This window comes from Salvia splendens, chromosome 15 (assembly GCF_004379255.2).
Source record: "Salvia splendens isolate huo1 chromosome 15, SspV2, whole genome shotgun sequence".
NCBI classification, from domain to species: domain Eukaryota; kingdom Viridiplantae; phylum Streptophyta; class Magnoliopsida; order Lamiales; family Lamiaceae; genus Salvia; species Salvia splendens.
The window spans coordinates 21,577,125-21,649,213 of NC_056046.1; the positions used below are offsets into that span (position 1 = coordinate 21,577,125).

The 72,089-nt window shown below is 39.4% G+C and overlaps 2 protein-coding genes, 1 long non-coding RNA gene and 2 pseudogenes across 3 annotated transcripts; 4 read left to right on the forward strand and 1 right to left on the reverse strand.

Annotated features, from left to right (window-relative positions):
- Positions 1 to 2,350: 2,350 nt before the first annotated feature.
- On the forward strand, positions 2,351 to 3,121 carry LOC121767842. Its single transcript, XR_006043217.1, has 2 exons — positions 2,351 to 2,566; positions 2,836 to 3,121. It is a non-coding gene; the product is annotated as an uncharacterized LOC121767842 (long non-coding RNA).
- A 6,940-nt stretch (positions 3,122 to 10,061) lies between these two features.
- LOC121766859 lies at positions 10,062 to 13,649 on the reverse strand (annotated as a pseudogene).
- A 3,322-nt stretch (positions 13,650 to 16,971) lies between these two features.
- On the forward strand, positions 16,972 to 17,349 carry LOC121766861 (phytochrome 2-like). Its single transcript, XM_042163095.1, has one exon. It carries the CDS (start codon positions 16,972 to 16,974, stop codon positions 17,347 to 17,349), a length of 378 nt encoding a protein of 125 aa, XP_042019029.1.
- Positions 17,350 to 22,123: 4,774 nt separating this feature from the next.
- On the forward strand, positions 22,124 to 22,629 carry LOC121767753 (annotated as a pseudogene).
- A 5,583-nt stretch (positions 22,630 to 28,212) lies between these two features.
- Positions 28,213 to 31,758, forward strand: LOC121769517. The gene is made up of 3 exons (XM_042166348.1): positions 28,213 to 28,420; positions 30,016 to 30,878; positions 31,305 to 31,758. The coding sequence occupies exons 2-3, from the start codon at positions 30,019 to 30,021 to the stop codon at positions 31,477 to 31,479; spliced, it is 1,035 nt and encodes a 344-aa protein (XP_042022282.1). The 5' UTR covers positions 28,213 to 28,420; positions 30,016 to 30,018; the 3' UTR covers positions 31,480 to 31,758.
- The last annotated feature ends 40,331 nt before the right edge of the window (positions 31,759 to 72,089 follow it).

Below are 72,089 nucleotides of genomic sequence, written 5' to 3' on the forward strand. Positions count from 1 at the left end.
GAAACATATGCATTACTCAGAAACTGACGAGAATATTGAACTCCTATTTCTCCAATATTTTTTAGCGAAAAAATAGTTAGAATTAGAGTAAAATCTATGAATCATAGAAATAAATAAGCATATTGTGATTTAATAAAGGAAAAGAAATAAAAGATAAGTAAATATGAAACAGAAGGCGTAAATCATGGAAATGCAATAACTGCTGATTTTTTACTACTCTCCTAAATGCCTTTTTCGATTTTTTTATTAATTTATTAAATTCATGTGGCATAAAAATCAGCCATTAAACCAAAAATTAAAACCGAATCGAAACCGAAAACCGAACCCTAATAGAATTTTTTATTAATATATATATATATATAGAATACTTAAAACTCCAAACCCTAAGAGCATCCACAATGGCGGCGAGCGGACCAGCTAGCCGATTCCCGGCGATGGCCGGTTCGCTCCCCGAACCATTGCAGGCGGCGAGCGGCAATTCGACGAGAAAATCGGCGAGTGCACGCCGATTTTCGGGCGCTGGCCGATCCGCTCACCGGTCGGCTGGCCGCCATTGTAGGCTCCCGATCGGTGAGCGATCGGCCATCCCATTTATTTATTTATTTAATTTTCGAAACACTATATATACGCGATTTGCACGTCATTTTCATTCGCACCACTTATTTTAACAAGTTTTCTCTCTATCTTAATTTCGGTACATGATCAACAGCGCGAAATGAGTAACGCGGGTGGTAGTAGTGGTGGTAGTGGTGGGGATGACGAGGAGTACGAACGGCAAATGAACTAAGAGTTGGACGCCTATACGTCCAGTGAGATAAACCGGCTGATACAAAGTGCCTTGCAGCCGGCGGTACCTCGACCTCGACCCGTTGTCCACCGCCGAGCGGTGATTGAACGGGATCACGTAGCTGCACATCAGCAGCTATATGAAGACTACTTCGCACAGGAGCCGCGGTTTAACGCCAACCTTTTCAGGCGGCGTTTTAGGATGAGCAGGGCCATGTTTATGTGTATTGTTGATGCTTTGGAGCATCGATATATGTGTTTCCACTTCAGGCACGATGCGGCTGGCAGACCCGGCCACACATCTATTCAAAAGTGCACTGTGGCAATCAGACAGTTGGCCTACGGAGGCGCGGCAGACATGTGGGACGAGTACCTCCACATCGGTGAGACGACTGCCCTTGAATGTTTGAAGTATTTCTGTCAGGGCGTGGTTGAAATATTCCGTGATCAGTACCTTCGAAGCCCTACCCCCGAAGACTGCCAGGAGCTGATGCATATGCACGGAGAGAAGCATAGGTTTCCAGGTATGTTAGGAAGCATAGATTGAATGCATTGGGAGTGGAAGAACCGTCCCGCTGCCTAGAAGGGGTTCTACACGACCGGCTACAAGGGAAAGAATCCCACGATGATCCTCGATGCCGTAGCTGATTATCGGCTGTGGATTTGGCATGCGTATTTTGGGGTAGCCGGGTCGAACAATGACCTCAATGTCCACAACTCGTCGCCTCTTTTCAACGAGCAGTGCCAGGGCGTTGGTCCGGCCATCAGTTTTGTCGCCAACGGCAACCGACATGATATGGGCTACTACTTGGCGGATTGGATATACTCTAGGTGGCCCGTCTTTGTGAAGACGATCAGATGCGCATTAGATGAGAGGAATGCCTACTTTGCGGAACGGTAGGAGTCGGCGCGCAAGGACGTGGAACGCGCATTTGGTGTGCTCCAGTCTCGATGGACGGCAATTAGGGGTCCATGTGGCATGTCAACTGCATTGCTGATATAATGTACGTCTGTATTATCATGCACAACATGATTGTCGAAGATGAAGGTGTACAACTGACTAGTTGGGCCAACGACGATAATGAAGCCGGTCCAAGTCACGGCGTGGCCGCCCCTAACGTACGAAGCGGGGTACCTCACGATGAAGCCGGCCTCCTCCAAGTACATGCCGACATGCGCCAAGTGGATGCTCATATTCGACTCCAAAAGGATTTAATTGAAGAGTTGTGGGCGCGGAGGACTTCACGGCGTTAGTTTTTTTTTAATTATGTAATTTTTTAATCTACCTTTTTTTTAATTATCTAATTTTTTTTAATTAATGTACTTTTTTAAATTAAATATTATTATTGAATTTTCCCGTATTTGTGTCGTAAATTTAATTCAGTATTTTGTGTGAGTGTTAATTATTTGTTTTTATAATTTTGTTTATTGTGGCTAGCCTATTGCTTGTCCAGTTATTTGTCCTGAAGATGTAGCAGGAGGAGTTTGTGGCTAGGCTATGGCTGGCCTATTGCTATTGGAGATGCTCTAATAGAATGAAATTCATTTCGCCTACATTCTTCATCTGCACTCTCTAAACCTAAAACTCTCCATCTCCAATCCTTCCAAGTCCAAATCGACGATTATTTCCTCCAGATTCCAGATCGTCGCCTCCAGCCTATCGCCTCCTCCCTACAGCCGTGCTCCAGTCCGCTGCCTCCCGTCCCCACTTCGTCACCTCTCCACCCGACCATCCGTCGCCTACGCCCTTCAGCCATCCACGCCGCCTCCAGGAAGCTAGGTACAAATTCAGACTTATGTTTATGCATTCAAGGGAAAGATGTCCATGCCCAGATTTAAAATTTCGATATTGAGCTATATAGTTTATATATTGTTACTTTGTTAGATGATGAAATTGTGTGTTGTAATTTTAATATGTTGAAATCGAGTGTAATTTTCTCCAATTTACTGATTTCATATGGACATAGGGTCAAATTGAGCATTTTCCCTCTACTGTTATTAGCAATTTCAATAATATTGTTGTAATTTTCTTAAGGTTTCCTCTTGTAGGTGTTAAATAGTAAAAGAGAAACTGTTGGAGATGTCCTTGGTATTTGGAAGTTTGAGCAAGAAAAAGTTACAAAGGCTTTAGATCTAGAAAGGAACTTGCAGAGAAGTTGAATAGATATTGAAGAGTGACCACCGTGAAATCTCCATTAGTTAATCATGTTGCCTACATATTTATGAAATTTTATTTTTGTTGATGGTGATGTTGTAGCCTAAATATTTATTTTTGTTGCTTGAGATGTTAATCATGCTATGGTTTTATTGTGAATACTTGGTTTGAATTTCGGTTTTTCGGTTTTTTGGTTTTTTTAAATCTAATATAATTTCGTTATTTCGATTTAATTTGATTTTTATAGTTTGGCTTTTGGTTTTCGGTTTCGGTTCGGTTTTAATTTTCACCTAAATTCGGTGTTTCGGTTTTGGTTCGGTTTGGACAAAAAACCGAAGCGAAACCCGAATACTCACCCCTAAGCATGCCTAAATTTATTCGATGAGATCTAGTTGAAGTTGGTCATGAAATCGCTCTTCACGAAAAGAAGCGCGCCAACTTTGAAAAGGTCATAATTGATATGGTTCACCTTGAGCTAAATTATTGTGGATTGGTGTGGTTTGTTTCTGAGCTAGATTGTTGTGGTTTGTTTTTGAGCTAGATTGTTGTGGTTTGTTTCCGAGCTAGATGTGTCTCCTTCATCAACGATTGTGATGTCTACTTCATACTCGATAAGCATGGATCCAGGATAATACATGAAGTCAATGATGCGTAATTAGTGCCACATAACGGACCTTGATGGGGAATAAGCCTGAGAGTTCGTCATGTCCATATCTGACATGGTGCTTCGGGAAATATAATCATGGCCCCTGCTAACATGTCAGTTATGCATACGAGCAATGCGCATACGGAACCAACAACGAAATATAGTTGCACCCCATAGTGGTTCGCTAAATAAATAATAATCGACGAGTCATCGTGCGATGTTTTCACACTCTCGGTGCACGTTGACAGGTCATCGAGGTGTTGTTGCCCTCATCAATATTTACTATTGCATCACCCAGGGGCGGATCCAACATATATTCAACTGGGGCATTTGCCCCTCCTCACCCTTCTTTTACCATTATATCTCCACATATACATTTCCAATTATATATATCAAATACACTCGTGGCGGAGCTAGAATTTTAACTGTGGGGGGCCCAAATCACCATTAAAATTTGTTGAATGTGTTCAATGCTAACGACATGGAAACAACTCGAACGTGGGTGAGAAATGGATGATGAGAAAACTAATTAGTGAATAGATTTTTTAGAACAAGCACATATTTTACTACTAATATTTTATGATATATTTTAATAGTATTTATTAGATCAAAGAGTTATTATCTACTCCCTCCGTCCCATAATAGATGACACACTTTCCTTTTTAGTTTTTCCCACAAAAGATGTTGCATTTTCCTTTTTAGAAAAAGTTCTTTCTCACATTAATATAAATATACTATTTCTCTCTCCACCTTACACACAAGACATCTCCTAAAAGCCTATGTTATTTCCTAAGTGTGTCATCTATTATGGGACAGATGGAGTACTATAGTATTTTTTTATAATAAAAAGCATCGCATTAAAATTAATTTTATTAATATCATAATATTTTACAATATTTATGAAATCAAAGAATTATTTTATATTCTTAAATTATAAAAACCATTCTTTTATGATTATGAATTAAAATGATTTATGTACAAAATTATTAGTGAAAAAATCAATAAAAGTTACTAATGTGAGAAAATCCATAAAGTATAAGCAAATAGGAGAAAACTAACAAAATTTACTAATTTGAAAAATAAAAGAAGTCACAAAAATGAAGCAGAATGCTCAGGTGGGCGTCGAACTAGGTACCTCACAATCAAGAGGCCGAAAATCAATTCAACTACAGCAGCACTTCATGTTAATAATTATAATTACATATATTATATATAGTAAATATTGAAATGGGTGAGGGTCAGTGCCTTCGCCCCTAAATACACTAAATGCCCCTTCTCAAATGCATAAAATTTTTCTATATGCTATACTTTTGCCCCTCCTCAAGCAAAATCCTGGCTACGCCCATGGCATCACCTTTGTGAACTCCCACAACTGCCATATGACTTTCTCATCCACGATAAATTCTCGTCGAATTGATTGTTGGATGCATTATCAACTGAATGCTGTTTCAATTTGTGGGGATTCATAATATAGGAGATTTTGTGAGAAGGAAATGAAGAAATTGAAAGAGAAATGGAAATTTTTGGAAGAGAAATAAAAATTGAACAGTAGTCGATTTTTAGAGCATCCACAACCGTGCTCTTGCCAGCGGCACGGTTGTGGGCCCGGCCCCACTTTTTCTGCCTGCTCTCTGGCAAGAGCACAACACCCACAGCTGTGCTCTTCCGCAGGGACGGACACAATTAATTTAAAATTCAATTAAACAAAAACATTTCAATAATACTAAAATTCATTAAAAAAAACCTAAATAATATTACAAATGACAAATAAAATAAAAACGACATAATTAAAATCCTAAAAATTAAAAATTACATAATTAAAATACTTAAAATTAAAAAAACCACTAAGCGTTGCCGAATTTCGCCCACATGTGTTTGATTAGGTCTTCTTGTAGTTGATTGTGGATTCGGGTATCGCGCATTGTGTGCCTTGTCTCGATTCTCTTGCCAACCGTCGTATGCTCGCCTCGGCGTGAGGGAGACCTCGCTGTTGAGCTTCCGGCTTCGTCCTCGTCGTAGAAGCTAGCCGCCCTCGGCCCTTCGTCGGCTATAATCATGTTGTGTAAGATAATACACGTGAACATGATGTCGGCGATATTATTCACGTACCATAGCCGAGCCGGAGACTTAACAATGATGAATGTGTGTATTTATAGATGATTTTGGGGGAAAAAAATAAAAAAAAATTCAAAAAAATTCAGAAAAAACGGGAAAAAAACGGCCATATTTTTGGGATTTGGAAAATATTTTTTTTATTTTTTATCATTTTATATAATTAAAAATCAAATTTTAAAATAAAAAAAATAATTCAAAGGCAACGGCTATGCCGTTGCCCAATCGTAAGCCGCCAGGTCGCCTGCTCGCTGTCACGGCGCTGCTCGATGCATCGAGCGGCGCCGTGCCAGTGGCGCGAGCGCAGCGGCGGCGGTATGCGTCCTCGCCGCTGGCACGGACGGACACGGGGCCGCCGTCCACCGTTGTGGATGCTCTTAAAAATAAAATGAGCCTTATCTGGCTGCGTGATTCATCCGTACACACGAAGGAGGTGCGTGCACGCGTGTGGCTCGTCCGCATCACCACCCGCAACAGTGGTCTATGTAGTGATTCATCCGTATACACGAAGGAGGTGCGCGCACGCGTGTGGCTCGTCCGCATCACCACCCGCAACTGTGGTCTATGTCGTGGTACGTGGCCCGACACCCCCAACTCCCACTGTGGTTCCGACATTAAAAAAAAAACGAGGCTCGTGTGAGTGTCCTAAATAGCATTTTTCAATCCTGACCATGTAACAAAAGAGATAACACCATTCATGTACAATAATATTATCAATGGATTATACTTTTTTAACATGAATAATTTGGGTCTTTCTACAATAAAGTCATTTAGTACTATTATAGAATTGAAAAATGTATTATTATAGAAATAAGATCAGATGAAGAGTCAAAGACGACCTAATTAGACATATATTTGGATGATCTTAAAGGTGGTGATATTGCAAACGTGGAGCCATGAATGGCAGTGGTTGCCATTGCAAATAGGACCGGATGATATATAGAGCCTTTTTAAAGTGCCCAACTTCATGTTTGTTTGGACAACCCACCTAAGTTGTCTATTAACTATCACATCATTATAGTTTTTAAATAATACTAATAAGAATAGGATTTCAATCGAGCAAAGAGCCAAGTATTTCACTCTTCTTTCTAGCTAAATGAAACAAACAAATAGTATCTCATATTTTGGTTAAAACAATGATTCACTATACAAATTTTATAGACTACTTCAAATATTATCAATTAATTTTAAGTTTGAAATATATAAACTCCAATTATGATATAAAAGAGTAAGGCGAGTGAATAAACACTACTATATGTGAATAAACAAATACATATCTTATACTTATAAACAAAAAATAAATGTTAACATCAGAGATTGGTGTATCTCTAACATTTATTTAGCTAGGGTGTGTGATGCGAGGTGAGGATCACTATAGTTTAGGATTTTAATTTTATTTGAGAGTAATTTTATTATACTGTGAATCCTTTAACGTGACATTAACATTTAAATGAATAATTAATGGCAGTCTGGCCATTATATATCTTACTACATAAATACTTTCTTTTGATCATATAGTAATAGTATATAGGAAACGAAATGACATTTTATTAACATCTAAGTTGGCTTAATTACAAAAGTATATATTAAAACTAGCGTAATTCTTTAATTTTCAAAAGCTCGATCGCAAAAGGTTTGAGGAATATCAATTTAGTTAGCATTGAACATAAACGATCACATCATTTGCAAAATAAAATAGAAAATGTTAATAAACAAAAAAAAAAGAATATTCAAATATAAAATTCTATCGAATTCAACAAAAATAATTTACAATAGGTTTATTTGAAAAGCGAAGTAATATCGAGAACCCATCACATGTGTAAAACAAAATGTTATATTTGTAATTATAAATTGACGTAGTTATCTTATAGAAATGAAAACTTTGACTCAATCTTCCAATCGTACATACATAGATATATAGTTTAAGCATGTACACAAATTAAGCCTTGAATGGCAAGTAAAAGGGATGTTAAGACAGCCATAACTAGTTACGAATAATTAATCAACAATTGTGTGAAAACACAATCAAACTCTAAGCAAGCCCTAATCATCTAATCATGGCAACCAAAGAGCAAAAATCTTGTTCATCACAAGGAAGGGTTAATCCCATATCATGCTGAAAGCCAAACTCTTCTTCGGCCTTTTGCAATAATCTTTGGAACAATGAATTTTCAAGAAATGTAATAGGAACGATGTATCTGGTTCTACTTTCACCCACGTAGACTGCAAAATGGCCTTTTGGGACATCGTTCCTCCTCCCGAAGCTCGAGCACTTGAGGGATACTGCACTTGCGGCGGCGGTGGTGGTAGTAGGGGTACTCTTGTTTGTTTTCCATATAGCCATGTCTTTTTTTCTTTTGTTTTTGGCTTGATATTATTTGAAACGAATTAGGTGATGGGGAGAAAATGAAGGGGCTAGAGATATATATACATGGGAAAATGAGAAAAAAAATGGAAGAAGCAAAAACATGTGGAGTGTGGGAGCAAAGAACTAATTGTTGCATGGATGTTTTGTTTTAAGAAATCATGTTGAGAGGTCATCCACCATTCCTAACGTACCCCATATTATTCCATTCAACAGAACAATTGGGCCATCCAATGTTTATTTTCTGATTTCCCACCTTACTAGTAGTACCTTTTTAGTCACGGAATATTATTAGGGCAGTTCAGTTTGTAAGATTTGATCAGTTGGTTCATGAGATTAAGTGTCACAAGTTAATATTAGACAGATAACTAGTTATAGCCACCTCACTCCAACTAAAATAATTCTGCAACTTAATTCTAGATTGATAATCATATGATAATAAGTCATAACAATCGAATAACACCTTAAGTAGTTACTAATTAGTCATTATTCGTGATCAAAGGCATAATTATAACAAATGACATTACTATTGTTGAATTTGTAAATTTTATGTAAGTTTCTAAGGTTGAAATTATAATCACCATCTTCAATTACTATTTGATAATGGGGGAATGAACAAAGAATAAATTATCATTTTTCTATCATTCTTTCAACTCTCTCACTATCACAAGCACAAATGCATCTAAAAAAAATTCATCTAAAATCATTATCAGCTAATTTGTCTTTATTTACAATACCCTAAATAAAAATCGTCAAATGACCTCAACTGATAATTACGAAACGAGGAGACTATATTTGGGAAACTCAATTTAGTTGGAGCTCTATTAAACGACAATCCTTTTTCCTTGAATAGCTTCAAAAATAATTATAGATACAAGTCATAGTCGAAGAAGTAGACTTTAGATTATTTTTAGTATTTTTATTCTTGATAATTGATAGAGCTACTATCTCTTATCACACCATCAATGTAATGTTACATGTATAGTAATTGTGTATTTATATTAATTATTGTACAATAATTTAATATGTCTAGATTGACTAATATTGAGGCAAATAGACATACATTGCCCAAACTTGTTCTATGTTGATTAGCCAAAAAGAGGATAACGTATGCACTATTCAACGGATTCAATGAATGAATAGGAAATAGAACTAAATCAAATTGTCCTTTTTGAAAGCCTTCATCATTCCTTTCATCACAAAACGTGGATAAGAAGTCTCGCTATTAAATGGGTCAACATCTACGTTCATATTCCCACTACTATATGCATTTTTTATTAATATTAATATATTATTGATTATTGAATACATAAATTTAAGTTCCTATTTATGGACTCAAGTAATATAAACTGTACCATTACATTTAAGTTCCTAGTTACTATAAAACATCAATCATTGAAGATGATAATAATTGCTTACCGACATATTTAATCCGATTCAATGCATGGCCAAACTAACTAATCTTGTACTATTTCTTGGCTTAAATCATCTTCTTCATCTTTGGCAATTTAATTATAACTCCAAGATAGAGTTTCATGAAGTGAAGGGAGTATCACTTTGTAATAGATGAAGAAAGATAAATAATCTAATTTCTTTTCTACATATTTTTTAATGCATGTGTTCATTTCAGAAATAGAAGCAACATTTATAGGGGCATCAATAAGGAATATACACAATAAGTTAAAGAAAATGAGTAAAATTACTGGCCTGCCTTCTAGCATAGGAAAATCTAGCAAGGTGGCCTGATTAAAATTCCTACACGAAACTCGTGCAGGATAGCATAACCAACATACAGCTAAAGCATATATTGACCCTGAAAATGAGCATGGGAGATGGGCTTCTAGCAGCCAGTGGATTAAGGTCTCCCCCTTAACGGGCTATTGCGTACCCTGATTGAACCCCCTCACATGATATCGGGTCGGAGTGTGGGGGCCGCTAAGGCGACGGAATCGCCTTTTTTGCTGCAATATATTGACCCTGAAAAACGAAACATTGCATCACGCGACCACATTCACAGAAGCACTATAGAGCGCAACCAAAAGTCACTCTAGATTCGCTGCACAAGTTCTTTTCACTTGAGAAAGCTACGAAAACAAAATATCGTACCATTACCATAATTGCGCGTTCAGTGCTCCAGGGGCATTGTCCAGCATTATTAATTGGAACGAAAGCGATACCTGTAAAGGCAGGTGGTTAGAAGCAAAACAGTTTGCAAACACAAAAACCATCTTAATCAATTAAAGTTGGACCAAGTCACAAAAGCACCTACTATGAAGTACCATTGCACCACCACACACGCCTTTCGTCCTTGTTCACATATGTCTGTCCTCATTACATCAGAAGTAGCAGATTTAAGATAAATGTTCTGGTATATCTACCCATGTGCAATACCAAAAATTTTAATACCAAGTTATCTATGGGATTATTCCAAATCAAGCAGCTAAAACAAAGTTTGTCGTCTGGTGTAAACCAGTCTACAGTCCATGGTCCAGCCGAGTGTTAGGTCATCTTTAGTGATACAACATATATACATTAGAAGTTCGAGTTCATGAGTGCCAGATTAAGGACCAGAACAGAAAAGGATCTTAATTTTACAAGGAGCTACGAGCAGGAAAAATAATTGAAATGACAATGACTTTCGAACTTGGCATGTGCTACATGTTAGTATGTTATTCTTGCCTAGCAAATTTCTTATAAAGACAAAGTGGTAAAAACTACTAAGAGCATTCCAATATGAGACATCTCCCCTACTACACCTGCTGAGAGGAAAGGAATCTGAATTAAATGCCAGTTTACAACTACTCTCCGGTAATTACGGATGTCAATTTAGCCCGCAACCCGTAGGCTGGCCCGAATAACCCGCTAAATTTATAGGGTTAGGGCTGAAAATTTTCAGCCCAATTAGCCCAAACCCGTTAGGGCCAGACCCGAAAACCCGATGGGCTGGCCCGAAAACCCGATAAAATTTATATTGTTCTATTTGTTTGACTCTAATTCGACACTTCATTGATTATTTTATAATATAGATTACTGAAAAAATAACTTTTCATTTTATATATTAAATATATAAATTATATATTAATTTTTTATTAATATAATAATAGATAAATGAATTAGAGTCTTCAAATTCACTAAAAAATCTATTTAAATTTCTAAACATGATTTAAAATTTCTTGATGTTTATGTTTTATTTTGCATGAATCTCAAATATTAGTATTTGATCATGTTTATGTTTGAGTTTAAGCATATATCTCAAATTTATCATAATTAAATATTTTACATTTTATAAATATAACTAATTTTCACCGTTATTTATTGGATTGATCGCATGTTAATTTTATCGGTAGCAACCCGATTAACCCGATGGGCTAGCCCGAAACCCGAGCTTTTAGGGTTAGGGTTGAACTTTTATAACCCGAAAAAATAACAACCCGATTAGCCCGCACCCGATTGACCCGCAACCCAAATAGGGTTAGCCCAAAACCCGGTGGGCTGGCTCGATTGACATCCCTACCAGTAATCCTGTTGAAAGAGATTACAGAACATAAGCAAGGCATTATATTTTCCAATATTGTACAGACAAAATATGACACTACCACATTTTCTACGAAATAATAATTTATCTTCTAATACAAGATAACAATGATTCTTAAACCCCAAATGCAATGGAGAGCATGAGAACTAAGAAATAGCCTTTATCACTAATTCCGTGCCCTAAGCTAATACATAATGTACATGTCCAAGGTATTCATCATCTTCTATGTCACTACCAGAACCTGGTTTCCATGACTGTAGTGGCAACCCATCAATGATACTTAGTTGCTTTCTTAGCTTGATAAATGGGCTTGGACCTACCACAGAGTAGACAAAGTCAGAAGGTTTGTCTAGTATATGCCAAAAATCTGCAATGCAGTAGACACTAATGTCTGATTATGACAGTCAAACTAAAACCCTAGTACTCTAACATTGAGCAGCACAAATAAGCATTTTAAAAGCAACAAACAACATCAATTTGTCAAAAAAATTTAAAATCCCCATCTCTAAGGGGAACACTGCACTCTACTTCAAGTCTTGTCCCCATGTATCAAATATCTTCCATAAGAATATACCAAGACACTGACAATTGAAAGACAGGGAAAAAACAGCAAGCATCAATGACAGATGATAAATGAAGAATAAGACATTTTTTGGATGAGTTCAGTGCTTGGTAGTATAAGTAAACACCATGCATGTGTTGTACAAACACCAACCATAGAAGAAGCAATAAATTTGTTTTACTGCTCTTAAAAATGCCATGGAACCTATATCATAAGCCAAATTTTTAAAAAAATTAATGGTATATATAGAGCAACTTACATAAATTTATTCATCTATAGATATACTAGTATTATTTTAATGCTAAAGCACCTGTTATAAGAATCTAGAATTTCCAGTTGGTAGGCAGCTATGAAGGATCACAGCAAATATGATTGATGGCAATTCATGGGAAGATGCATAAAAATTAGTTTTAGGCATGTCATCATGAAATTATGGTCCAGTTAGCATGCAAATGAAACTCAAATGCATTTCCTGCTGATGAGCAGCTGCAAGTTTTAACAGCTCATCTGCTTCAGAGAAATTGATAAACCATTGACTCAACGGGTTATCTTTGGTATCTCCTTTCTTTTCATTCTGATCTTCTATAAAGGTACCAGAAAAAGGTAGGAAGAAATATGAGTGTTGCCCCATTTTGCCAATAATAAAAAAACTTTATGGAAGTAAACTAGATTGTAATGACATTACCAGTGGGCAAGTTTAACATGATTGTAACTCGAGGAACGACTATAGTAGGATGCTTCTGGATACGAGCATAGAAACTATCACAGGGATCAGGAAAGACTATCTCACTGTATGTTTCCAAGACAAGAAGCTTTTTAGTTGACTGAGGGCTACTTTCATTTTCAGCATATAATTTAAGATGGTGATACCTAAAAATAGAATGACATTATCAAATATACTGGTGAGAAATGAAGAAGCATATTAAAAGCCAAAACTATTTACTTACAAGAGAGAAAACAATTCAAATTCACCCCAACCACACTCCGATAACTCAATAGGTGGAGACTCAGACAACTCTAACAGGGTTTTCGAAACTTGGATGCAATTCACGCTTGATCACTGCCCCAATATCCTCATTCGTAGCCCCTCGGACATACACAGTCCACTTGTGCGACTGAGTTCTATAACCAACAAAGACATCCGATAAAACCATCAACTAGGTTAATTGGTGTACCAACAAAATGAACTTCGACAAGAAAGGCATGAAACTATGATATTCAACTTACTCGGATGCTTTTGTACCAAACCAAAAGGCGATTGTTCCATAAACTATTGGAACGCAGATTTCTGTGCAAGGACTCCACAAAACATTATATTAAAATTCCATAATTCCAGTTCAATGAAAATGATCAGCATATATATTTTTGGAGGAACCATGAACTGAATAATAAAACCACCAGAAAGAATTATGAGACGAAATGAGATTGGTGATTGATCTTACCCTCTACAAGAAGCAGAAAAGTGCAGTTCAAATAGATTATCACCATATGGACATAATAAACTTAATAAATTATATAGCTTCAGTTTTGTTCTCAAAATGAAATTCAACAACAGGGCAACTAAGAAGAAGATATGCAGATTAATAGCACTATATGTGTACATAAAACATGTTTGGGTGTGTGCAAATTTAAAATAAAAGTCCAGGTAGTCTGATTCAGTACAAGATATCAATTAGTCAATATTTATGGCCGGCTATCCACTGCGTCTCATGTTTTTACCAGTTTCTGAAGCCAGCCTAAGCAAGTCAAAATCTCAACTATACACACCTCAACCTTAGCGTAGTCAAATTGGGAATGTATAATGTGAAAGAATGGAGTAAAACGAGGTATGGAATGTTCCCTTAACTAACCGTTACAACAGAAAAGGATAAGAATTATATACGCAAAGTGTGACTGCAGTCCATTCACTGATGCATTCATGTCTCTAAGTCGTCCATGCAGCTTGCTATGCCAATGCATATGCAGCTCTAAAGTTGGATAAATTCCATAATACCAAAAGATACGACAGAATTTCGCGATTTTCGTTCCAGATGAATTACGGATTTTGACTATTTCAGTGCATTTGGCACTTAGACTTACGCTTGGCTAATCAGCGGCGGATCCAAACTGTACCCCAAATAGAGGTGCCCAGGTTTACGCTTCCGGCAGTTACGGTTCTCAACCGGAACCGTGAGAATTTATCCGAATCGAAACTGTCGATTTTAGAACCGTGGTTTAGTTCAGGTTCAAAAAATTCTGAACCGAAACCTTGCCGGAACCGCGAAAAACCGCCGGAAAATAGTGAAACCGAACCACAACCGCAAAAAACCGCCAATAACCGACGGTTCGGAACCGTGAAAAATCATAAAAACCACCGGAAAACTGTCGGTTCGGAATCGAAACCGGCGGTTTTGGAACCGAAACCGTAAATGCGAAACACCCTCACGGTTCGGTCTTGGTTCGATAATTTATAAAACCAAAACCGGCTATTTCGAACCGTAACCGCCGGTTCTGTGGGCACCTCTAACCCCAAATGTAATCAAAGTTAATTATATATTGCGCAGCGTTAAAAATAAAAGTTTCAGTGGCTTAGTGGTTTGTTACTATCATAATTTAAGGAAGGAAAGAAATGTCACATTAGTAAATATTGGTGGACATGTGGATCAGCTATTATCTAACTACTAAAAGAGAGACAACGGGAGAGCTGGCTATAAGTATGAGAAGAGAACAACAGCTCGGGGTCATGAAAATTGTGTGTGCGCGCGTAAGCACTTGGGCTAGAATTTGAGATCTGTGGCATTATCTTAGCTTATCTTAGTTGTTGTTACTGTTACATTGCAGATTACTCTTATTTTCGCAATTCAATCCATTTATCGTTCTTATTTCTCATCTATTGTGTTAATTGCTTGGTTATTGTGAATTTCTGTTGACGGTGATGTGTTGAAGGGGGACGAGCTTGCTTAATTAAGCTGAGATTGAGCTGAATTGCAACAAATGGTATTCAGAGTTGTTCATCCTCGGACATGACCGCGACGCAAGATAAGGAGGTGGAACGTTGGGTGATGGAGGCTGAGAGGCGAATTGGGGAAAGGTTGATCGAGCTGGGCCAATGGCATGAGAAGTTCGACGCTCAATTGGAGGAGATGTTGCAGCCAATCATGGCTATTAAAGATCAAATCCAGGAAAGAGGTGGAGCAACTACCGTGGTGGATGTCGAATCCAACGGTGAATCAATTGTGAGTGAATATGATTTGATCGTTCAGTTGCGGGGTCTGAAACAAGTATCACATTTTCGAAGTTATATTGAGGCATTTACTACGTTAAACTCCAAGGCTGGTATACAAGAGGACACAACATTGAGTCTATTTTTGTCGGGGTTAGTAGATGAAATATGGGTACCGGTTTGTATGTTTAAACCAAAATCATTCGTCGATGCTTATGCTCTCTCTAAGCTCCAAGAGCTTACACTAACTGGTGTGTTTTCTGGTGTGATCGTGAGAAGGGAAATAATCTTCGCAGAAATGGGAAATTGATATGAAAGGTTCAGGGACTTAACTATGAGTTTGATAAGTCCATGGAGTTTTGAAGGGGTTTCAAGTGCTTCGGATGTGGGTGGTGATGGCGTCGGTTTTGGCAATCCTTTGAATTTTTTCTTACATTGTGATGTTGATGTAAAGGATGGGGAGAGGCTCAATCAAGACAAGGTGCAGGAACTGAATTAGGCAGTAAGTTGTTGCATTTTCAGATTACAAGACTTGTTCGTAAGTAAAGAAACTCCAAGGAACTGAGCGTCTAGCAAATGCTTGACAAAATACCCCATTGAGGGATCTTGCTGTCACCTTAGTGTGACAAGGGATTTGTAGAGGCTATTACTACAAATTCCTAAGCCAAGGTGAAGATGAAGTTTATGACGACAGTTATGGTAAACTTGTTCTCTAATATTGCTTTGTTAAGAATCATTGTGTCTGAAGGAGGTTTGATTGCTTTCAATGAGTTGGAAGATTTGATCATATCGGTGCAAGAGGACATTGCAATTTCTGGGGAGGAGTATGGCAACTTCTGGATGTTTTTCACTGCAATTTGTCGTTAGTACGAAAGGTAAAGGATCAACCGACAATGAGGAGACTTGCGGTGCTAGCTCGGGTGCAAGTGGGGCAGAGCAGATTTTGTTAACTTCAGCATTCAGCAACAATACTTACCAATCATTAACATGGTTTTCTGTTCGATTTCCTAACCCTACGGTGAAGATCAAGCTCATGGCTCAACTTAATGAGGCAATTGGAGGTGAGGGTCATGTGCAGTATGTGTCAAGTAAGGCTGGGAAGAACCAAATTCATGTGTTTGTATGGGAGGAGTTAGATTGTTTGTTTGTGGGAATTTATGATGGATTTAACATATCTGATCCCCCAAAATTACTCATGAGCTATTTGTACAAAGCCATGTATAATGAGTTAGAAGGGTTGTTTGGGGATACAGAATGCAACTTTAGAAAATGCACAAGTAATGAAATTATCACCCTTATGATGTTAATGAATATGATCGACAAGATACAAGGTTAGGAAAGGTGAAGACAAAAGCAAGACTGTCTCGGGCCAGTGATTGCTCTCGTGCTGATTCAATAGTTTGTAGTAACAATATCCCCATTGTTGTAGTAGGAGAGAGTGAATTCTCTAAAAAGTTAGTGGTGATAGTCCCTATTGATACTAATAGTTATCAACAAAAGAGAAGGAAATTGTGGGGATTGGTTGTTTGCCACCATTTCAGCTCCAGATTTGTCCCATATTTGTTAAAGCATGTGGGTGAGGTCTAGATTCAGATTTTTGGTATTCATATGACCAAAGAGGTTGAGTTGGCTGCACAAATGAGGGATATAACTCGATGGCTTCTAGAATCCTATGGTGGAAATAACGATTTAAGCAACGACAGTAATGTTTTAAGCAAAGGCAGCCTCATGGAAGCAGGCTATTCACATGCCACGGTTCTAGGTGATGCTGCATGTGAAACTGCTGTCGTCAAACTTACTTCAACCAACCTTCTGTTTGGGTTCCTATCATATATAGCAAAAGAGATCAAATGGGGTGGTGCAAAACATGAGCTTGTAGAGAAATATGATGGTAGAACTATGTATCCAGGATCATCATTTCAGGCCTTCCTCGAGGTTGTGAAGAGAAGGAGTCTACCGTGGAAAGATGTAGAAATGTATCCATGATCATCGTTTCGGGCCTTCCTCGAAGTGGTGAAGAGAAGGAGTCTACCATGGAGAGATGTAGAAATGGATGCAATCCTTTCATTGCTGTTTATATTAAGTGGATCTTTGCAAGATGATGTAGCAGATGATTCCAATATGATTGTAAATTTCCCAACAGTTGAATCCATACTTTATCGGAGTTAAGAGGTGTTGGATGATATTATTACAATAGGCTTACTGGAAAAGGAAAATGATGGCATTAGCTTTGTTGATATTGATGAAGATGAGGCCGGAGAGGTGGAAGAAAGATGAAAAAATCTTTGAAGAGGAGAGGGGAGAGTTGAAAGATATTATACCTGGTGAGAGAGATTCAGGAAAGACATATGGAAACAGAGGGGGGCGAAGTTGTGATCAAGGTGGTTTGGTAGAGAAAGGAGCTGGGAGAGGAGTGGAAGGAAGAGGTTTTGTTATTACAGATGATGGGTATGGATGAGAAGCCTGCAACATCTGTGCTTAAGGAGTGGGTTACGGTGCCACTAGCTAGTAGGATGAAGGCCCGTAAGCTTAGTAACACAGGCTGGTTGGTGGCGATTTGGTTTTCTAAGCCAACGGTAAAGATTAAACATGAGAGGCTAGGCTCCGTGGTTCCTTGCGGGCAGGGAATCTTATGGGGGATGGATTGTTACGATCATAATTTGAGGAAGGAAAGAAATGCCACATTAGCAAATATTAGTGGACATGTGGATCAACTATTATCTAACTACTAAGAGAGAAAATGGGAGAGACAGAAAGGAGGGTTGGCTATAGGTACGAGAAGAGAACAACAACTCGGGGTTGTGAAAATTGTGTGTGTGTGCATGAGCACTTGAGCTAGGATCTGAGATCCGTAGCATTATATTAGGTTATCTTTGTTGTTGTTACTGTTACATTGCAGATTACTCTCGTTTTCGCAATTCAATCCATTTATCATTCTTATTTCCCATCTATTGTGTTAATTGTTTGGTTATTATGAATTTCTGTTGACTGTGGTGTGTCGAAGGGGGACGGGCTTGCTTAATTCAGCTGAGATTAAGCTAAATTGCAACATGGTTAATTTAATGTGTTTATGTGAATGTTCTCAGATAATAATTTATTTCAGTTAGTAGTACTACTTATATTTCTGTCAATGATTTCAAGATATCTTATCTTTTGGGTAATTGGAGTATATTTTTTTTTGTAAAAAATCATTGTACTTTTGTACAATAATCTATGTTAGATTTATTTCTCTCAAATAATTTATGAATTATGATAAAAACAAATCTATGTAAAACATCTATAATTAATAAAATAGAAGAAAAAAATTGATCAAATTTTAAAGTTTCAAGTCATTATAGTTAAATATTGCACTCCCAAATTAAAAGTACTGGGTCCGCAACTGTTTGGCTTCGGATGTTGGATCGGGTTTGGACTTTGCTAGGCTTTCATAGAACTTATACTATTATAGTATACCCGTTGGCATCTTTAATAGGACAAACTAAAGTATGAGAGTTAGACATTATTTATGGGATGGAGGGAGTACATTTTTAATTTTGAAGATAATAAAATAACAACTTCTCTTCAATTAATACATCCAACCATTTTTTTCTCATTTTAACTAAAATGCTCTACTTTCTTTCTCTCTCCATTTAATACTTACACCCACATTTTCTTTCTTCAATTAAACATATTAAACAACGACTCTTTTCTCTCTTCATTTAATACTTACACCTATATTTTTCTATTTAATTAAACACATTAACCAGCATCTTTGTTGAATATATTGTGGACCAAATTGGTTTGGGCTTATGTATTAATTGAATTGGGTTGGTCCTGATTTAATTAATTGTTATGGCCCAAACGTTGGTGAGGGCAGCCCATTGCTTGCCCGGCCCGTTACTTACTTGGTCTCCCCAATGGCCGCCACGTGGCACCTCCACGCGGATTGTGAGCACCAGCCATTGGATCTAGGGTTGTGCTTCCTTTGTGAGCTAAGTGTATGCATCGTTTCACTCACCTCATTCATTCCATTCACCTCTCTCTCTCTCTAGTGCGATGAGCTCTCCCTTCTCTCTACACTCTCTCTCTCTTTTTCTCTGAGGCGGTTATCGCTGGTTACTCTCTCAGATCTTCTTCCCTCTCCGATGAATCTCTGTTTTAGTGAGATTAATCGGTTGTCCTCTCAGTTCTACGTTACTGCTTCGGTTTCCTTTGAGGTTTAGGGTTAAATCTGGTATTGTTGTCAGATCTGGTTGTGTTCGAAGTGATCTAAGAGAGATCTTGTGTTGTGACGGTGAGACCTGTTTGGTGAAGATCCGCGTGTTGAGTAGGCCGGAGCTGGCGGTAGTAGGTGATACTGAGGTTTTTGGCAACCTAGTTCGACGGTGCTTCTGTTGTGACTGTTGGTTGAAGCTGTGGGGAGATCCTTGGCCCGGTGTAGTCGCTGTTGCCACCTGAGCCATATTCTGATTCTTTTGATCTTGTCTTTTCTCGTCCATTTTTTGTTTAGATCCTACGGGATCGGTTGTTACGGTTACTAATATTGCCACTTAGTGTGCAGGCAACACAATCAGAGGAAGCTCGGAGTTCAGCCTCTGAAGATGATATGAACATAGCTAGGGTTTTCTGATTGTCTAGTTCTTGTACTTAATATACTTGTAATCTTGTAATCTTTTGTATTTGGCTTGTTACCTCTAAGACTAGCCACGGTACACAGTATAATACAAAAGAGGTCTCGGTAGTTAGTGAACCATGGTGGTCTGATCTCTACAATCTTCACAGGGACAAATGAGAGATTTTAAAAAAATGATTAAATTCACTGACCTTTTCAGAATTTGGGATATCAAGATATGCAAATTTTTCAGAATAAGAGATTTCTAACCTTTTTTCTCTTTGTTCTTATTATTTCCCTCGTGATGGGAAGAGTGGCCTAATTGTTAGGCACAACAGATAAATAAACCTCCCTAATTTGCAAGAATATGTTAGAAGCAAAGTATAATACTCCTTCCGTCCCGCAATAATATATACACTCTTTCCTATTTAGTCCGTCCTACAAGAATATGTTCTTTCTAATTTTGGAAACTTTTTCTCTCTAATGATGTGAGACTCATTCTCCACTAACAATACTTTAATTACTTTTTCGCTCTACCTCTCTCTTAGTTTATCAATTTTGCATTAAAACATGTGCCGAACCTAAGTGCATATTCTTTGGGGACGGAGGGAGTAGCCTCTAATGTACACGAATCAATGATATGATATGACAAGCGATAATAGAAAATATACAAACCAAGATTTTACGTGGAAAGAGATAAAAACCACGAGACCCACCAGTCTACCAAATCAAACTATTGCCAAGGTAAGAATACAATCAATAAGTTTACAATGATATATAATCCTTAAAAACACAACTGTTGAGTACAAACTCATCCCACATGCACGAATTTGTTTTTGAGTCACTCCCAAAAGGCATAAAACTAATTGGGATTGGACATGAATTATATACACCTTCCAACTCCCCTCACACACCTGATGTGGAATAGGTTTGTATTCAACAACAACGAAGGCATTGGATAACCAACACAACTTCAGAACAGACGAAATAAACATCTCAAGAACCTGTAGTCACGTTCAAAAATTCATAACTGGAGATCTAACTATTTAAATTCAATTTCCTTCAGTCAAAATGAAGCTTCACAAGTCTCTTACCTCCAGTTAAAATTTCAAGTCGAACAGACAACATTTGGACCCCGATCTTGACAAAAATCGAGACTGCGCAGTGCGGAAACTTCGAGAACACTCTTTTATTACTTCTTTCCTTCTACACGTTTCTTTTCTCTCTCTTCTCTCAATATGGACGGCTCCTACACTTATGGCATGCATCTATAAGTTCTCATTTGACCTATTTAAGGTAATAAATGAGTTAATACCATATGGGCCTTTTTTCCACAAGTTGGAAGCCATAACCTCACAACATTTATTAATTGACCAAACACCCACTCAAAATTTGATCCCTAATCTAATACCACAATTGTGATAATTCTGAAAGGGATTTAATTTATGTCTCCTCCACTCTCCTCCTCCTCCCCTTCACCGCCTCCACCCTCTTCCACTTTTTTAAAGTCTTTTCTTTAGATAAGTATGTGTCTTGAGTTGTTTGATTGACTCGTAATCCTTTGCATTTCTCCCCAACATGTCGTTTCTTTTCTGCTTTTATATTCTCAATTGCCAGTTGATAAGGTCATATGTAGTTGTAAGATTTAGGCTTTTGTTGATTTGTTTATATTTCCTTGAAAATTTTGCTTCGAAAATCATATGTATGGTGATGTTGTCTCATTAGACTACATATACAATACTAATAGGTATTGTTTTGTTATTTTAATTCATAAATATTATAACTACCCGACTGCATGGTTATTCATTAATTATTTATTTCACATAAACGTCTGTTGCATTTCTTCTTCTTTAATTGTGTTCATTTATGTCTGCATTGTCTCTTTTTTATTTCTTACATATTATAGTTCCCAGATTGCATAATACCGTTGTAGATTTTGGTTTATAACAATGTAATGTTTGCATTTCTATAACTTCCAAACTACATAATAATTCTCATACAATATAACAACACCCAGATTGCATTGTTTGCATTGGTTATTGCATTTTACATAAAGGATATTTGCATTTCGTGTGCTTTAATTGTGTGCAATCTCTCTCTTCATTGTCTCTTTTATTTCGTACAGATTATGACTCCTAAAGTGCAGTTTAGCATATATTGCTTTATAACATGGTTCTCAAGACGGAGCTTTGCCGTTTTAGTGGTGCCAAGATTTATCCTGGAAGGGGCATTAGGTTTATAAGATCAGATTCTCAGGTTTTCCTCTTTGTTAACTCAAAATGCAAGAGGTACTTCCACAATCGCCTGAGGTCTGCAAAGCTTACTTGGACTGCCATGTACAGAAAACAACACAAGAAGAATGCTGATGCTGAAACTGTAAGAAGAGGCGCCGTACCAACAAGAAGCCCTACTCAAGGTCCATTGTTGGTGCGACCTTAGAGGTCATTCAGAAGAAACGGGCCGAGAAGCCAGAGGTCCGTGATGCTGCACGTGAGGCTGCTCTACGTGAAATTAAGGAGAGGATTAAGAAAACCAAAGATGAAAAGAAGGCAAAGAAGGCCGAAGTTCAGTCCAAGCAAAAGGGTTCCGGCAAGTCTAATGTACCCAAGAGAGTAGCACCCAAGGGCCCTAAGATTGGAGGTGGTGGCGGCAAGCGTTGAAAGGTTTTTGCTTTTATATGTTATGCATAAGGAACACAAATGGTTATAAGCCATTGCCGTTGTGTGCTAGTTTTGGTTTTGGTTTTGATCTACAACTTATTTCTTTCACTCAACATTGTCTTGGAAGGCTATTGGACTTTGTTTTCACTAGAAATAGCATACATTTTCTCCAAAAAAAAACAATGTAATGTTTGCAATTTTTATATACGAATACCTTAAAATTATTTTGATACAGGTACTGCATGATAAGGACAACTATGGGAAACCAGTCACATTTGTAGTTGCGTTGTTATCCGACAAGGGTACTGAATCATATTCATGGTTGTTCAAGTATTTTGTTGAGCTATTGGGCAGACACCTAAGATGATTTTGACGGATCAAGATTGGAGAATGAGATCGGTACTTCAGAATGTGTTGGTTGGTACGAAGCATAGATGGTGCACATGGCACATCATGCTAAAGCTTGCTGGCAAAGTTTTAAAAAAACACTTGAAAACGAAGATTTTTAAAAAAAATACAGTCGAATTTGAAGAGACTAATAATGGAACATTATGGGCTGCTTGACGTAGATTGGTTTGTCACAATAATCAGAAGATGTGGGGTCCCTACTATTTCAGACGATGTCCGTTTCTGAGAGTGAGAAGAGTTTCTACAAACCTTTCACAAGGCCTCGTTCGAATCTCATTGAATTCATAATGAGATCTGATCATGTATTGGTTACCTAAAGAAATGACAGATCCAAGTTAAAAAAAGGCCAGCTCCAAGTTGCATTATGTTGATTCAACCATTACTCCACCTTTTTCCATAAAAGGCTATGGAGAAACATGCATTCACAGTGTACACCGACCATATGTTAAAAAGAGTAAGAGAAAGCTTGTAGATTTAACTAGAAAACAAGTAAGAAATCTTGTAGATTTAACTAGAAAGCGAGTAAGAAAACTTGTAGATTTAACTAAGAAAGCGCAGTAAAGGTTCCAAAGCATAAAACGAAAGATCTAAAACTAAAACTAGCTAAAACTAAGTTTGAAAAGTATTCTTCTAAGAGCACAAGTCGCCCTTTTATAGCAATCTTCCTAGGGAAGGAATCCGCATCACGTGAATTGCATATGACATAGAAAGCACAGTCTTCGAGAAGTCCACCCTTTTAGTTTGCAGCCGGAACCGTTTGCTAGGTTGAGCTCATGTCACAGGTTGGCCAATTTTCTTGGCCTGAGTATCTGGAACTACTTGATCATCCTTCGTCAGTGTGCAAAACTCTTATGCCATGTTTAGTTGCCAGGATTCTGCCTGGGAAAGTAATCTGATTCCTTGAATTTTAAATTCCCGTGTTTGTTTCGATTTTTAATCAAACTGGGAAAGTAATCAGAATCCCAAGAACAAGGAAAGTTAGTACAACTTTCCAGGATTGTGAATCCTAACTTTTTTTAGGTATTCTTTTTCTCAGTTTTATGATTCTTACATATTTAATTATTATTATTATTGTTATTATTATTTAATTACAATGTTTTAAAAATAATTTTAAATTACAAATCATACTTAATTTTAGAATAATAAATAACTATAATTAAAATGATATTTATATATAATTTTTATATATAATTTTTATTATCATAATAATAATTAATCACTTATTAAATAATTAAAATATAATTATATAATATAAATTATATTGTAATAAATAGTAATTATTATTTTATAAATTAATAATTAATAAAATCGTAGTGAAATTCTAAATTATAAAATTTATTTAATTATAATATCCTTAAATATTATAATAGTAATAATAATAATAATCATTTATGATTATAATACTCCATGTAACTATAATTATAATCATTTATTATTATTATAACCATTTATGATTATAATCATTTATAATTATAATACTCCATGTAACTATAATTATACTTGTATTATTATAATAAATGATTATTATTATAATCATTTATGATTATAATACTCCATGTAACTATAATTATACTTGTATTATTATATATTGTGATGGATGATTCATATTTAAACTATCCATCATAATAATAAATATATAATAATATAATTGTCATCATTTGTAATTAATAATTTATTAAAAAAATTTATTATTCTTTTTATAAATAAAATAATAATAAGTCTATCTTTAGTTTGGTGTTTAAATGAAATACAAAACTTAAAATCTTGGTATTCTCCAAACACAGAAAAGTAAAGTTATTAGGAATCATATTCTAGAGATTCATTTTCGTAGGAATCATATTCATTGTCAACTTTACTTTCCCACCAACCAAACATGGCCTTAATTCCTCTTCTCTACTCCGGATTGTTCCCTCTACTTGGTGTTTTCACATATCTTTCCCTTTTAGCACAAAAACATTGCATCTAAACATGCTAATATCATTATTACAGCGCAAAAGTGAACTAAAATACGTGACACAATTCATCCTATCAGTTCCCGAACAAAACGCACACCAAAATCAACACATATGATTAGTAGAATTAACAAAAGCCAAAATAAATTATCATAACACAAACTGCAACCACCAAAAGAGGAGTTTAGCTTTGCTACCTCGGAAATCAACCAGGTTGCCCAAAAAAACCAATGACATTATGTTTGGGCAAGACTATCACACACATATAATAAAAAAAATCCAACATTGATAAGATATTTAGTAAGATTTGATAGAAAGCCCAAGGAATATGTTTAAAGTACATTATTGTTGCCAATAACGACATACATACGTGAAGTATGTACATAACCTTCTAGTTAAAATAATTTACAGAATATAGTTCAATAACAAGAGTTTATATTATTTACAAAACCTAATAACAAAGGCTTGTTTACCTTTCAAAGAATAGTGTACAAAAACAACCAATTTAGTTTGAAGCCGTGGTGAGAAATAACGATGGGAAAAAGAGAGTGAAATGTGATGTTCCATTTTTTCCCATGATGGATATTATATAGATGCACTGACAATTTAGGAAATAAATAGATTTCGATAAGGTCAAATACACCATTACCTATTTCCTTTAGATTTCAAAACTTTCCTATCAAACAAAGTGAACTTATTAGAAAAAAATAACTAGGGTATCAAATGTAGGTTATGAAAATCAAAATTTTCCCTTACTTGTCCCTAAACCCTAATCACATTAACAGAATTGCATTCATCAATTATGCTGTTTTTTTACACGAAGTTTAAGAAATGTATATTTAGTGTGTTAAGTAGGTAGGTAATAAAGTAGATAAAGTAAAAGAAAGAAAAAAATAGAGAGAATACATTAGAAAAGTGAATAAAATAGAGGGAATAAAGTAAGAGAGAGGATGAAGTACGAAAGAAAAAGAACAAAAATATTATTTCATCCGTCCCATAAAAATAGAGACACTTTCTTTTTTCCGTCTGTCCCATAAAAATAGCTCATTTCCATTTAGATTGAACTAAAAAACTAGTACCCAGAAAATGGGGTTTGCAACTTTTTGGTACCCAACTTTTACAAAATCACATTTTCAGTCAAAAGTTATATAAATCTCAAATTCAGTCCTGATTTTTAAAATTCTACCCTTCATCCCTTGAGAGGTGTATTTGTCCATTTAAGTTGATTTGAGGAGTGAGTTAGAGCACCAAACTTGTGATTTTTTAATATTTGTGTACTTCTTTTGTGACTTCTAAGTACCAAAAATCTTAATGATAGTATTAAATCTTTGTATATTATCCCAAAATAAATTATTTAAATCTTTGTGGTGTTATCTAAAAATGAATTATTTGAATCTTTGTAGTATTATTTAAATTATTGCATTACAATCGGAAAATTAATATGTATTTGTAGTATTATTTAGAAAATATTGAATTGTTTATTTTGAAAGGATTCATTTTTAGTTTAATGCTTGATTGCAATAATAATTCATAATTTGTTGGATACCGATTTTTCTACATGAATCAAGTTGTAATTTATTTTGACATAAATTGAATTGAGTTGTAGTTTATTTTATTTAATTAACTTTATTTAAATTATTGTTGCAATCAACTATTAAACTAAAAATGAATGCTTTAAAATTAAACCATTCAATATTTTCTAAATAATTAATTTCCCTATTGTAATGCAATAATTTAAATAATACCACAAAGATTTAAATATTTCATTTTGAGATAATATACAAAGATTTAAACAATTTTTTTGAGATAATATACAAAGATTTAATAATACCACAGAGATTTTTTATCCTTAAAAAATTTTAAAAGAAGTACGCAAACATTCAAAAAATACAAAAGAAGTATATAAACATTCAAAAATCACAAATTTGGTGCTCTAACTCACTCCTCAAATTAAGCTAAATGGACAGACACACCCCTCAAGGACTGAAGGGTAGAATAGTCAATATTGAGACTGAATTTGGGATATATGGAATTTTGTTGACTGAAAATGTGATTTTGTAAATGTTGGTTACTAAAAATGTGCAAACCTCATTTTCTGGGTGCTAGTTTTGTAGTTTACTCTTTGGTTTATGAAAAGTTCTTCACAACTTATTATCCATATACATCAATTTATTTACAATTTATACCACTAGGGTCCACCATTAAATATTAATAATAATATGGATCTCACTATTCACTAAAACTATCTTAACTACCATTCTTCTCATCTCTCTTACTTTACTAATTATATATTAATTCTCGTGTCGCTCAAAATGTTTCTATTTTTATGGGACGTATGGAGTATATGGTAGTATAAGAAAAGAAACTAAGTGAAGCAAAACATTGAGGAAATATGCTAGATTCACTATATTATATTAAATGACTAAATATTCATTAATGCGGGATATTAATTAATGTTATGGTGTTGATTTAGTTTCCATACCTTTCTTTTCATGAATATAGGATAGGATTAACTGATTGTAGGAATGCATGAAAACATTGGTTGATTCTTATGAAATCAGGTTCACTCAATTTATAGTACGGGTGAGAAAAAAAAATTGAAAACCGAATATTCCAACTGAATCAAATCATAAAATTCAGTTTGATTTTTTCGGTTTTTTTCGGTTCGGTTCGGTTTTGCAAAAACAAAAATTTTGTTTTTTAGTTTGGTTCGGTTTTGGCAAAAAAAAAAAACTGAAAAACCGAATTATATTTTAAAGATAATATTATTTATATATATATATATGAAAATTTAATTTTTTAAAGATAATATTATATACGTCCTCGGTTCCATAGTAGATGTCACACTTTCCTTTTTAGTTTGTCCCACAAAAGATGTCACATTTCTTTTTTTAAAAAAATTTCTCTCTCACATTAATATAAATATATTATTTTCTCTCTCCGACAAAACAACTTCTCCTAAAATCTTTGTCAATTCTCAAGTGCGGCATCTATTATGAGACGGATGGAGTATATATTAATATACATATACAATATGTTTTTTTTTGTTTTTTGATTTTTCGGTTTAATTTGATTTTTTAAGTTCGCTTTTCAGTTTTTTTATTTCGATTTTTTGGATTTGGTTCGGTTTGGGCAAATAACCAAACCGCCCTGAGTGCTCACCCCTAACATTTTGAAGACATGATCGGGGCAGAGAAGTAATTTCCCGAAAGCTGAGCGGGTGGATTGTAAAAAAAAAAGTACAGAATCACCGTCTCCTACTTTCTCTCCGAATTCCTCTGTTTCTTTTTCACTCATCTTTTTATTTTTATTTTTCTGTAATTTGACTCTTTAATTGTAACCTGGCTTGCTTCTGACAATCCCTGCTAGACCTTCCTCGTCGTCACTTTTTCTTCTGCTGGAAGCTCTTCATATTTCCAGAGATATCATAACACAAGACAACTGACGTAATTTTTACCTTTTGTAGCCTTTTCCGAAACATGCCGTAATTTTGCTTTGAATTGATTATGGATTATTGTGGACTTTGTCTAATGTGCTCAAATGGTGATTTTGATGGATCTTTTGATAATAGGAATATGTGTAACTTTATTTATTTATATAATTATTTTTGGCTCAAGTAACTATTTTGTTGGTGGATTTATGGTTTTGTCACGTTTTGGAAGGATTGAGGTGCTGGTAAAAAGAATCATTTAATTTGTATGATATTGTGCAAGTCATGTGACTTTGGGTTGCTAAAATGCTTTGTTGAATTTTGAAAATCTACTTTTAGCTAAATATTGCAAGCAGTAGTACCAAACTGGAGCTTGAGAGTGATTATCTGTATCTTTTTCATGTTTGCATCAGGACGTTAGCGAAAGAGTATTTCTATTCCGGTTTAGTACTGGGCAAGCTTGGCATTGTCCAGTCGTTTTCTTCTTAACTAAACCTAAGAAGTAATAGGAATGCTGCTAGTCATCCTTTTTTGTGTAGTTGATTAATAGATTACAAATCATGGACCATTTCCTTTTGTTATCCGAAAGAAGAGCAACGCCATTTTGAATGGTTGCTGCATTCATCTAAGATCAAGCGTCATAAAGCTCGTCTAAAATTCACCTATTTATACATGGTGTTATGAGTGTATGCTGTGACCCAGTTTCTTGCTGCTAGCCTGAGAATTTCTGTTGGGAGTAAAGGCTGTCACTCGTTTAAATCAAGCACGAGAGGTGCTCGATCTTATAACTCACTCACACAATCTGCTTGAATAAAATGCACCAAAGGATTACCCAACAAATCTGGAATGAAACTCTCGAATAATTATGAAGGATTACGGAACAGGAATGGAAAGAAAAGAAAACAAAAATATAAATCCTCCGCAGAGGCCTACGGCTACTGCAGAGGAATCATGAAATTGAGCATAGATTCGTTTTTACTCATTGTTAGCATGACCTTGGATGAAGAGCAGGTTATAGGTTTTGGGCTCAGGAACATTGTGTTGGACTGTTGGTGTCATAGATTAGACTCTTATAACATGGTAGGCATCTGTACTCCTTTAGGAAAATAGATTCATCAAGTGGACTTGTATAATCTCCTACATATTGGATTATGTCATTGTGAAGTTAAAAAGATGTTAGGTTTGCTTGTTCGTATTTTTTCTGGTCTTTCACTTGAAACACAAATTTTATTGAAGCATCTGGTTTTGGTATGGTTAGTTTGCATTCGATTGTAGACACACTCATGGAAATTATTTGCTGATTTTCTTTCTTAAAGCACTATGTCTATATCAGCCCAGCATAGGTTGCACATGTGGTGTCTATATTTCATTCCTATCACTTTGCCTTTTCCCGTTGAGGTCATTAAGTCTGGTTAATATTATATGCAAACCCTATCTATTCATTCTTGTAGCATTTGAACCGAAATAAATAGTCTTGAAACAATTCTCACTGATAAAGATTGTTTCATTGATTTGTTGCAAAGAGTGCTTCATATCATTTTGATGGTGTATTCTTGTGATTGCTGGTTCATATCATCGGATTTTGAGGTGCTTAACTAAGTTATCTTCCAGGTAATGACAACAGAGGAAGATATAGGCATGCCATATCTGAAATCACAGTTGGCGAATGCACAGAGTCACTGGAAGCAGGAGATGGGAAGAAGCCAGTCTCAAGTGGATGCGTTACAAGAGAAGCTTATGGAGGTAAAAGCTTGCATACACGGCTCTGAAGCAGATGCTAAGAAGGAGATGAATGTTCTCTGGCATAGAGTCAAAACATCTGCAACATTGTTGACATACTTGAAATCAAAAGCCAGAGTTATGGTTGTTCCTCATTTGGCTCATACCTCTTGCGGCATCAAACAATTGGAGGGTGTGGGCCTTGTTGATAAAAATGGTGTGCCGTTGTCTCAATGGTCAAGGAACGTAGATACTTTTTGTTCCGACAGTGCAGATGAGGGAACATGGACAGCGCTTAGCACTCAGGACGGTGCTCTTGATGAACACGATGGAATTTACATTAGTGAATTACTCCAAAGTGTACAAATGGTTACAGATGTAATGGAAACTCTCGTGAAGAGAGCTATCAAGGCAGAATCTGAAACGGTCACTGAGAAGGAAAAGGTAACAGTAGGACAGGAAGAAATAAAAAAGAAGGCAGTTCAAATTGAGAACATGTCACTAAAGTTAGAGGAGATGGAACAGTTCACAATTGGTACAAATACTATTTTGAACGAGATGAGACAGAGGGTAGAAGATTTGGTTGAAGAAACTTCTAGACAAAGGCAGAGAGCTGCCGACAATGAGCAGGAGCTTTGCCGTGTTAAGCAAGACTTTGAAACCCTGAAATCTTACGTCAGTACTCTTATTAGTGCAAGGGAAGCATTTCTTTCATCAAAAAAGCAAATTCATACGATTGAAAAACACTTTGAACGGTCAGTATACTATTCTCTGATCTTTATTAGTACTAGTATTTTGTTTGGGATTTGACTAGTATCGTTCTCTTCGTTGTTATACGTTTCTATTAGTTGCTCATGGTGATTATATATGGTTGTTATTACGTTTCTTGCATTTGTTCGGCTCCACTTTCTATATTTGACTTGTATCTTTTCCTGTTTCATACTTTCATTTGAGTCCATCCTTTTTAGCAGAAGCAAACGAACTATTTTGTTAACAGAATGGAGTATAAATATACAAAGAGTTAAAGTTCAATCAGTTTGGCCGATTTCTTTTTCTTTTTCAGTCTTCATTTACTGTTGGAGCTAAACAAGGCTCTACATTTTTGGGGAATGTTTACTTATTTCTACCTTTGGAGGTATATTAAGCTACTATAAATTTACTTTCCCGTCTGGAAAATTTAGGCTTGTGGCCAAAACATCGCAATTGGAAAGTGAGAAGATGCAGAAGGAAGTCAAGGTCCAGAAACTCATGGAAGAGAATGTGAGACTGAGTGCTCTATTGGACAAGAAAGAGGCCCAACTCGTGGCCATGAACGAGCAGTGCAAGGTTATGGCTCTGAACGCTTCCAATATATAATTTGACAACTTTAACTCGTTTGATAGAGCTGTCATTCTTGTGCAACCCCAATTACGCGATGTCTCTCCTGATAGGGCTCGAGCTTGACATTCCCTTTCTGTTTTCGAATTGGCACAGGATAGAACTTGTAATTCATCCTGTTGTATTTTTTTATTTGAAAGTCTTTGGTCGATTGGATGTAACCCAGTGCAGGTTGTGATTATCCTACTGTCTTGTTATTTCTTCTGATATGTTTTCTTCACATTTCATGCTTATATAATCTTGATATTAAACTGTGCAGTTCTTTGTATTTTCGTCTCACTTTTTGGAAGGTTGATAAGCATATAAGATAGAAAGCCCTAACTTAACCCGATATGTTTTCTTCACATTTCATGCTTATATAATCTTGATATTAAACTGTCCAGTTCTTTGTATTTTCGTCTCACTTTTTGGAAGGTTGATAAGCATATAAGATAGGAAGCTCTAACTTAACCCAATGCTTATATAATCTTGATATTAAACTGTGCAGTTCTTTGTATTTTCGTCTCACTTTTTGGAAGGTTGATAAGCATATAAGATAGGAAGCTCTAACTTAACCCAAAACCATGGTCAAAGAAATGGTTGACTCCCTTTTATATGTTATTCCACACTTTCGTGTGAAACTAATGTGGGATCGTATCAATCCATCCCTCTTTTAAAGAGGACGTCCACGGATGGCACATGCCGGGTGGCAAACCCAAAGCCACGGGCCCACCATCTCCTTTGCTGCCTTTTTCCTTCGGGCCCACAGTTTTCGGTGGCACCCCTTTGGTCACACCTACGGGTAGATCCCCTTTCGTAGGGCACCCGGATCCTCGTTTACCGCACCAAATTGATAAGCGTATAAGATAGGAAGCCCTAACTTAACCCAAAATCATGGTCAAAGGTAAAGGGTTGACTCCCTCTTATATGCTATTTAACACTTTCGTGTGAAACCGATGTGGGATCATATCAAAGGCATAGTCATTATAAACCGGATTAAATAAAAATAGTTCATCTTCAGTCCAAAAAAAAATTAAATTCTGTTTTTATTTATAATACTACTATGATTCACACAACTTACAATATCTATCACATATTTAAAGTGGAACATTTACTTCCATTTTGGAACTTTTGAATATTTCACGGTCCTTAATATATTTATCATACTATAAGCTAATTTTTATTAACATCCTTTGGAAGGATACGATTGGAGAACTGTAGAGTTATTTCAGAAATGGTTACAACACTATGGCATTTGTATAAAATTGTTTACTAAAATTTCATATGTTTCAATATGTACGAGTATATAGAGTTATGATCAATGTCGAACCAATTTTAAAGACTGAACTAGAGACCAAATCTTGTCCACCCATTTTCATAGTCTGAACTTGACTTAGTATAATCTCGTGGTCAAATTTAATTTACCAATATTTTATTATTTTATTCACAAAATAATAGCTGAAGGGTATTAATGGAAAGTAGCATGCTATTTTCCATACATCGTGATTCTCTGCAGCGATTTTTCTCATGATCTTAAATCTCTATCTTCACCTCTCAATATTCCTCAAATTGTGTTGCAATCTTCATCAAATCGTGATTCATCTCTGAATATAAAGCTTGAGATATCAGCACAACGAAGCCCGACGCAAAGAAGTTTAATTAGTTCGATTACTTTGTGCGTGGGTAATTCTGATTTTCTTTTGAAGTTTAGTTCTGAACTTCCATGACGAAATCAACATCCCAGAGCATGGATGAAATGAAAATTGACAACATGTTGATGGATTTGAAACTACTCCCACTCATTCGGCGGTTGAAGATATGGATCTACTCCTACGACCAATGATAAAGAAAGTAATGCTTCAATTGTGGATGATCTACAATACCAGATGACACTTTTTTAAATAGATTCATATAAGCTAGAAGAAGAGGACAACTCATTTGATGATTCATGACTTTTCCGATTATTTTTTTTGGATACCTGATATGTGTTTAAAATTGATAATGTATTTTAACCAATGTGATGAACAATCTCTTGTTGAACCTTGTTGATGAATATTTTTTTGATTTTTTCATGCCGGTAGTATAAACAAATCAATAATGAAGTAACAGTTTGGCTGAATGAAGTAATCTGCAGGTTGAATGAAGTATCGTGAACTCAATTGTGTTGTATGCATAAGTTTGCGTAAAGCTTTAGTTAATATGAACCAAATATCTAGTTGAAGGAAGTAATACCATGTTTTCCGGTTAATATGAAATGATAATCTGAAGTGTATTGTATGCATAAGTACGTGATTAATTGTACTTATAATGAACTAAATTACCTTTATAAATGAAGTATGGACGAATGAACTTAAATTCTGGTTGAATGATGATTCTTGTTGTTGTTGTGGTGGTAAATATGCAGATTTTTACGATGTCACATGGCTTATTGAGAGCAATATTGATCAAATCGTGCATAAAAATATATCATTGTTGAAATGCAAAAAATAAGTACTTAGCGAGGGGCTCTCTTGTCCTAAAGTGACAAGAGAAAGATGATTTAGAATTTACATGGTTCGCAAGTCCCTAGTGAAATTGAAGTCCATCCTCCTGATGTCATCAACACCAAGCGTTGCAGCAGTCGGAAAGTTTCACGCCTTGAGAAAGTAATAAAGGATATGTCCAGGCTTGGCTGTAAATTCGCCAAATTTGGCGAGGTTGGTCGGCATGATTCAAGAATTGTGACAACATAGATGAGCTTATTTCCTTATAGTAGAAAATTATTTCATTCTAGTAGGTTTCGTATTTCATTAATTTCTTTGTAGTTTATTACTTCATTCCAGTAGGTTTCGTACTTCATTACTGTAGTTTTTACTTCATTCCATTTGTTTTATTACTTCATCACACTCTGAATTTGAATTTGTTTAAATTTTTGGCAAACTTTAAATCGAATAGATTGTGTGAAGTGTTTTATTAATAAAATATTTATTAGTATTTATTGTTCATCATAGGAGGTTCATTACATCATTGTAGTAGTTTATTATTCATTACAGTAGTTTATTACTGTGCGTAAATAAAATCGTTTGGATTTTCTCCAAAATAGTCAACTATTTCTCCACTGTAGGAGAAAGTTGGTAAACCACACCATCCTCACTATATAAACCCCATAACCAAATATAAACTCTCCATTTGAACAAAGAAAAAAAAATACAAACCTGTCCAATACAAGAAATCATCCAAATTTGACACACCAACCCATCTCAATGGGCTGAGCCGTGATTCTGGGCACCGCCCATTTGTTAGGGCGTGGGGACGACCCATCCAGTGATTGCACAAATGTCCTCATCAGCATGTCACCATGCCTCAACTACATCTTCCGAAACTCTTCATCCCTCTCCTCCGATTTGATTTTTCACCCCATTGTGAGTTAGAGGATTTTTCCCTGTGTTATCTTCACCTATATATAAGAAACACATAACAACAATTCAACATTTGAAACATATTTTATATCATCATTAAAATAGTTTGTAACATTATCATTAGGTTCTTTAGTTCATTACAAGTATACTTCCCAGCTAAATATACATACAAAACATGTCAGTTAATATTACTTCATTTCATGTGGTTATTACTTCATCAAATAAGTTATTTAGTTCATTCAATGTAATTATAAAGAAAAATATGCATACAAAACATGTCAGTTTATATTACTTCATTTCATTTGGTTATTACTTCATCAAATTGGTTAGTTAGTTCATTCAATCTTATTTCCTAGCAAAATATGCATACAAAACATGTTAATTTTTATTATTTCATTTCATGAGGTTATTACTTCATCACATAGGTTAGTTAGTTCATTCAACTGTTATTTCTTCACAAAATATGCATATAACACAGTTAATAAAATTCATACAACACAGTTAACTTCATCCCATGAATTAGGACTAGGTCATAAATTTATTTTTACCTTCTAGCATAGGGATTTGGCTTGCAGTACTGAACATCAAACGAACTTTTCTTGTGTTTTGATTTATCCACCGGCTGTGATTTAGCTACTGACCTAAGAGTATATTTGACGCCTACGTTGACCTTCCTCTGCTTTGCTTCATGAAATAATTGGACGAAAATCAGAAACCAAATTACAAACAGATGTAGTAAATTAGAATTTCAAAAACTATAAATCTTCAAAAGAGTGTATTATTTGAGGCAGACGTTCTGCCAAAACGCAATCACCGTCGTTCACCTTCCATCGACGATTTTCTTGTGTCAACCATTAAAATCAACGGCTAAAGTATTGTGCTTTGAAATTTGAATTATGAAGCAATGTTTCCAAATTATAAAGTAATAAATCACATTTAGAAGATGCATATCATTTTATGCCACGTAATTCAAATAAGTCCATAAATGAACCAGAAGCACACATTAACCACATAAATTCGAAAAAAATGAAATATCAAACACTAAATTAATAGCCTCATGAAATGAAGTAATAACCTCATAAAATGAAATAATATCCTCATGAAATGAACTAAATCGATGATTTCTGTAGCCACACTTTTTGATATATTTCTCTCACATATCAGAGAAGTACTGTGAAGTAATCTATCCTAAAGTAATCGATTTATGCAACAATCAAATGTTGAAGTAATCTCTCCTAAAGAATAATCAAAGCCAAAAATCAAATGTGTATTACCTTAACCAGACGTACGGCCAGAACGTAATAGGCGTCCTTCACCTTCAGTCGATGATTTGCGTGTGTCAACCATTTCTAATTGACGCCGATTTTGTTAGGGTTAGTATACTGAAAAGCATGTTTCGAGTGTTTTCACACGAATAGAATCTTGCTTGTTGATAAGTCGTATTATAGGCCTTGGTTACTGGTCAGTATGATGTGCATAATTGATTATATCTGCAAAACAGTTGCTCAAAGTGTGCAGGTTGAGTGTTCTAGCCAGTAGGCAAAGCTTCAGATACTTCAGGTGAAAAGGGCGTCAGAACGATTACGTACTGACCAGTATACATGCAAAAATGGCTCGAGATGGAGAAGAAGGATGGCTGAGACTGATCAACCACAATTAAGGGCAAAGAAGTCATCTTGCCACAAGGTTTTACCCTAAAATCAAGGGTAAGCCTCCCTATAAAAGGAAGCCACTTGGAGAGAGAGGGGGACGGATAATTTTCATCATCATCCCTCTTAGGTAGAATTCTCTCGGTAGTTCAGTCCTTCAGCCCAGTCCAGAGTCTCGTTCCTCGCCACAGCCATGGTCACTTGAAGATCATCAGTTCGTCGGAGTTCCATTCTCTCGTTCCAGCCAGTTTATTCTGTAGTCGTAGCAGTTCCATCGCCCGGAGTGGTAAAACAATCTTTATTCGCTTTCTTAGTTAACCTTTACTTGTTTTCTATCGTTGGATCTGCTGCATTTTCAGTACTTATCATCCTTTGAAGTGTTTTGTTGAGATCCAAACGTTTTATGCAATGAAGTTGTTTTTATGCATCTCTTTCTGTTAAATTCTGCTTCATTCTGCCTAGGTAGCTTAGATCTAGTTGTTTCAGTAATTTCTAAGTGTTGGAAGCATGATTTCATTTGGAGTTGTTCGATCTGTGATTCGTTAGTTCAGTGGCTGTTTAGATTTATTTTCCAGAAGTGTCTTAGTGTGAAATCCGAGTTTACGCTATTCTGCCACCTTGCATGTTGACCAGTAAACATAATTGCAGTTTCAGTGTTTAATCTTTTGATTCGAAGTTTTAATTGTAGATCTGAGCTGTGAAGTTTGTTAATCTGTGTTTCTCGTCCATGAAATCTGAGATTGTTGATATGAGTTTATTCATGTCGAAGAAGATAACATCCACATCCAAGTTTGGGACCACTTTTACTTTTTAGTTACTTTTGCTTTTGTCCTTTACTTTTTCTACCTTTTCAGCTGGTACCCTACAGATCTGTCAGCCTAGTCACCTAACTACTTTTTTTTCTTCTGAAATTTTGTTTAACCTTTTATAGTAAACTAACACTTTCCATATACTTCCTGAAAACCATGTCCCCCACTTTCCACGTACACAACCGCCTGTCCATACCTTTCCCACCTCCTAGTCAGTAGATTACCACCTTAAATTCCAGTCTAGATAAGTCTCAACCCCAAGCGTGGTAGCTAACCAAACCTTTCCAGAATATCACCGCAATCACTCCAACCGTCACCATCTCTGTGGGATTCGACCCCTACCTTTACTATACTACCCAGTAGAAGAGGGTTGAGGAATTATTGATACCAGGTTTTAGGCTTAGCAGGGGATTGTTTCATCCTGATCAGTAGGATACATCCTTGTTTGTAAGACACCTACGCAAACCTGGTCTTTCAAATGGCGCCGTTGGCGGGGATGGATGGCGTTATTAGTAGCTATTGTGGATAACTTTTTCTCTTTCTTTTTATTTCAGTTTGTGAGAAGCAGCTCGGCTCCTGACCAGTGGAGGCCGAAGATACTTCAGCGAGGATCTATACTCGTAACCACTCGATCCGGCTTGTCGAAGGCTTTGTTTGACTTAGGTTCGAGTAGTGACGAGGAGCAATACACCATAGAAGGACCAACACCGGAAGAGATACCAAGGATAGAGGGAAACCCGAGAAGGATGGCCGCTCAAGGAGAAGAAGATCCTGAGATCGGGACGCTGAACGCACATACCGAGGGAGAACCACCTCAAGCCATAGTTGTGACCCCAGGGCAAACTGCCTGTGATGTGAAGCCTCATGTGATCGCAATTCTGCTTACATACTGCGGGAAGAGTTACGAAGGGCCTTACGAGTTCCTTCATGAGTTTTGTAAGATTTGTAGTTTGTAAGATTTGTAGGGCGTAGAGGAGGCCAGCAGGGGCGACCGAGGATGATTACAGATTGAAGGCTTTGCCGTTCGTTTTGAAAGGGGAGGTAAACACCTGGTTCATGCGCCTGCCCCCCGACTCCATTGAGAGTTGGGCCGATTTCAAGTCAGTGTTCCTAGGCGAGTTTTTCCCGTCATCCAAGACAAGCGCACTGAAGAGGGAAATAACTAGTGTGAAGCAAGGGTACGATGAACCCTTGAGCGATTATTTGGTGAGGTATATGGGCCTTTTAGATGCATGTCCCAATCATCGCATGGCGGACATTGAGATACATCATACCTTCTATGAGGGGATGAACATAACAACCAAGGACCTGGCCAATTCGTCGTCGGGAGGAAGCTTCACGCAGCTACGGGTCAGCGAAGCAAAGAGGGTCCTAAGGAAGCTACTGAGTGCGAAGAAGGAGTATGACCATTCAAGGGATGGATACAACCGAGAAAGGGTTGCAAGTGCCTCGTCTACTGACCAGGAGCAGAAGCTTGAACAGAAGATGGATGAGCTGAAGAAGTCACTCCTGAGCGCAATCGAGAAGAATACACCGCCGACTTCCCCAGTTGGGAACTACAAGGGTGCAGAACAGGGAAACCAAGGACCGAGCTATGATCAGCCAAACGACTCGGTCAGTATGGAACAGGCTAATGCTGCCGGGTATTTTAACTCAAATGGGAATTGGATCCAGGGGAGACAACAGGACGCACCGAGGGATCACCAAAATTTTCGATGGGGAGATGGGAACCAAAATCAAAACCAAGGTCAAGGTCAGAACCAATATAACCCCCACTCGAACCAAAACCCCAACCGTGGGCCAGCAAACCCGGACCACCAGTTCAACTGGTCAGGAAGGAACCAACAACACCAAAACCCAAACCCTGTCTACATACCACCCCACCAGAGAAACTTCCAGAATTACCATAATCAACCTAATCAGGGTCCACAACATCAGCAGAACCAAAACCAGTTCCAAAACCAACACCAGAACCAATATCACCAAGACCAGTATAACCCTCCTGGCCAGTATAACCAATACCCACCTAACCAGAACCAGCAAAACTTCCAAAATTTCCAGCCCAACCAAAATTCCCCGTATAACCAGCACCATGGCCCAAATCAGTCACAATATTCCAACAGGACCAGACGATCCATGGAGGACATGATGGGGGAATTGCTCGCGTCGCAGCAAGGTATCAAGGGCGAGTTGCAATCCCCCAACAAAGTAGTGCAGGGGATGCAAAATGCCCAGAAGGAACATAAAGCGAACATGGATATGATGAATAGGCAGTTGGCCCAACAGGCCAGTTCGATGGGTGAAATAAGAGGAAATGCAGGGAAACTCCCGTCTACAGTCCAAATACCCGAAAAGGCGAATGTGAGTAAGGTTACATTGAGATTAGGAACTACTTATGATGGACCTCGACCGAAACAACCAAGTGGAGAGCCGAGTGGAATGAAGATAGGGGGCGGCACCATCTCAGTGGAAGAGCTTAAGAGATCCATGCCTCGGATGCATGACCCATTTTTCTTGGGGGAGACGCCATGTGGAGGAGGTGAACCCGAGAACGTACTGGTCAGGAAGGAACCCCATCAAGAGGTAGAATCCACAACGGAGGCTCAGACCCAGAATTTGCCCAAGGAAGATTCCAAGAAGGTTGCTGAGGGACCGGTAGAGTAGGAAAAGGGGGAGAAACCATTCCCTTTCCACTTTGTTACAAAAAGAAAGAAGGAGAACCCGGTGGACTACTTGTCGATTTTTGGAAAATTGGATGTCACCATACCATTCCTCCAAGCCGTGAAGCTACCACTTGGGAAATTCATTAAGGAATTCATAGCCAGGAAAGCCCAGGAGGATGGAAAGATCATGGTAGAAGGGATCGCGTCATCAATTGTGCAGGAGAAGCTACCGCCCAAGAGGGCCGATCCAGGTATGTTAACTTTGCCTATAACTATAGGAGATGTGAAAGTCGAGCATGCAATGTGTGATCTTGGAGCTTCTATTAATGTCATGCCTTTGTCGATCTATAACCGATTGAAGGGGGTTAGATTGTCGAATACTAGAGTGTTGATCCAACTGGCTGATAGGTCATGCATAAGTCCTGAGGGTGTTTTAGAAAATGTGTGGGGTGAGAGTGCATGGTTTTACTTATCCTGCTGACTTTTATGTGATCAAGATGAGTGAGTTTGAAGCTAGGGAGTCTAGCGGTATATTGTTAGGGAGACCGTTTTAAGGACAACCAAGACGATAGTAGACATGGCTGAGGGAACAATTTGCATTGATTTTCATGGGAAGAAATTTACTTTTGATATCAATGAGGCCATGAAGAAGCCTATCGATTATGAAAATCTATGCTATGTTGATGTAATTGACCCCCTAGTCCAAGATTTTCTTGAGACCGAATTATTGCAGGAAAAACTCCAAGCGTTGGATGTGTATGGACAGACTGATGTAGAAGCAGCTGCATGGTGCGATCTGATCAGGAGCTAAGGGTTGACTGATGAAGAGATAGAAAAAACAATTATGAACTTTTGTCAGAAATCAGAATTTATTGGAGCCGCATGGGCTCAACTACCAGCCAGTACAGAGGAATTCTCAGATGGTGAATTAGAAAAAGAGAGGGATGCTGCAAAAAACCTTCTACCCGCAGACACACTTCCCCAACAAGTTGATTTAAGGAAAGCGGCCAACAAACAAGCCTCGGTGAGACCCTTTTCAAACCTCTGAGATGAAACCCCAGAAATACAACCGCCGACTGAAGAGCGGCCGCCAAACCCTCAACCGCAACCACAAGAGCCGATTCCTCAGGCTCCGGCGATGATTCCCTTGAACGAACTGGCGGAGTTCCTCAGGCAGCAGGACCCAAATAAAGATTGGGCGGCTGTGTTGGCGGGTTTTAGCCAAATTAGAGGCGGATCAAGCATGACCGGAGGAACCCCGATAGTACCTACCCCAGAAACAAATATTCAACCCACAGTGCACCCACCGACTTCCATTCCCACTTCCTCAACAATCCCACCAGGAAAGAAATCTCCCTTGGCGACCGCACCATCAGAATCCTCACAACCCTCCCCGACTCGCCAACAAATCGAACCAATGGATGTTGACCCTCTTTCTGCCTATTATGACTCTGACCTAGGGGAAGGCGAATGGAAAGCAAACGAGGAGCAAAAGAGCCGGGAGGAAGAAGATGAATCGGAGAGAACACCGGTAGCGGAACTCGTTCCCCAAGAAATGGAAAGGGAGGGGATAGATCTGAACAAAACGGCCAGAAAGAAAGTCCTTATGACTGATGAGGAGTTTGAGGAGCTTTTGAACGAGGTAACCAGGATGGAAGATGGCACTGCCAAGATGGCTGAGGGTCTGGACCTCGCATCGGAGGCAGTAGGAGAGAGTGAAGAAGCTGGTACAGGGAACGACCCAGAAGGCCTAGCCCACCAGCCAGTAGACAAGGTGGAAGAGAAACAGACCGAAGAGGAAGAGCCGAAGTTGGTGACTCCCCAGTCAGAAGCAGGAGAGAGTGATACACAAATCAAGGAGAAGGATACCGAGGTACAACCAGCGGAACCAGAGCAGGTGGTACCACCAGTATTGAAACCGAATGCAGTTAAAAGAAAATTGGTGTTGAAAGGTGATCCAAAGGCAGAATGGCTGAAGCCAAAGAGAGTATCGCAAAGATGCTTCGGGAAATGGACATCCAGCAAGGCAGGAGCAAACACGGCAGCAAGTGCGTTGGAAATCTCTAGTGAAGAACACAGGGCTACTCCTACAAAACCTGGGGAGGAATCCTTGTCGGCTACCAACATGAAAGATGCCTCGACAGCAACCGAGGTGGTCTCACCCACGCCGAGTGACCAGAGAGAAGAAATTGACACGATGGCTGAGGGTCTGGACCTCGCATCGGAGTCAGTAGGTCACCCAGAGCCAGGAGATGACAGTACCCATATCCGCTTGGAGACCCAGTCTACTGCCCAGAAGGAGCCTTCAACACCAACAGAGGAGAGACCGGAGGAAAATGAAGACGGAGATGAGGACAGATACCGCAAGGAGAGGAAAAGGAAGGGGAAAGCCCCTGTTAAGAAGAAACCAAGCAGCAAGAAGCAACGCACGGTCAACACCGGCATCGCCATCACAGAGTCAGATCAGAGAGCCCCACCGCGCCGAAATGAGCCGAGTGACAGTGAGTATACCGCAAGTGAAGAATCGGGGTCAGAAAGCGACGTCTCCCTAGAGGATGAGGAGTATGGCGAGAAGGAGCTCCCACACAACCATCGAGAGTTGATGCATCCTCCCGTGGAAAGATTGAAGTACCGGCGTTGGAAGGTGGAGCTCACTGATGAGCTAATAGAAGACATGAAGCACTTCAACACTAAAAAGCTTCAGGATGCGTTTGATGACAAGGACAACGGCAACAAGCAGATTAAGAGTGGGAAGGTACTCTTTTTCCCAGCACTTGATGAATTGAATTCCCATGAGCCTCTCTTGTTGCATTTGCGTGCGTTGGGTTTTGATTGGTTGTTGGAGGATGGGGATCCGAGTGTACCTATAAGGCTGGCAAATGAGTTTTTCACTACCTTTAGATTCAAGGTCACTATGGATCTGGATGAAGAGTCCATAACCTTTAGGGTATTCGGAAGAGAGGTGAGCATGAGCTTGATTGAGTGGACGGTCAGATTGGGAATGTGTAGTTTAGGAGAGGCCATAGGGCCAGAATGGAAAAGTAGGGAGATGGGAATTCCCCGGAGGCACATCGAATTTGAGCCCCAGGAAACCTGGGAGAAACTTACTCACCCTGACGCAGGGCAGTTCCAGTCCACGATTTCCCGCTCCGCCCACTTCAACAACCCGATTTTGCATCTGGTACAACTTTACCTGGATTTTAATTTGTTGGGGCAATCAAATTCCGCCGTCTGAACTTCAATGACCGAACTGTACCTCCTCTGGTGTGCTAAGCGCGGGAGGACAGTGTACCTGGGCTTCTGGACCGCGTACCAGTGTCACCTCATCGCCACCCACCCAGTGAGGAACCTCTCCCTCTGCCATATATTGGAAGTTTTTGTCAGGAACAACATAGCTATCTCGGAGGGAGAGGACTTATCCCCCTTGACGATGGTCCACCCTCCTGGCCCCTTTGATACACCATTGTTAGTCCGAACGAACACTGTTTACGTGAGGCAGGGCATACCACGTTTCTACGCGATGGGAGAAGAAGCTATACCAACCGGGAGAGCGACGATAGCCCAGGGAACACCAGCGCAAGAGCAGAGGCAGGAGATGTTGGAAAAAGCAGTGGCGGAGTTAGTCGATGAAAATAGGAAAGCAAGGGTGGAGTTGAACCGTTTGGCAACTGTGATGGAAGGAATCTTTAAAGAATTGGGAACCGGGAAGTTGGTCCGTGAATCTGGACCGAGTGGCCATGGAGGCCGAACAAATGAACCACGAGTATTAGAGGAGGTATTAACCGAGACGAAAGAAGCAGAGCAGAAACAAGAGGAAGGAGATGCCGAAGAGTCGGCAGAATCTGGGAACAAGCAATCCGAGAATGAAGATGAGCAACCGGAAGAACCACCTGCACCACAACCTGCCCCGCGAAGGAGCAGGAGGAACAAGTGACCACCACCCCACCTGACCAGTTAGTTTTCTTTTTATTTTCAGTTTTTAGTTTTTCGTACTTTAATTGTTTTTTTAGGTAGTATAATTTGTGTTTGTGCGCAAACCCTATTTCTAACACTTAGCCTATTTAATAGTCTAAGTGTGAGAAGTAAATGGTTTGTCTCTTTGGCGCATGTTTTCTGTGTTTTCTTGTTTGTTGTTTTTCGAAAGCATGTTGGCTCACACTTAGCCCATTGCATGGTCTAAGCGTGAGAAGTTTATGTATATATGTGCTTTGTAATTGTTGGTATTTGCTTAGGTTTTAAACTCTCCCACTTAGCCTATTTTATGTAGTCTAAGTGTGAGAAGTTTTAGTTTTTAGCATGTCGTTCTGTCTACCATAATGGCCATTACCTTTTCCACTTCACAGCCTTATCTGAGGGCCGACACTTGTGAAGTGGGAGGGGGACGCAATGGCCAGTAGGATGTATGTGCATTTGTGTGGTTAGTGTTTGTGCTTGTGTTAGTATCTTGTTGGGTCTAGTTTTTTTTTCTTTTGTGTGTTGATTGGGCTTAAAACTCAACTGTCCTGAGCTGACGGTGAGGGGAATTGAGGGAGATACGACATGCTGGAAAACAGAAACTACCCCCCTTAGTACCTCCTAGCTAGGATAGATGACACAAGTATGAGGGAAAAGCCCATCCTTGAGCCAAACACGAAAGCCCTCTTAAAATGTTAGTTATAAGCTTTAAGTGGAACCACTTTCCACATATTTTGAAAAGAAAAGAACGGCTGCCACGAACTACCTAAGATGAAGTGACCACGAGTAGCGAACACTGAAGGCAGTAGGAAACCCCCCCCCCCAAAAAAACCACCTTTAGAACCCATTTTCTTAACTCTTTGTACCCAGATATACACCCCTAGCCACTGGGATTATGTGTGCAAGGCATGAGACGATTGGAGCTTACTGGCCAGAACGTGTACAAGAAAGCAGAATCCAGCTGGGCAAGAAAGTTTGGAAGAAAATCGACCAGGGAGTTATCCCAGGTCCAAAAAAAAAAGAAGAAGAAGGTATAAGGGTGGCGAAGTCACAAAGAAAAAAAAGGGGGAAAGAAAGAAGAAAAAAAGAAAGATAAAAGAAAATGGTCAGAAAAACTTGGCCACAAAAAGAAAGAGAAGGAATAAGGGTGGCGAAGCCACAAGAAGCTACTGACCAGTTGAAGATCATAGCCAGAAGTGCCAGCCAAGAGAAGCAACAACCAAGAGCCCAAATGCACACAGTTCCCCTACCTCAATAAAGCAGAAATTTTGAACCTAGAGCCTTAGGAACATCCACCCCAAAATATTACAAACCAATAGCCCCGTTACAAACTTTTAAGCCCTTCAGTAGCTACACGTGAGATCTAAGTCCGAAGCAATCGTGGTTGAGCATATTGAGAGAAATGCAGTCCTAACATTCCTGGTGAGGTATGAGTGACTGAGTGAACCTTGTGTTTGGCCGAGAGGTGTGGGCGATCCTGACAAGCGGATATACTAACTGGGAGAGAAAAAGGGGGCGGCGGAAGTTCAAGGCTGTCTAAGGCCGGATTGCACCTGATCCCGAGGGGAGGGATGGTTAAAAATATAGCCCAATTACTATGTTAATGTGTCTAAGTGTTTTAGTTTTCTTTTATGTGTTTATCTTTGTTATGTGTTTTTCTTTGCGTCATAGTTAGAGTCTAGGGAAGGATAGAGTCGGTCAGGGGAGTAACCAGGCTAGAATTCGACTTACTTCTTTTTGTTTGTTCTTCACGCTTGAGGACAAGCATGTGGTAAGTGTGAGCAGTTTGATAAGTCGTATTCTAGGCCTTGGTTACTGGTCAGTATGATATGCATAATTGATTATATCTGCAAAACAGTTGCTCAAAGTGTGTAGGTTGAGTGTTCTAGCCAGTAGGCAAAGCTTCAGATACTTCAGGTGAAAAGGGCGTCAGAACGATTACGTACTGACCAGTATACATGCAAAACTGGCTCGAGATGGAGAAGAAGGATAGCTGGGACTGATCAACCACAATTAAGAACAAAGAAGTCATCTCGCCACAAGGTTTTACCCTAAAATCAAGGGTAAGCCTCCCTATAAAAGGAAGCCACTTAGGTAGAATTCTCTCGGTAGTTCAGTCCTTCAGCCCAGTCCAGAGTCTCGTTCCTCGCCACAGCCATGGTCACTTGAAGATCATCAATTCACCGGAGTTCCATTCTCTCGTTCCACCCAGTTTATTCCGTAGTCGTAGTAGTTCCATCGCCCGGAGTGGCAAAACAATCTTTATTCGCTTTCTTAGTTAACCTTTACTTGTTTTCTATCTTTGGATCTGCTGCATTTTCAGTACTTATCATCCTTTGAAGTGTTTTGTTGAGATCCAAACGTTTTATGCAATGAAGTTGTTTTTATGCATCTCTTTCTGTTCAATTCTGCTTCATTCTGCCTAGGTAGCTTAGATCTAGTTGTTTCAGTAATTTCTAAGTGTTGGAAGCATTATTTCATTTGGAGTTGTTTGATCTGTGATTCGTTAGTTCAGTGGCTGTTTAGATTTATTTTCCAGAAGTGTCTTAGTGTGAAATTCGAGTTTACGTTATTCTGCCACCTTGCATGTTGACCAGTAAGCATAATTGCAGTTTCAGTGTTCAATCTTTTGATTCGAAGTTTTAATTGTAGATCTGAGCTGTGAAGTTTGTTAATCTGTGTTTCTCGTCCATGAAATCTGAGATTGTTGATATGAGTTTATTCATGTCGAAGAAGATTACATCCACATCCAAGTTTGGGACCACTTTTACTTTTTAGTTACTTTTGCTTTTGTCCTTTACTTTTTCTACCTTTTCAGCTGGTACCCTACAGATCTGTCAGCCGAGTCACCTAACTACTTTTTTTTCTTCTGATATTTTGTTTAACCTTTTATAGTAAACTAGCACTTTCCATATACTTCCTGAAAACCATGTCCCCCACTTTCCACGTACACAGCCGCCTGTCCACACCTTTCCCACCTCCTAGTCAGTAGAGTACCACCTTAAATTCCAGTCTAGATAAGTCTCAACCTCAAGCGTGGTAGCTAACCAAACCTTTCCAGAATATCACCGCAATCACTCCAACTGTCACCATCTCTGTGGGATTCGACCCCTACCTTCACTACACTACCCAGTAGAAGAGGGTTGATGAATTATTGATACCAGGTTTTAGGCTTAGCAGGGGATTGTTTCATCCTGATCAGTAGGATACATCCTTGTTTGAACGACACCTACGCAAACTTGGTCTTTCACTTGTGTACGGAAAAACTCTACAATCCACTTTTGACTCGATTCAGTATTATTCGACCATTTCGCACGAATAGAATCAGTAAATTATTACATTGTGTTTGCTTGTGCGTTTATAAGATGTTTTATAAACATTTAAATGCATAAGAAGTAAACAAAGCCCAAGTCTTTTGCTTAGTAGACTGGTTGTGGGCGTCATCCACTTTAAGGTAACTACAGTCGGTTCTATGCAATGCTTTGCAAAAGAAAAAGAAGAATTTCACAACCTAGATAGGCTTTGGCTACCTATCGTGAAAGGTTGCAATGTCAGTCCGATTATTTCTAAGCCTTATTGAAATAAGATGATGTTGGTGTTGTATAGCACTGAATGGATCTAACAGCAAGACGTGTTTTTATGCTATCTACTGAAAGACGAGGTCTTGATAAATATCTATTTCTTAATCAATGTACGTTAGCATTGAGCATACGATATTGAGTATCTACTATTTTGACTTACCAAAGGTGCGGGTTTTTCGTCACCCAACGATCCAGGTATATTGGGTAGTGGTGATCATTATCTAGCGGTGCTAGGATTGCTATTATATTGAATCGTGCGCTAGGTGAGTCTCGTTTGATAATGTCCTCAAGAGGAGCTAGAACAAGGTTTTATTATTCAGAAATTGGCCAGTTGGAGTTTTATTACTCTAGGAATAATAAATAAGTGTTTCTTGCTCAGTCCACTCTTGGAATTAATAAAATGTTAATTAATTAAGTCCATAGCAGACCTTAATTAATTAATGGACATTTATATCTTAAGCGCGAGAAATAAATAATAAACAAAATGGAAACCCGGATTACTTGTAATTTTGGATTTGGATGGGGAGGTCAATATTACGTCTGTAGTGGCTGCTCGTAATATTCCAATATAAGCTTGTATTAAATTGTGGGAGCTCATATCCAAAACCTTCCATAGATCCCTGACTGGGCCCAAATATGAACAATTATAAATAGGAGAATAAAGGAGACATAAAATTAATTGATTTTTACAATGAAATTTTCGCCCCCCTCTATTTTGAGAGGAGCTCGAAAATTCTCTCTTCTCCTCCGTGAGATTTTCAGCTCTTCCTCCGTGAGGAATTTCTGTCTTCTTTATTCGAGTCCTAGTGTTTCGATAAGATCAGCCCACCCTGATGTCGAGATACAGTTCGGGACACCAGTCAGAAGATCCGTGGTCTAGTATTGAAGATCATCGTGGAGAAGGCGCGAGCAATCGACGATTCTTTGGAGAATCAACGAGGTAAATTGGCTAACTCCGTAGCAAGCATGTTTTAGGGATTTTTTGTGCTAAAGCATGTTTGAAATTCAAGTTATGAGCATGATACATGTGATAATTACGCGAATAGAATTTGTCTAAATAATCTGCAAAATAGATCCGCGTATGTGATCTGTTAGAACGCATGCTTCCGCTACCAACCCCTTCAATTGGTATCAGAGCCAGTCTATGGCTCTGATTATTTGGATTTAAATTTCGCGAAATTCATTTATGCATGTATTATATGATTTCGAAGCATGTTCTTGGTGTTTTGTTTAATTTATTATGCATGATGAACTCAAGAACTATCGAATCAAAGAACTTGAATTACTCGATCGTACGAGACGTGCGATCCCGTCGGTGCTCCCGCAGAGGTGGATAGCACCACGCGCGATCGAAGTAGGGATGTCGAGACAGTGGGAGCAGGGGAGCTACGATCACGGGGTGACGCGCAGATGAGCGAGGGCTCGTGCGCGCCGCCTGCCGAGACCAAACGCCCCAGATGAACCCGCGTCGAGATCGACACGGAGGCTGGCACGGTGCGGTGGTCCGACCGAGAACCGACCGAGACACCGAGGCGCCGAGAGCCTAAACCCTAGGCGGAAGGACCGAGATTAAGCTCCGAGCCACTGGTCGAGACGTGCGCGCCGACTAGCGCGACGTGTGCCGCAGGAGTGGGAGCATCGAGGCTCGGGAGGGGCCGAGATGGGCGACCAGCTGCTGGCCGAGAGGAGCTGCGCCACCGTGCAAGCTCCTAGCCGAGAGCACGCGTCGTCCGACGAGCCAGATAGGCTGAGACGGGTAGCGAGACGCTGGGCGGGAGCCAGCGCCATCCGTCGAGATGCCTGGATAGATACGTCGGCACCCGATGGTCGAGACGGCCGAGTGCAGGCGCGCCCCTACGCGCAGCAGACTGCGACGCCGAATGCGTCGTACTCCGACGACGAACTCGTCGCATTTTTGTCGTTCATCGTTCGTGTGATGAGATAACGATGAAAGATTATTTTAATGATTATTTAATTATTTTATTAAAAGATATCATTAAAATATTATTATTTAATGGAAATAAAATCTTTTGGGAAGATTTCCCTAGATTCTTGGATTTTATTTTGGAAAATATTCAAGATGAATCTGGAAATAAGATTTGAATATATCTTTTATGGATTTTATGTATTATATAAGATTTGATTTAATATCAAATCATGTATTAATTAGATTCTTTCCTTATTCATTGGATTTATATGGATTTTATTCCTAGATGAATCCTAGTTATATTTGGAAAATAATAATCTAAATTTTGTCTATATCCTATGGATATATATGCATTTATTCCTAGACAAATCCTAGTTGGATTTAGATAATAATAATATTATTTTATTCTTATCCTATGAATTTAAATGAATTTGTTCATAGATAAATTCTAGATGGATTTGGATAGTGATAATATAATATTTTATTCTTATCTTATAGATTTATATGGATTTAATCCTAGATAAATCTTAGATGGATTTGAATAATTATAATATTATCTAATTTTATGGATTTATATGGATTTACTCCAAGAATAAATCCTAGATGGATTAGGATTAATATTAATATTAATTTATTTTATCCTATGGATTTGAATACATTTAAGACAAATCCTAGATGGATTAAAATAAGTATTAACCCATGATTATCCTTATCTTTTGGATTTATATCCTTGATAGATTAGGATAAAGATAATATATAAGAAAATCCGTATTTAATTGGATTTAGATAAATTAATTTATCAAAGAAATCCTAAGTAATATTTGATATATTCTAGATGTCTATTCTAAATAGAATTAAGATTTGTATAAATATTGGTTGATTGGATTTTATTTATCGTATGGATTATGATGGAATCGTTTCTATCTAGTAATATCCTAGAACGATTTAAATAATGATAATCTTAGATCAACGTTATCTTGAATTGAAGGATTTGATTTTATCGAAATAAAATCTAGAATGATCCTAAATGGATTTAGATAGTTAACACTATCTTGATAAATCCTAAATGAATTTGGATAATAATAATCCAAGATAAAACATAATTATTTAATTGATTCTCACTTGACTAGATTAAATAATTGTCATTAATTATCCAGCGTGTTTAAATGACATGCATTAAATGGAATTATCTGTTTATTTGGTGTTTATCTATTTTAAGTGGATTATCTGTCTTATCTGCTTATGTGATAATTATGCAAAAACCATATAAAATATCTAAGCGATAATTACAACAAGTGCGTTGTATATGGTCTCCATCAATTGGTCTGCAATTTATGAAGTTTTTTTTTCTAATATTATCGCCACCTGCTCTGTGAGGACAATAATCCTAAGAAATAGCAAGTTCATGAGGGTGGACTTCTCAAAAATAAATAGTATGAACTAGAATGTGGTTTCCAATATTATCGCCACCTGCTCTGTGGGGACAATAATCCTAAGAAACTGCGAGATTCAGAAGTTTACACAGGATTTATGAGATAGCTTGATCTTGTTAGCAGCACATGAGCATTGTTATGAGAGTGTGTTTTAGAAATGAGACTCTGTAATGCTAAATTTGGTGGTCTTGCTAAGGCAACATTAGGCGGCCATGCCACTCTGTGGTCTCTGGACTATTCGTCGGTGTTGTGACCAGTAAAATTGTAAGATTTTAATGCGTATTGACTTCCTCTGGAGGATACAAAATTTTAATTTTACAGTTGCAAGATACATAATTGTTTTGCGGTTATTTGCGATTATGTATTGAGCATAAGTATGTTATAATAATTTTATTTGCCAAATCTTCATTATGTCATTCAATATCTTGTCTGCGATCCTTAAAGAAATAAACTCGAATGTCGAAAGTATGTAGACTGGAAATGAAAATGGATAAGATTCTCATCGCTAAAACTTGGAGTTTATACTCAATGATTCATGTCCTCCATTTCCTCGACATAATTCCACGAAGATTGTTCGAGAATGTTTTTTGCATGTACTTGACAAGTTCTTTAAGGAATAAGGTCAAGCTATTTTCTTTTAAGTAGCACGACAAGTCTTGGTTAGTGACAATGAAAGATGGATATCAATAGAATCTGTCAAGATGATTCTATTGGAATATCCTAAAGGGACAGAATGTTTTGAGGAATCATTTGATCACTCAAATAGTTTCTAACTCAAGTCATCGCCTGAAGTATTAAGAAATGACTAAAAGAAGGTCTAACCTAAGAGTAGAAAACCTTCAGAATATTAGTCGTTATATTACTGTTAGAGGAAAGTAACATGATAGATGGCGAATTCATCAAGACTGCATTTTTCCTAAGTCCTAGTTCATTTGAACAAAAGATTAGATATGGAAATGGGAGAGCCTGAATTGTCATCTAAATTTGTCTAAAGCGAGTGAAGATGTTTTGTAAGTTGGATTGACCTCTTTTATAGAAGGACAATGACTTACATGGAAATGCAACTTCTAAGTAAGAGATCTTGATCCAGTTAGGTTTTTGTTGCAGTGGGAGCTATTTATGCTCAATTATTGTTTTATGGTTGATGTTTAAGGCATCATAGTATTGAAACAATATAGATGCAACAAGCTTGAGTATTAAATAACACATCAACTTCTTAAACAATGAATGATGAAGTATTTATGGCTCTTAGTCTTAAGGCCAAGAAAATACTTGGTTATTGTTCAAACTGATCTAGACTATCAAGATTTTAACAATTTGTTAAATAGTTTGAAAGTCGAGAATGTTTATTCGATGCACTATGAGTTAGAATCATTTGATTCAGAATACTTATATAAGTGCAACATAGAAAGACTAGCAAGTCTCAATGGTTTACACCAATGAGGAGACGAGCAAAGCGTTATGATCAGTAGTGGGAGTCTAATCTCCATTAACAAATCCAAGCATTCTTTCAAAGAATGGGATAGTTATGTAAGAAGGAATCAAAGTCTTTCTAAGACAAGTTTGATCAAATGATGAGTTGTACTCATTAAAATCTTATCATTGATGGGACAAGCGTTAAATATAACGATATACACCTTGAAGAAACTACCATCATTAGTACCTTCTACAAAATACGAGTTGTGGACTACATCGTCTCTAGTCTAGCACATCTCAAGGTGTAATGTTATTCCAGTGCATGTTGGAAAGGTATCCAAGTAATTGGAGTTGAGTACTGATCAGACATGTTTTAAGGTTTTCCCAAATGATGTAAGGTTATAAGTTCTGTAATCTTCAAAGATTGAATTCTTGTATGAAGATCAAGAAAGGAACTAAAAGCGTAACAGTGTGATAACTCTCAGTACAAAGAGAGATATCGAATTTTCCACGTTACCAAGGACTAATACCATTAGAAGCGTATGCACTAATAAAATCAACTTCAACGCCTAAGATTGTTAGAATCATGTCGAAGTGGGAGCGTTCCTAGGAACATAACAAGTTCATGGGTCTAAGAGTGTCACAAGACTCGGTCTTAGATTAACTTGAACATAATCCCTTTAACTACAATGTAGAATTGGTTCGTTTGGATATTCATCCTTGGAAAGGTGGTAGATTCCAAACTACAATCTTAGATAGACTACATATTTTACAAGACTTGCCATACTGCCTACAGGTGTCAGTCAGTGGGAGCTAGTACAATTGCAAGTGTAAATGTGGATCTCAAATGGCTAGTCAATGACAGTGGGCTATTCCCAAAGAGAAATATCATATTCTCGCTGTTGTTGTGCCAAGATTTGTTTGATCCTTCTGTCTATCAGCACTTACATAATTAGAATGTGTGTATCATGATTATCAAGACAGCTTTATATTAATAGAAGTCTTGAAGAAATCATCTGCATAGAACATCCTAATAGGTATGTAATAGAGGGCAAGAAACATATGATTGGAAGCTTATGAAAACCTTTGTGGTCTTAGGCACGCATCTAAATCAAAGTATGTGTTTTAGCTAGATTGTCAAATATTTGGAATTTGACATGTGCCCTTAAATGTGTTGTGAGGACAAGGAAGTTGAAAGTGCATTAAATTATTGGTACTCTACGATGATGAAATCTGTAAAAGTTGCAAACAACTAAGATTGACATCTAGCGTAGTAAACTGGTTGTCTACCCAGTTTAAGATAAAGGATTTAAGAGAAACTAATTACATTCTAAGCATCTATTTCTTTGAGATTGCTAGAAAGAATGTTGAGATTCTCTTAAGAATCCTATATCTATACATTGCTTGGAACATTTTAGCATTAGAATTTCCATGAAAAGGTTTTTAACATTCAAGATGGAATTGTCTTGTCTCTAGTCAAGTGTCGTTTGACACTTAGTGAGAACAAGAATTATGAGACTGGTTCTGCAGATAGATGTCTCATGTATGCTATGATGTGTACTAAGTTTGATATTAGTTGTGCTTTTGCATAGCAAGTATATATCATATTAACCATGGCAAAGGACTTTGATTGAGGTAATGGATATACCATAGTACTTGAGAAAGACTAATCGCTATATTCTAGTTTACCAGTCATTCATGTAATGTCCTTGGGGTTACACTGACTAAGTCTTATGACAAATCAGTGACCGAGTAAGTCATCCTCATTATATGTGTTTACATTAGGAGTATACTCCTAGAAGCTTTGATCGTAAGTTTGAGTATGCTTATGAGTATTTTACTCTAGCAAAGGCTAACTCAAGGGAACACGAGATCATAAGCTAAGCAATCACATAGAGAGATGAAATTAATTAAAGATCAAGTACACAGCAAAGACATAGTGGTGGAAAAGATATTATCAGAGAACAACAAAGCAGATTTTTCACATAAATTGCCTTTGTGGCAACATGTTTCAAACATGATGTGAAATGAATGGTAGTTCGATATATCTAGCTCCAAGACCTGCTTTGTGTATAAGTGGGAGAGTTTTTGGTAGTGGGTACACTAGAAAGCATGTTTTGAGTATAAGTGGGAGATTGTTAGGGTTAGTATACTGAAAAGCGTGTTTCGAGTGTTTTCGCACGAATAGAATCTTGCTTGTGTACGGAAAAACTCGACAATCCACTTTTGACCCGATTCAGTATTATTCGAGCATTTCGCACGAATAGAAGCAGTAAATTATTACATTGTGTTTGCTTGTGCGTTTATAAGATGTTTTATAAACATTTAAATGCATAAGAAGTAAACAAAGCCTAAGTCTTTTGCTTAGTAGACTGGTTGTGAGCGTCGTCCACTTTAAGGTAACTACAGTCGGTTCTATGCAATGCTTTGCAAAAGAAAAAGAAGAATTTCACAACCTAAATAGGCATTGGCTACCTATCGTGAAAGGTTGCAACGTCAGTCCGATTATTTCTAAGCCTTATTGAAATAAGATGATGTTGGTGTGGTATAGCACTGAATGGATCTAACAGCAAGACGTGTCTTTATGCTATCTACTGAAAGACGAGGTCTTGATAAATATCTATTACTTAATCAATGTATGTTACCATTGAGCATACGATATTGAGTATCTACTACTTTGACTTACCAAAGGTGCGGGTTTTTCGTCACCCAACGGTCTAGGTATATTGGGTAGTGGTGATCATTATCTAGCGGTGCGAGGATTGCTATTATGTTGAATCGTGCGCGAGGTGAGTCTCGTTTGATAATGTCCTCAAGAGGAGCTTGAACAAGGTTTTATTATTCGGAAACTGGTCAGTTGGAGTTTTATTACTCTATGAATAATAAATATGTGTTTTTTCCTAAGTCCACTCTTAGAATTAATAAGATGTTAATTAATTAAGTCCATAGCAGACCTTAATTAATTAATGGACATTTATATCTTAAGCGCGGGAAATAAATAATAAACAAAATGGAAACCCAGATTACTTGTAATTTCGGATTTGGATGGGGAGGTCAATATTACGTCTGTAGTGGCTGCTCGTAATATTCCAATATAAGCTTGTATTAAATTGTGGGTTCAATTTAATTAGTAAAAAGCTAATTGGGGGAGCCCATATCCAAAACCTTCCATAGATCCCTGACTGGGCCCAAATATGAACTATTATAAATAGGAGAATAAAGAAGACAGAAAATTAATTGATTTTCACAATGAAATTTTCGTCCCCCTCTATTTTGAGAGGAGCTCAAAAATTCTCTCTTCTCCTCCGTGAGATTTTCAGCTCCTCCTCCGTGAGGAATTTCTGTCTTCTTTATTCGAGTCCTAGTGTTTCGATAAGATCAGCCCACCCTGATGTCGAGATACAGTTCGGGACACCAGTCAGAAGATCCGTGGTCTAGTATTGAAGATCATCGTGGAGAAAGCGCGAGCAATCGATGATTTTTTGGAGAATCAACGAGGTAAATTGGCTAACTCCGTAGCAAGCATGTTTTAGGGATTTTTTGTGCTAAAGCATGTTTGAAATTCAAGTTATGAGCATGATACATGTGATAATTACGCGAATAGAATTTGTCTAAATAATCTGCAAAATAGATCTGTATATGTGATCCGTTAGAACGCATGCTTCCGCTGCCAACCCCTTCAGATTTTGGGTTAGGCTGAAGAGATGTCGATCTTGGCGGATGGAGATTTCTGAATCGGCTTATGGAGATGTTGAATCGGGGATGATTGTCGTCGATTTCAGTTGAAATCGGCCAGAGATGATCGATGGATATGCTGAATCGACCGATGGAGATGCTGAATCGGGGATGGTCGTCGCTGATTTCAGTTGAATCGGTCGGAGATGATCGATGAAGATGAAGAATCCTTGATTTTTAAAGAGGTTTTCGGTGAGGTTTTGAGAGAAGAAGAGGCGGGGTATGAGAATGAGTGAAATTTTTGTGATCTACGAATTCTAACTTTTACCCTAATTATAAAATGACTTAAATACCCTCCAACACTCAACACTCTCTTAAAGCAGATAGGTGGGCTATGCGGGGCGAGATGGCAGACGGAGGGCTTTCGGTTTCTGTCATGCAGAAATCGCTGATTTCTTGAGTTTTACCCGTCGGAATTCGTTCCCGTTTGTTTCATTTGATTCCTCGTGTCTTTTTCTTGATTTCTACCGTTTTTATTTTCTGATTTGGTTAGGTTTTAGGGCTCTTTCGTCGTTTTTTTCGTTTCTAGGTTGTCACGTCAAGTTTGCGTCGGGTCTGGTCGCCGGACGTCTTTTCTGGCGAGGCTGCGACGTGGTTACGTCGGGGGGGTCCTGCTGGGTCGGGTGGTGGCCGGGGTTAGGGCGGCGGCGCTCTGTTTTGGCGGCTGTAGGTGGCGGCGTAAATTAGGGTTCTCTAGAGTCAGTCGCCTTTCCGTCTAGTTTTGTCGTCGGCGCTGGTTTGTCCGACCGGCGCTGGTTAGAGTCGACCTTCTTGGGGTGCTGGGTGGTCGGTATTTGTCGGTTTTGGTGGAGTCGGAGAGATAGGAGGTGGCGGCTACGGTTTCTGCGGCGGCTAAACCTAAACTTCTAGGGTGCCTCCCATGGAGGATTCGGCCGACGGTGGAGTTGGGCCAGACGGTGAGGTGGTGGCTGTGATGAATCCACGACTGGTGGAGGAGAGGAACTCATGGTCGGCGGAGGGTGGTGGAGAAGATGATGGTGATGGAGGTGCATCGTTTGAGGTTGGAGCTGCTATCCACACAGCCGGAATCTTGCCAAGATCGGTATCCTCACGCAATCTGGTGGTGTCTTCATCGAAATTTCTGGAAGAAGAAGGGAAGGGAGTTGATGAGAATCTTAGTGAAATCCCGAGGATCTTGAATGAAGAATCCCGAACTATCTCACTTGCCTCGGTAATTTTAGAGCACGGAATGCATGGTTCATGTGATTTGGAGGAATCACGCGCCCTACATATTGAAGAACGACAGGTGTCGGCCTCCTATGAGATTAGCCGAGCCAAATCTACTACGGTGGGAACATCCTCAATTGAACGACACTTTGGCACATGGGAGAATATTGAGTTGATTCTAGCATCCATACCGGGGATAAAAAACACGTTGACCACAACCAAAACATCAAAGCTAAAGGTACGTGATAGCCGGAAGATACACACCCAAGAAACTCTAAATACAAGACTCTCTTCAATCCAAAAACCAACAAAATGCCCACTACCCAAATTCATCTCCAAAACTGCCCACCACATTTTGACTAACCCCGTCTCGACCCCCAATGAAAACCAACCAAACCACCCTCCTAACACCCAAAACTCTTGATCACCCATGCCCATACAGAACCCAAAATCCCTTTCCAAATCACCCATCTCAAAAAAACCCTCTGATTTCCCTGCTATCACCCCGAAATGGATGGCTAGAATGGATCAACCGTTGATTCAAGGACCTGGGAATGAGAACACAAACCCTTGGAAGAAAGCAAATAAGACCATGGCGGATGTGATTAAGGGCGGTCAGACAAAGACATCGAATGAACCATTCATCCTAGATCCCAATAAAGTGAAGCAGCGGGGAACGGCATCTCAGGAAGACGGTATTCCTTGCCTTCATTTACCTGATACTGATAACATTGAGCTTGCAGATCGCATGGGACTCACCCTGATTGGAAAGTTCTCACACTCCATTCCAGCCCCCCCACTCGATTCGCAAGGCCCTCTCAAACTTCCAACTGAAAGGTACGCTAGATTAGAATTTTATTAATGCAAAGCATATCCTCATTACCCTTTCTGAAATTGACGATTATGTGAGAATTTTATGTGGAGCTAGTAACAATAACACTTGGTTTATTGAGCATCATCCGATGAGAATGTTTAAATGGACTGCAGATTTTGATCTATATTTCGAGACTCCCATTGCTCCTGTTTGGTGCAATTTGCATGCATTACCCATCCATTTATTTGAGAAATCTATGCTATTTTCCATTGGTAAATTGTTCGGTGAACCCATTCAGATTGATCATAACACTATCACACGTGCACGATTGTCATATGCACGCATCTGCATTGAAATAGACATCTCAAAGCCTGTTCCAAAGAAATACATACTTCACCTTGGGGGAAAAGATGTAACTTTGCAGGTGAGGTGGGATAAGATCACATACTATTGTTCATCCTGCAAGCATGTTGGCCACTTTGTGGAACATTGCTATGCATTTGGGAAGAAACCGGGCCCTCCCAAGAAAGACTTCTCCAGACCGGCACAACAAAAGCATAATGAGATGAGAGGAGAGCAGGGGGATCAGCCCCGGGGAAAGCAACCAGCCGTGCAAACAGAGACAGATTCAGGTTGGAACCGTGTGGGTAAGAAAGGTAGTGTTCTGAGGGACTCATCGGCGCATGGACAGAATAAGAGGGTTCATGCCCCAAGATATGAATACAAAGCTGTTGCAAACCGAAAGGACAACAATCCTGACACCAGCCTATATATCCGTGAGCATCTGCTTGCTCCGAACTCGGGCATAGTTGAACAACACCCATCTGGAAAGGGCAAGAAAAAGAAGAAGAGAAGTCCAGAGAGCAGAGCTAGATATAGAGAGAGAAGAAGGTTGAGGAGGCTTGAGGGGGTTGAGGATCGAGCCATGTCAGAGACTGAGGGCTTGGAGTTTGAGACTGATGATGGAGGGGAGTCACAGAGCAAACCGAGATCACTCTCACCCACCTTTAGAGGGAGCCGTATGCCCAACCTGGAGACATATATGGGACTCGGTGTCCATAGAAACAGTTTTGACATTCTGAAGGATGATGAGCCTGATAGAGAGTCGTCTATGGCCTTGGTTCTACACGATGGGACTGCGGATGCTCAGATTATTCACGAGGCTAGAAAGGCAAAGGGGGTGCGGATTGGGGCTGCCGAAAATGGGAGCTCGCCGATGGAGATCGCCAGCGATGGGGATCGACGCCCTATGATTAAAGCACCGATGAAGAAAGCGAGGGTTTCTACCTCGCACTCAAACTGATTTGTTTCCTCATGACGAGTCAGTTCCTAGTGTGGAACGCGCAGGGTGTGGCGAATGCCCGCACTAAGAGACATCTGAGATACCTAATTAGGGAACATAAGATTTTGTTTGCAGCAGTGATTGAACCACAGAGGACACCGCCAGCGTTAGGACGGAACTTCCAGGGCCTTCGATTTGCGGGATCTAATGAAAGTAGTCACATTTGGATTCTTGCTCATGAAGATTGGACAGTGGAAGTGGTTGATGACTCCAGACAGGCTTTACATGTTAAGGTCTCTGCCACAGTCTTCCCATTCCCGATCTACATCACCATAGTCTATGGGCGGCATACGAGAGAGACAAGACAGGCGCTTTGGGAAAAGTTATGGGACATCTCGCTAGTTATGGAGTGCAGACCGTGGCTAGTGGGAGGAGACTTCAACATGTTCCTGACCAATGAAGAGAGGCAGGGGAGTGACACAGACAGACACAGAGACATGATGGATTGACGATGCCATTGCCGAGTGCCAGCTGATTGACCCGGGTTTTGATGGTCCGATCTTCACGTGGCACAGGGGGGGCTTTGGGAGAGGTTGGACCGCATCTTGATTGGAGAGCATTGGACATCAGTTTTTGCCACGACCCGAGTGACACATTTGGCGAGATTCAGTTCTGATCATGCACCACTTTTGGTGAGATGTCAGTTTTCTGTCCAGGCCACGAGACCGGCTTTTAGATTTCAGAATATGTGGGTGAGACATGAGACTTTTAGGGGCGAGATTGCCAGAGTCTGGGAGGCAGAGACAGGATATAATGGCATGATGAACCTCCAGCTCAAGCTTATCAGGACCAAGAAGTTCTTAAAGGTCTGGAACAGAGAGGTTTTTGTCAACATCATCCAGAACCTAAAGGATGCAGAGCAGGCAGTTCTTGAGGCACATATTTTATATGATACTGACCCAACCCCTGCACATAGAGCCGAATTTAGTAGAGTGTCTGCAGAGCTAATAATCACGGCCAAGATGGAGGAAGAATTTTGGAGGTAAAAGGCAGCGATTAAATGGGCTGCTGATGGGGAAAGGAACTCCAAATTCTTTTATGGCTGGGTCAGACAGAAGAGAGTTAAGTCGAGGATACACACGGTCGAATTTGGTGGTCGGATACTGAAAGGAACTCCAAATTCTTTCATGGTTGGGTCAGACAGAAAAGAGTTAAGTCGAGGATACACACGGTCGAATTTGGGTGTCAGGCACTGACAGAAGAGACAGAGATCAGGGAGTTGGCGGCAGCCTTCTTTCAGCAGCTTCTGACATCTGACGTTGGGGACCTTGCAGAGCTCGACTTATCTCTCATCCACACACTTCCAGATTCAGTTGATCAGGAGGCTTTGTGTTCGCCGCCGCAGGATAAGGAGGTTCGAGATGCAGTTTTTGGGATCAGTGGGGATAGTGTGTCCGGGCCGAATGGGTTCACCTTATTGTTCTTTCAGTCATGTTGGGACACTGTTGGGAGGGATGTGATTGCAGTTGTGGGAGACTTCTTCAGTGGGGCGTTTATGCCCCGAAGCTTCACGGCGACCATGATTGTCCTCATTCCGAAGAAACCTAACCCGGTCACGTGGGGAGATTTTAGACTGATCAGTCTCAGCAATGTTACGAACAAGATCATCACAAAGATCCTTGCCTCGAGACTTGCACCTCTACCGCCCTTGTCATTGCACCGAATCAGAGTGGGTTCATCAAGGGCCGCCTGCTTAGCGACAATGCTTTTCTGGCCAAAGAGTTGATACACGACCTGGGGAAGGAGCTCTCGAGTAGAGGTAAATCGCCCAATCTGGCTCTCAAGCTGGATATGGCTAAGGCGTGTGATAGGGTCCAGTGGCTGTTTCTGCTCAAGGTCTTGGAAACGATGGGTTTCTCACCAACCTGGGTGGATATGATCAGGAGATGCATCTCGTCATGTTGGTTTTCTGTCCTGGTGAACGGTGGTCGGGCAAGCTTCTTTCAGTCGTCCAGGAGGCTGAGGCAAGGAGACCCATTATCGTCTTTCCTCTTTGTGTTGGCGGCAGACTACTTATCGAGATGTCTTGACAGATTGATCAAGGGGGAGAGAGAGAGATGGTCTACAGATGCCGCAAAAAGGCTCCCATTATCTCTCACCTCTCCTATGCGGATGACATCATCATTTTCTCGAGGGCTCATAGAGAGGCGGTGGAGAAGTTGGTTGGCTGCCTGGATCACTACATAGCCGTGTCTGGTCAGCCGGTAAACAACGGGAAGACACACTTCTATTTGGCGAATGAGCACATGGAGTTCGCTGAAATTGTGGAGGAGGTTGGCGGATTTCGCTGAAATTGTGGAGGAGGTTGGCGAATGACTCTCTCTAGGCCCAGTTCATGACCTAGAAGTACAATATCCTTCTTTGTCATTTGCATACATCCCCTTGTTGGTCGCATGATAGTCCTACTTGGCGTCGTTTGCGTCGTATTTGGTCATACATGCATGAGTATATTCGTTGGTCCTTGGGTGAGGCGAAGATCAACTTCTAGGATGACGTCTGGCTTGGGGCTAGCCCCATTCGAAGTCTGTGCGTCCCGAGAAATGATCCTCCTCAATCTCAGGCGGTTGCATCATATTGGCATGAGCATGCATGGGATGAGGATATGCTACATAGTTTATCTTTCAGGTTTGGCGTACCTCTCGATGAGATAGACCAGATCAGAGCCACGCCGATCGAGTTGGGGGCGAAGGATGTGAGGCGGTGGAGTCTGACTAGCCATGGCGAGTTCTCTGTGACCTCAGCCTGGGAGAGCATCCGGACTAGATTGCTGAAGAGGGAGATTTTTGGCCTTATTTGGAATCAGGGGTTGACCTCTACCATCTCGGTGTTCATTTGGAGGTTTCTTTTTAGTAGGGTGCCGGTGCATGAGAAGTTGCAGAGGAGGGGGATTGAGTTAGCGTCTAGGTGTCATTGTTGTAGGTCTACTTCGGTTGAGTCTCTCGGTCATGTCTTTTTCTCGAGTCAGTCGGCGGTTTCTGCATGGGAGTATTTCGATGCCTGGTTTCCTTCCTCGCACACACCGATTCACACGAGCACTGATATTGCACTTAGACTAGGTCACTGGCGAAGGTCTTCTTTCCAGAGGGCTCCCGCTATGCATATTAGTTTTCTGGTTCCTTGTTTGATTGCTTAGTTTCTTTGGACGGAGAGGAATGGCTGCAAGCATGGCGGCCGTCCTCTTCGTCATTCACATGTTATTTGGCAGGTCACTCATCACCTGCATGTACTTGTTCTGGTTGGCTAGCTCGCCCCGAATCATTGGAGGGGATGCGCGCCGTCGGTTGCTTTCATGCCTTTCTCCCCCACACAGCGTGTTCTGCGGTCGCTCATGGTACTATGGCATCCCCCTGATGCACCTTGGGTGAAGCTGAACACAGACGGTGCCTTCTCTACATCACACTGGAGGCGGGGGAGGGAGGATTGGTTCGTGGCTCTGATGGAGGCTGAAGGTAAACGTTGTGTTTGTGTATTACGGAGTAAGCAAGTGTGCACAGAGAAAACTAATGCAAGTGCTTGGTCAAGACACCACGCTCCTTAAATCCACTGGATCACCAGGTCCAGGAACTCAAGAGAACACGGAGTATTTTTGTCGTTGGACACACTCGACTCCCTTTCAAAAAAATATTAAATCCCTCGACCCGAAAACTATAAATTAGTATAGGGAAGCGGGGTCGATCCCACCAAGATGGATTCGTGAGTAGTGCTTAGAGACTCTGGAAACAAGCAGTTGCTGCCACGCAAAAGGGTTGAGAATTTTAACTACTTCTAGACCTAGACACGAAATGTAAATGCTAGACCTAGGACACAGAACATGTAATAGAATCAGACTTCAATACTGAGAGACACATTTTGCTTCCTGGACGGAGTAGACGACTAACTAATTAAGACTAGACATGGAGAATAAAACAGCGGGGACCATGACTCCAATTATAGCAAGTACGGCTAAAGCTGCAAATAACAAACTCATGCTCCAACTAACAACGCCATGCAATTTCCTTACCGATTCTAGCTCGCAAATGGAGAAAACAGAGCATATATCTAGATCCGAACAGAATATAAAGATTTGGATGCCGGAAACTTGCTATGAACCGAAAATACATCAGATCTACGTAAACTAGGCGAAATGAAATGAAAACACGTAAACTAGGCATGAAATCAAATCAATCTTTCTCAGATTCACGTCGGATACTTAATCCACTCCAGATCTAAGCGATCTGAACCCAACAACAGACACAACCGACTCCATAACTCCGGTTTTCACATATCTGCTCCGATCAACTCCGAATTCAAACAACCACAAACAACTCCACAACTCCAGCGAACTAAACCCTCCGATTTATCCACAAACAGACTCCGATCACCCAGATCTAACTGCAAACCTGCATAAATTCAGACAACAATTGCGAAACGCATCTAACTCGAACAATCCAACTCTAAAATTCCGAAAATCAACGTAACAGAAAATCAAACTTGCATTAAAATTAGAGAATATTCGGCAAAACAAACAAATAGAGCTCCGAGCTTCGAACAGCGAAGCTCGGCAAAATCAGGAAAGTATGAAAGCATAAATTAAATTGTTTCTTAGCCCCACAGAAGGACGGTGTTACAACCCACAATAGCTTCAAAGAAAACTAAACATGAACCCCGGTGCGAACCCTGAATCTCCCCACGAAAAGAACCCAAGTGTGTGAAAAGTGAACTAAGCTACAGGCTGTTACCGAGGCCTCCAAACCAGAAGGTCCCTCCAGCGTGCATGCTTCTCCCTTTTATAGATGCGGACATAGCCTTCTAGAGTCTTCGTAGAAATCTCTATTCTACCCTTCAACTCCGAGGTTTCCTCCGTCAAGCAATTTTTCGCATAATGTCCACTCATGCGCCTATTTCCTAGGTCCACGCAACTGTCCTCCTCCTTTCCTGGACCTGGCGAAAAATCTTCACACACCTGGCTTAAAACGTGCGTTAGACCGAGAAATTTCACGAATTAAAGCCCTAGACCTATGCATGAAATTAGCCTTATCAAACTGCTCACACTTAAACCATGCTTGTCCTCAAGTATGAAAGACAAGAAAAAGAAATAAGGTGAATTTCAATGCATGGTTCCCAAGAACGACTCTACACACAAGACACTAACACAAAAACAGACTCCTAAACCTAGACACATACAGACTCAGAAAAGAAAATAACACAAAAAGAACACAAAACACAACAAATAAGCATGCACTAGTTTCAACTTTTAGGCGACTCTCCCCACAAGCTTAAGTTCTCTCTGATCGTCTACAGTCTTCAAATCCTCCCTCTTCCTTTGTCGACCTAAACGGTCCGTCAGTTTGTCAAGATAGCCTATTGATTTCCCAGCCATTAGGTTCGCTCGATCACTCATTCCTCACCAGGGATGTTAGGATCAAAACGCTCCAAAGTTAAAGTTGCACCACAGATGCGTTGGGTTATGAGAGTTTCTCCTTTCTATCATCTTCTCCCCCCTTTTTTTTCCTGGGTCAGGTAATTTTTTCTTCCTGCCCTTAGGTAATTAATCTTCTTTTTCCTCTTTTTATTTTCCCCCTGGACTTCGTCCAGCTTATACCTCCGTTTTTTTTCTTTTTTCCTTTCAATATATTTTTTTTTTAATTTACTCCTCCCCTAGACTTCGTCCAGCTTATACCTCCATAACCCATTTTTTCTCCTTTATACTCTACTCCCTAAGCATCAAATGGTTGCCCATTTTTTTACATGTTAGCTCAAAGTGTTTAGGCTTATAACTCACTTTATAGTAGGGCTGCACAACTAGGTTATCTAAGGCATTTTCTATTGTCCTTACTTCATTCAGACCGCTTTTAGTTTGTTAAGAAAAAGGGCATCAAAGTTGACGTGTATCCTTTCTTCAATTGCTCTTACTACGGGAATTTTTGCCTTATTGTATCCACTAGCTCATGCAACACGCAACACACAAACAAAACTGAAAACTCTAAGACTCTTATTCACAGAAAAAGAAAAAACAAAGCAAATACTTGCATCTATTCTCTCCCCCTCCCACTTCACTCAAGCTTGTCCCCAAGCTATCCTAGTGAAGGGGGGAAATAGGGAAGTATAAAAGACACAAAACAGATCACAAACAAACAAACAGCATGCTAGAAACAAAACAAACTTCTCACACTTAGACCGTACACCGGGCTAAGTGGGAGAAGGCTCAACAAGCAAAACCAAACATGCAAAAATAAACGCAACCCCTTCTCACACTTAGACCAAAGAATGGGCTTTTTTTTTAAAGACCAAAGAATGGGCTAAGTGTGGGAAGTTGCAATACATATGTACAAAACAAAGCATGCTGGCACGGATAAACATAACGGAAAGTAATAAAAAAAAGGATGAAAAGTAAAAGTTACTTGGGTTAGGGGGGTTCAATTCGGTGTCTGGCCCCCTCGGGAGCCAGACTTGGGCGGCACGGCCTGTTGGGTCACTTTAGCTTTCTTTCTCGCCGGCGATTCCGGCTTCTCTGTCGTCTCTGCTGTCTATATGGGTACGGTCTTCTTCAGGGTCACAGATTTGGGGATTGATTTCACAGTCACAGGCTTGCTGGAAGACGGGGCGGTTAGAGGTTTTGTCGGTTGGGAAAGCTTTTGAAGAGATAAACTTCCCTGCCCCGGCGATTCCGAAGTGCTCCCAGGTCCAGGAAGCAACTCTGGTGCGTCTGGGAACTTCCTTCTAAACCATTTTGCCATCGTCATCATCAGTGCGACGGCCTCCGTCATCTTCTCAGTATACTTGGCTGATGTAGCCACTAGATCGGAAACACGCCCTTTAAGGGCCACGATCTCTTCCCTAACTTGCCCAACTTCCATTCGCATGTTGTGTACTTCCGTTCTTACTACCGTGACCTCCTTCCGTACTCTCTCACTTTCAGCACTGTCATTTCCTTTGCCCTGTAGGGCCACGATCTCTTCTCTCACCATTTTAATTTTGGATCTCATCCATCCGACTTCTTTCCTCATTTCTTCAACTTCCACGACTGATCTTCTGGCTTCATCCACATCAGCAATTTCCTTCACTCCCGCCACCTCTTGCTCCTGTTTGATCTGGGCTTCCGACTTACCAACTTCATAGAAACAGACGTCCTTCCCGTGCGTGATTAGCAACCCCTTGTTGAAGAAGTAATCCATGTTGAAAACCTCTGGGGGTAGACACATCTTCACTTCTCGGCAGGACTTGTGGATCTTCATAATCACATTCTGCTGTAGATACACCCCAAGAAGATGGCATGTGTATAGATGCCGGGAAGGGTTGGCAGTTACTTGGTGGCAGGCTTGAGCTAACCAGTAACCAAAGTGGACACGTACACCCGTGGCCATGCACCAGGTAAAGTATAAGTCGGGAGTCGTCAATGCGTTGTTGGCTGTGCCCATCACATTGTAGCTAATGAAGGTTTGGGCGAACCTCAGGATCCTGTTCTCGATATGGTGGCCTTCGAAAAACTAGTTTTAAATTGACCCACCCTCGGGTGATTCAAGAACTCCCATGCACTCTGCGCTTTGAAACCTGGTGTGAACTTCGGTGGGCCGACCATTCTCTCGTTCCATAATCCTTCGTCATCTTCTGTACGCGTCAGCAGACCCATCCGTAAAGTCCACTCACGGATGCTCATCACACGCTCTTCATTGAAGAGCCGGAAGCTAACGGAATCGGCCTCCAAGTCGGTGGTGGATTTAAACTGAAAAGTCAAGAAAAATTCTCGTGCCAAGTCTATCGGAACCTCAAGGGTGCTATGCTTTAGCAACCAGTCAAAGCCGATTGCATCTATATACCCCTGAAACTCGTCATTTGATGCGATCTCCTTGAGTTCCGCCGAGTCGTACATCTTCCCGGACGTAGCAACCTTTCCCAAACCACTCTTCTCTTTGTGTATGGCGAGGCGTTTTGGGTCCGCGAACTTCCTCATCTCGTTCAGCAGTTCTTTGGTGATCCAGATTTCTTTCGGCTCGAAGTTGAGCTCCTCTTCTTGTTCTTCTTCGGAGTCGCCGGACCCATCATGGCTTTCGGACTCAGCAGCGTACGGTACCTTAGCAGGTAAAGGGAGAGAGGGTTCAACGGACTTCCCTTTTGCTTTCTTGGTCGAGGAAGGAGCAATCTGTTTTCTTTTTCTCTTCCTTTCGACCGCGTGGCGGCGCTCCTCTTCGTCGTTCTCCCCATCGCTAGGTCTAGGAGAGATTACCTGCTCAGGTGCTGTGGTCTCTAGACCCAACGATCCTTCTTCTGTCTGTGGAACGTGTTCCTTGATTTCATCACGTAAACTCCGACGAGCTTGCCTCCTTGCGTCCCTTGCGTCGATCGGTAAATTCGTCCCCTCTGGGACATCCGTCAGATCCACAATCAGTTTAACCCTGTCCTCAACAGGGTCTTGTTCAGCATCAGCAACGAGGGCTTCTCCCTCTTCAGACATAAAAGGGGTCGCCCCCTTGAGATAAACAGGGGACTCTACCCCAACCAACTCTTGTTCAACGTGGGCTTCAATACCCACAGACTTCTCAGGGGTTTCCCCCTCTTTGACATCTTCCTCAACAATTTGGGCTTCGGTGCCCCCAACCACTTCTGGGGTTTCCCCCGCTAAGTTTCTTTCAGAATTTAGGGCTTCGTCGCCCTCTGGAACATCATTACCAACAACAGGGGTTTCCCCCTCAACAAACTCCTCCAAAACACCAGGGGTTTCCCCCTCAACAAAATCCATGGCGGCGATAATAGGACCTACCCCTTCGGAAACACCAGGAGTTTCTTCCACAGTGGCAGAATCTAACCTGGGTTCACTCACAGCCAACAACTCCAACCCTGCCGCTAGATCTGCTTCTTCTGCATGAGTTTCTGCGGCGGTCGTTTCTGGAACAGTAGTGTCGGGCTCTGCGACGGCTTCTGGTATATCGGGTACTGGCTCCGCGACGGCCTTCGGTTGGGATGTTGAAACCCCTGAAATTTCCGGTGGTGGTACGGCAGATGTTGAAACTGCCGGTACGGATTTCCCCATCACAGCCGCGAACATAGCAAACGCCTCCATCGCCTTTTCTGGTCCCCCAAATTTTTGTAGTATGTCGGCCATAAACGCTGCCGCGCTTGAATCGGTGGTTCCCGACCTGTTTTCGGTCCCCTGTTTGCTATCCATGAGGAGTTCTGTAGAAAGATTTAGAGAAACTTGGACGAAACTTGTATCTTGATTAGGGTTAGAGAAAGAAAACACGAGAGAGAATTTGGGAAATTTTTTTGAATATAGAGAGAGAATGAGTAAAAAAAACAAACACGGTTATAGCGTAGGTATGGGAGAGGACGTTTTGCAGGCTGTTGCAGGTATGACGCTAGCTACCGTACGTCTCCCCATAAAAGTGCCTTTTGATATCCGAACCAGTGCCAACTCCCTCCAAATTTTGTACTCCGCAACTCTCTGCCCCAGTAGATACTCTCTGCAAAACTGCACATAAAAAGATATCAAACTAAAAAAATGAAACGCCAGACCCCCCAGGTCTAGGATATGACAATATAAAAAACATTCCTGAGGAGTCTGGTATTTCGAAAATATTTTTGGAAGATTATTTTTTTTTTGTGATTTGTTTGGGTTTTTTTTTTGCTTGATTTAAAGAAAGCAATTAAATATTTACAAATTTTGTTTCCAAGTGTTCTCAAGATTCCCTGGGTCAAGGTATATATAAAGAAATCTAAGTCACCTGACCCAGGAATTTTCTAAGAACACTTCCTTCCCACACCAGTCAGGCGATCTCAAGGAGTGCGCGTAGCGGCACTTCGTCCACTACACACATCTCCGAGTTATCCCTAAATATCTTCACTCTATGACCATTAACCAGAAAAGGAGTAGAGTTTGAAGCACTTCACTGGATCTCTACTGCCCCATTTGCACGAAGACTCACAACAGTGTATGGTCCAATCCATTTGGACTTAAGCTTACCAGGCATTAACTTGAGCCGGGATTAGAACAGGAGAACTTTCTGCCCAACTTGCAGTTCCTTGGTCCGGAGATTCTTATCATGCCAAAGCTTGGTCTTTTCCTTGTACCACATCGCTGATTCGTAAGACTCAAGCCTCAATTCTTCCAACTCCTAGAGCTGCAGTTTCCTCTCTCCCTCACAAGCTTGAGGATTCATATTAATCTCCTTGACCGCCCAGTACACCCTATGCTCAATTCCCACCGGCAAGTGACACATCTTGCCGAATACTAACATGTAAGGGGACATTCCAATGGGTGTTTTATACGCTGTTCTGTATGCCCACAATGCGTCATCAAGCCTCTTACTCCAGTCCTTCCTTGACGGATTAACCGTCTTCTCCAATATCGACTTTATCTCCCTGTTGGAGATCTCTGCTTGCCCATTTGATTGAGGATGATTGTTAGGGTTTTGTATACTAGAAATCACCTTTCGAGTGATTGGATACTGTAAAACTCTAATGGTTATTTTCCAATAAATGCAACAGATTATTTTTGTCATAATGTTGTTATGTTTTACATTTAATGGTTGTTTATTGCATATTTAAATGTATGAGCAAACGTAACAAAGTCTAAGTCTTTGTTTTAGTAGACCGGTTGTGGGCGTTGTCCAATTTAAGATAACACGGTCAGTTCTAAACAAAGAAAAATAAGAATTTCACAACCTAGATAGGCCTAGACTACCTATCCCGAAAGGTTGCAATGTCAGTCCGATTATTTCTAAACCTTATTGAAATAAGATGACGTTGGTGTGGTATAGCACTGAATGGATCTAATAGCAAGACGAATCTTTATGCTATCTACTGAAAGACGAGGTCTTGAGAATTAATTTCTTAATCAATGTACGTTAGCATTGAGCATACGATATTGAGTATCCACTACTTTGACTTACCAAAGGTGCAGGTTTTTCGTAACCCAACGATCCAGGTATATTGGGTAGTGGTGATCATTATCTAGAGGTGCTAGGACTGCTATTATGTTGAAACGTGCACGAGGAGAGTCTCGTTTGATAACATCCACAAGAGGAGCTCGAAACGAGGTTTTATTATTCGGAACCTAGCTAGTTGGAGTTTGATTACTCTATGAATAATAAATAAGATTTTCTTGCTAAGTCCACTCTTGGAATTCGAAATATGTTAATTAATTAAGTCTATAGCAGACATTAATTAATTAATGGATGTTTCCATCTTAAGCGCGGGAAATAAATCAAATACAATTAAAGAAAACCCGGAATACTTGTAATTTCGGATTTGGAAGGCAGTGCAATATTACTTCTGTAGTGGCTGCTCGTAATATTCCAATATAAGCTTATATTAAATTGTGGGTTCAATTTAATTAGTAAAAAGCTAATTGGGTGAGGCCTGTTCCAGATTCTTCCTTAGATCCCTGACTGGGCCCAATATGTGACTTATATAAATAGGAGAATAAAGGAGACAGAAAACACAACAATTACTTGTCAAATTTTCGTCCCCCCCTAAAGAGTGATTTTCGAAAATTGTGTTCTCCTCCGTGAGCTGAGTTCTGTCTTCCATTATTCGAGTCCTAGTACGTTGGTGAGATTTTCCCACACAAATATCAGCGTATAGTCCGGGACACCAGTCAGAAGATCTGAGGTCTTGTATTGAAGATCTTCACGTGGAGACGGAGCAAGCCATCATCGATTCTAGATTGAATCAACGAGGTAAATTGGCTAATTCCGTAGTAAGCATGTTTTAGGAATTTTATGTGCTAAAGCATGTTTTAATTCAAGTTATGAGCATGATACATGTGATAATTACGCGAATAGATTTTGTCTAAATAATCTGCTAAATAGATCAAATTCATGTGATCCGTTTTGTCCGCACGCTTCCGCTGCCAGCCCCACCGGGCGCGCGCCTGGCCGAGAAGCGTCGGCACCCGTTGAGCGAGACACCGAGACAGGCGTCGAGCAGCTGGCCGAGAGGCGCGTGCCGCCGTGTGCGCGCCTGGCCGAGAAGCTGCGACACCCGACGAGGCAGGCGGCCGAGACGCTGGCGCGCCACCTGCGCGCCGGTGTCCGAGACGCTGCGTGCGTCGTGGTTCGACGACAAACTCGTCGGATCTTCGTCGTTCATCGTTCGTGCGAACCTCGTACGATGAGATAATGATGAATGATTATTTTAATGATTATTTAATTATTTTATTAAAAGATATCATTAAAATATTATTATTTAATGGAAATAAAATCTTTTTGGAAGATTTACCTAAATTTTAGGAATATTTTTATTATCTATATCTATGGAAATAAATAATATTATTTTATTCCTAGATGATATAGATGAGAATAATTTAATAGTTTCCTAATATTTATCTAGATTTAAGGAATATTTTTATTATTTTCTATATCTATGGAAATAAATAATAATATTTTGATTCCTAGATGATATGGATAACAATAATTTAATAGTTTCCTAATATTTATATATCTAATATCCTAAAAATGATAGATATGTATGAATACATTAAATAATGAAATATCTCTTCCTAATCTTGAACATGGAATTAATTTGAATTTAATTTTTCATGTCTTATTAAGAATTAAATAATTTGTTTATTTTAGTAAAATCTTATAGTAGACATGAATAAGAATTATATTCTAGAATAATTATTCCCTAAAGGAAGATACCAATTAATAAAAGATTTAATTATCCAGTACATTAAATACCAACAGAATTTAATTAAGCCTTAAACTGTCTCAAGGCTAAGGATA

Bases quoted from the DNA above. Each gene is read 5' to 3' on its own strand.
- LOC121766861 (XM_042163095.1), top strand. From the start codon at position 16,972: ATGACCAAAGAGGTTGAGTTGGCTGCACAAATGAGGGATATAACTCGA.
- LOC121769517 (XM_042166348.1), top strand. From the start codon at position 30,019: ATGACAACAGAGGAAGATATAGGCATGCCATATCTGAAATCACAGTTG. The intron at 30,879-31,304 runs GTCAGTATACTA...TGGAAAATTTAG, and splicing joins ATTGAAAAACACTTTGAACG to GCTTGTGGCCAAAACATCGC.